General features: G+C 54.0%; 1 protein-coding gene across 1 annotated transcript; it reads left to right on the forward strand.

Moving 5' to 3' along the window:
• Positions 1-3580: 3580 nt before the first annotated feature.
• Positions 3581-37320, forward strand: EPHA8 (EPH receptor A8; the record flags this gene model as incomplete). Its single annotated transcript, XM_079698734.1, has 17 exons — positions 3581-3674; positions 9034-9098; positions 14855-15518; positions 23030-23185; positions 25363-25698; positions 30106-30230; positions 30306-30468; positions 31781-31874; positions 32869-32936; positions 33748-33912; positions 34112-34297; positions 34581-34642; positions 35214-35423; positions 36187-36336; positions 36423-36613; positions 36887-37060; positions 37206-37320. The coding sequence occupies 17 exons, from the start codon at positions 3581-3583 to the stop codon at positions 37318-37320; spliced, it is 3018 nt and encodes a 1005-aa protein (XP_079554860.1).
• Between the last annotated feature and the right edge of the window lie 33186 nt (positions 37321-70506).

Raw genomic sequence — 70506 nt, forward strand, 5'->3', positions numbered from 1 at the left:
AGAGTGAGCCAGGAGGCAGGTGAGGAGGAGCAGCGGAGTGGTGTTTCTCTGCAGAAGTCTAGGCCCTGAGTGGACAGTTTGAGGCAATAAGACATCCAGGGCAGGGGCTAGGGTGGCTCAAGGATGAGCGGGGTTCAACCGCTGGCCACTGAACCCAACCCCACACACTCACGCACACCCACCTCCCGCCAGACACCTCCTCTACCTGTGCCCGAAGTGGCGCCCTGCATAGCTCATCCCTCGGGGTGCAGGACAACCCGGCTCCAGCCCCCTCCTTTAAAGTACAGAATGCCTTCCAATCCTAGCTGTCTTTCTAGGTATACAAGCACGTTTGCACCTGTGAACTCATATGAGCCTCACAGCAACCCTCTGAATTGGTGGCATATCGTCATTATGCATTATTCTCGTTATTCTCACATAGTTGGAGAAACTGAGGCTCAGAAAGGTACAATGAGCAGAAATACTCTTGGGAGAGTATTTATCCCAGGAAATGGAGAGTGTAATGGGCTTGTCAGACGTTCCTGCAACTCCCTTTACAACTCCCAGAAGGAGAAGACAAGGGTCAGGGAGGGGCCCTCAGGTGGGAAAGGACTGGCTCAGAGGCCTCCCTGCTTGGTCAAGTCCAGCCCTTTCTGCCCCACCCCCACCTTGCTCCATAGAGTAAGGTCCCAAGGCGCCAGTGTGCCGATGGGAGGGGGTGAGCGCTGCTCAGATTCACCCCCTGGAGAGTTGAGGTCAAGCTCACGTAGCAGATCCGGCTAGCACAGCTGTGCAGCAATCCAGAAAGCAAGGTGTTCTGTAACCCAGAAACGGCCTTCCAGCAATGACGGCCTCAAGCACTGGGTCAGCGGGGTGTGGGCTTCTGCCCGTTTGCTCATGATTTGCTGGATCACTCAGCAAACGTCCCCAGAGCACCTACTGTGCACCAGGAGGATGCAACAGGACCCAGCCGGGACCCTGCCGTGGGCTTTCAAAACCCAGTCCGGAGAGGAGACACATTCCACAACCATCACGGGTCCCGCTCGTGCGCCTCACAGAGCTTCCCACTCCGTCAGTCAGGCCCTCACAAACCTCACTCTTTGCCTTTAAAATGGGGTGAAAGCCCCAAGTTGCAGGGATTCCATAAGAGAGGGATGCAGAGTCCAGCCTGGGAGGTGCACAGTGAGTGAAGTGAAGTGAAGCTGGCAGGGGGGGCTGATGGCTTCTTCCTCCCCGTTGGCAAGCTGGCAACTTGCTACTTGGAAACCCCGGACAAGCAGAGGGGAAGGTGTGGGAGGAGAGAGCCCAGGAGAGGGTGCACCTGGGCTGGGGTGTCCTGGGAGTATCAGAGGGGCAGAGATACAACTGAAAGCAAACCGCTCTTAGCCCGCAGAACGTTTGGTGAAATGAATTTCTTATTTTGTCAAAGAGGATTCAGAATATGGAGCAGGCCCCTGACAGAGACCCTCATGCTCACCAAGTCCTTCAAGGATTCCCCAGATTCCTCACCTTCAAAATGGACAAAATGCAGGTTTGGTTGGCTCCACCTCAACCTGGGGATGCAGAACCCCAGCCCCCAACAAAGCTTCCTCCACCAGCAAATATTTCTGGGAGCCCTGGCCGGGGTACAGGATGCCCATGAGTGCCGTGACTGCATCCTGCACGGTCTGCATCTTTCTGCCCTACCTTGCCCACTGCCCCAGTGGCCCAGGAGTGAGGTGCCAGCCAGGGACTCGTCTGTCTACAAGAAGCCTGCGGGCTGTGGCCACCTCTCCCCAGGTTTGCACACACTTGTTATTAAAATGTTTCCATTAGCTGCCAACTTTAAACATTAGGAGACACCACATAAAAATTCCAGATATACAGCTTCTCTTGAAAACGCAGAAAATTGGGCTCATACCCCCAGGGCAACGTTGACTGGAGCTGGGAACACTTCCCTTGGCAGGTTTCATTGGCCTGCCTGCCTGCCTGTCTCACATGGGCATTTGAGTTTGCCTCTCCGGGTCTAATCCAATCTGCTCCCCTGAACCCCAGCCCCCTTCACAGCATCCCTGAACAGTCTCTAGCTAGTATCAGTCTGAACGCTTCGGCTAACAGGGGGCTTACTACATCTTTGAGGCAGTTGGTCTGAGCTGTTAGAAAAGGGCAGGTCCTAATACAAGCCGACTTCCCCTTTCTGTAACAAAGAAAGACACACAGGAAAGAAGTGGGTTTTGGAGTCCAGCGGATCTGGATCTGAGCACCTCTCTGGCATTTAACCAGCTGTGTGATCTAAGGCAAATGATGGCCTTTCTGCACTTCAGTTTCCTTAGCTGCACCTCCCCTGCAGGGCTGTGTGAGGCTTAAAGTAGCGCAAGTTTATAAAGCGCCTAAAACAGGGGCTGGTACACAGCACACACTCCCCAAATGGCCTTTATCATCCCATGTAACCTCCAGCCGTTGGTCCAACTCTTCCCCAGTGAACACAGGAGTGGAAGTGTATTCAGACGGGGCTGAGCAGTGGTCTGCACCAGCTGAAAGGCAGAGCAGTGGTGAGGCTTGCCCCAGTGGGCACACACTTACCAGCCAGTCCCCAGGAGCTGCAGATCTCTTATCTGCTTCCTGGACAGCTTGGCCCACCAGGTGCTCATCGGGCTGGAGGCTGGTAGGTCAGGCTTCAGGAGGGAGCCCCACGACACCGTCCTCCCCCTACAGCCTGCAGCCTCCCCAGGATGAGATCTCTAATCCTGGGAACAGAATTGGAGTGAATGAAGTCAGGGGAGGGGAAAGCAGGGAATAGTAACCATCATCATCCAAGCTGGCCACCTGGCTGTGTGCCTGGCAGTATGCCGGGCACTTTAGCTGGGTCCTTGAATATAATTCTCAAAACGATCCTAGGACATAGACACTCTTGTCCCTGTTTTACAGACATGGAAGTTGAGACTCAGGGAGGTTAAGAAACTTGCCCAAGGCCAGCACCGAAACATCTGTCTGGTCCCTGAGCCTGAGCTCATGATCACTGCACTCTAAGGCCTCCCGGGGTGCCCAGTCATTGGGGTGGGGGAGGGGAGAGAATGTTTAACTAAAAGTGCTTCTGAGTTTGCCTCTGAGCCTCTGTCCGTGAACTAGTGTGTATGCATCACCCCACGAGGCACTTTTTGGGGGCGCGTGTGCCTGAGGGTCACGTGTGTAAGAGAGAGTGTGCCCGCGTGGGTCCGTGGGTCCCGGTGTCGCGTGGCGTCCGAACCGTGGCTGGTTGCGCGGTGGCTGAGTCCACGTGCAGACGTGGGGCGCGCGCCGCCCCCAAAGGGCGGGCGAGGGCGAGCGTGCGCACGGGCGGCGGGCGGTGGTGTCCGCGGGTCGGTGTCCGCGGTGCGGGCTCCGTGCCCCCCACCCCACCCGCCTCGGTGCTGATTGGCTCGGCGCCGTGACTGGCCGGCCCCCGCCCGGGGCGGCGGCGGCGGCGGCGGGCGCGGGTGCCCGCGTGTGAGCTTCGAGTCGGCTTGTGCGCCGGTGTGTGCGCCCGGCAGCCGGGTGTGCGGGTGAGCAGGGAGCGCGCCGACGCGCGGGCCGCTACGGCCGAGCCCAGGGTGCGCGGCGTCCCCGCCAGCCCGGCCCGGCCATGGCCCCCGCTCGGGGCCGCCTGCCCCCGGCGCTGTGGGTCGTCACGGCCGCGGCGGCGGCTGCCACCTGCGTGTCCGCGGCGCGCGGCGAAGGTGAGCAGCGGCAGCGGCGGCGGCGGCGGCGGCGGGGCGGGGCGGGGCGGCGGGGGCGCCGAGGGGCCTGGGGGGGCGGCGCGCGCAGCCAGAGCGAGGCTCAACTTCCTTTCCCTCGACCCCAAATGCCAAAGGAGCTGGGATCTCTGGGTCTGGGGGGGCAGGCGTGGCACCGCGGGAGAGACCTGGGGTCAAGGGATAGAGCGATGGCGATGGGGACAGGACTGAGGGAGAGGGACCGGAGGGCTTGAGGATGAGGGACAGAGACACGGGGACAGGGACAGGAGGACAAGGACTTAGGGATTCGGTGCCGGGTACAGGGAACTGAGGCTCGGACACTGGGGATGAGGAGACAGGACGGGGGGACAGAAGACAGGAGAAGAGGTATAGGGCAGAGAGGAGACAGGGCAGGGGACAGGGGTGGGGACAGAGGACAGAGAGCAGAGTGACAGAGGGACACAAGGACGCAGGATGAGGTTCAGAGAGCGGAAGGAAAAGGGGCTGGGGATGGCGTTGAGAGATGGGGACCAGGAACTGAGAAACGAGGATCAGAGAACAGGACTGGGTTTGGGGGAAGATGGGAATGAGGGACAGTGAATGAGGGTCTTGGAAGTGGGCCGGGCTGGAGGGTTGGAGGACTGGGGGAGAAGGAGGGACAGCAGCCAGGGGGTGACAGCCGGAGGGGAGGCAGCTGTGGTGGGCACTGGGGAGAAGGAACCAGTGAGGAGGGGGCTGAGAGGGCTGCAGACGGACTGAGGCAGGAAAGGCCCTGGAGAGCTGGGTCTTGTCCGGAGTCAAGGCTGGGGCAGTCTGGTCACTCAGGGGACACAGGATGGGCGTGAGGGCTGAGCAGTCGGAACCAAAAGGGTCTGGGTCTCCACACATCTACGTGCAAGCGTGCACGCGTGCGCGCACACACACACGTCCATCATAGCCCCACTGGACACTCCAGGTCCAGCTCAGGATGCCACCCTGGGTTCTACTCCTCACCCCAGCCCCTGCCCTGGGCCTCCTCTGCTTTTGCAGCTCTGCCAGGGGGAGGCTAGACCTGGTGCTCTGTGCAGGATCCTGGGACTGACATCCTGGGTCCAGAGCTGTGTTCTCACCCTGGCAGGATGAACTTCCAGATTCCAGGAAGCTCCAGAGCCAGTGTTCCTCGTCCACGCTCAGATATACCACAGATCCACCCCCTCACACACGAACGGCGCACAGAGATGCAGTCGTACCCACAACCAAACATGCACAAACAAACACATGTTAGGACTTACACACCTAGACCCAGGCCTGTAGAGACTCATGTGCATGGACAGCCCCCTCCCCACGCCATAGTCAGATGCACGGAGGTGCGGCCAGTACACATGTGCACACATATACATGTAAAGATTCATGCACATGAAAATATGCACATCCATGGGCAGACACCACACATGTAAAAAGACCCTCAAACTTGCATTCACGTCCACAGAAATGCATGTGCACAGAATAAACGCACACAGACATAGATAAACTCATAATCTCCAATGAAACAGCGGCCACGCAGGGAGCAGGGACCATAGCAAGGGAGCTGAGGGGAAGAGTGCACAAGGGGCCTGGGAGCCCTTGGACCTGTGGCCTGAGGACACAGTTTTCCCAGGGTTGGGTGGGGAGAAGGGGACAGTGTCTTCACCCAGCAGGATTCTGAAGGGCCCACATCAAGGCTCTGGGCATTGGGTGGTGCATCCCCAGCTCCTTGCTTCAACTCTCTTCTCCAGCGAGGAGCCAGCACCCTCCAGAATCCCAGGCTGGCCAACCCCAGAGCCCCTGGGGAGGGGACTTTGACCAGGCTCCCGAGCAGAGGATGGACCATTAGCCTTGGAGAGAGGATGTGTCCAGGGAGGGGCGACAGTTGGGGAAGAGGCAAGGTCTCAAAGAGAGGAAGTGGGGGGCGTCTGTCAAGGGTGAGAAGGAGGGAGATGTTGTCCAAGGGCCAGCCCATACCTATCTGATCAACACAGCAGGATACCCATGGCTGGATATGGGTTACCCACGCAGGTCTGACAGTCCTGGGTGGAGACCTGGGGCATGGGTTCCACGTAGAACAGCCAGGAGTCCCTGGGCTGGTGCAGAGCCAGGATCGGCCAGGGAGACTGTTGGAACTCAGGGAGGGGGCTCTTTTCCCAGCTGGGGTCCTGCAAGGTGACAGTGCCCCAGGCTGCTCAAGTGCCCATATGCCAGGTCCCTCACAGTGCTGGGGACGGTCCTACACCTGCAGAGATGCCCCTGAGCCCCACCAGGCTCAAAGCCTTATCACTCTGTGGTGTGGATTATCCACCACTTTGGGGTGATCTCTGAGGCATTCACATCTTGACTGACATCCCCTGGCCACCCCGAACTCTCCAGCCTCACCATCATGCGTTGTGTCCTCAGGGAATGTAAATCAATTTAGGTATTAGTCTCAGTGAAATGGAATGGGGGAAGGTGACAGTGCTGGAGAAAAAAAGAAATCGCATAATACCTGCCACAGTCGAACAGGAGAGGCTTAGGAATTATCTGTGCTTCTCAGAGCAGGAGAGGGACCGTTTGATCCCCCAGAACAGCCTGGCAAGTAGGCCCAGGAAGGATGCCTACAGACATCTTGCTGATGAGGAAACCGAGGCACAGAGGGGTTAAGTGGTTGCTTCACTGAAGGCCCTAAGAGACCATGGGTCCAATCCTCCCACTTACAAGTGGGGAGGCAGGCCCAGAGAGGGTCATTGACTTCACAGATGTCACACAGACCTGCAGTCCAGCAGTGCAAGAGGCAGGAGAGAGCCCAGCTCAGGTGATCAGAAGGGTTGGAATCTCCAAGGGGATTCAGGCCCAAGCTGGATGGGCTTAATGCTGGAATTCTCTCCAGCCCTGATGAGCCCTCCTGTGGGCCTGGAGCTTCCCATGAGAGACACTCTGTGTTCCCCCCACAGAAGGGGACATGAGGTAGGGAAGAAGAGGACAGAGGGGGAGGAGGGGAGGGGATGGACAGAGAAGGGTCTGGAGGGAATTGGAGCAAGCAGCCCTGGAATCCTATAACTCTTCCTGAATCCAATAGAATTGACTTCTGACTTATTTTTGGATTATCTGAGCCCCCTGGCTGACTGATCAAGAAGCAGCTGCAGGTGTGGTTGGGGATTTCCAGAGGGGAGGGAAGGGTCTAGAAAGTGGGGTCTGCAGGCAGTTGCCTCTAGAGTCAGGGTGTTCATGGGGAGAAGTCCCAGTGGGGGACATTCATTGCCCCTGGGTAGGGGCAGGTCTGAGCTGTATCTGGGTGATGCTGGCGAAGGGCTGAGACCCCATCTGGGGTGTGGGTAGGGCGGGGGAGCCCACACGTCCCCTTTCCCCACCCTCTCCCCAAACTGGGCCCTGCTGGTCTGGGGGAAACTGCAGTGCGGCCCCTCCCCCTCCCCCCAGCCAGCAGGAGGAGAGAGCTTGCCTGACCCAGTTTTCTCTCCATTGCCTGAGAGGGAGGGAGGGAGGGAGGAGGGAGGGAAGCGGGAAGGCTTCTCTGCCTGTGCCCCTGGCATGGGGCCGGCTGGGCTCAGGGAAGGGAGATCCCTCTGCGGACATTGGCTCCATCCCCTGATCCCACCTGGCCCCTGGGGACCCGGGGGAGGACCTCAGAGGCCCCTTCCTGGTTCGGCAAGTCCTCTCTCCAGCCAGCCTCTGGGGCCCCTGACAATGGGTGGGGAGGGTGAGAGGAGGAAGAGGAAGAAAATCAGCGAATAAGAGCATCCTCACTCCAACATTTCCTGAGGACACTTGTCTCCATCTTTGAGGGGCAGGCGCAGAGCTATGCAAATCTCAGGCAGCAGGACACCCAGCCTGTCTTCGGGAACGTTCCGGGAGGGCCCCGTGTGAACCCTCTGTGACCTGCCGGAGTCTGCAGATTGGGTTGTTTGGAAGCCCCTGGTTGCTGGCTGGGAGAGGGGGTACGTAGAAGAGAAAATGAAATGAAAGCTGTGGACCTTGGAGCCCAAAGCCCTTTCATCGGCTAGATCAAAGGAAGCAGGGGCCCAGAGAGGGGAAGGGACTTAGCCAAGGACACACAGCAGTTAGAGACAGTGCTGAGATTCAAGCCCTGCTCTTCACAGTTTAGTGCATCTTTATCACCTTAAAGTGAGTGGGTGGCTCCTAGGTCCCAAGAGAGAGGCAGGAGGGCCAGGACTTAGGGAATAGGAACCAGCTTTGGTAAGGCATTGACTCCAGGCTTTACAGTTTACCCTCACCCACCCTTACGTATTATTATCCCCATTTTACAGATGAGGAAATTGAGGTTTGGTGAAGTGCAGGTCACCTGCTACCAAGTAGCTGTATTGAGATACAAGCCCAGTGATGTCTGATTCCGAAGGCAGGCTCTTTTCTCCACCCTGTTGTTGGTACTTTGTAGGGTCCCCTTTGAGGGTCTGGCTTAGAGTAAACTTGCCTTTCAGGCCAGCTCTCCTTCCCACCACAGAGACAGCCCAGAGGTTCTGCTCCTTGGGCTCAAGCTACCGGGGCTGGTGGCCTTGTCTGTGGTGCTCTGGATGCCAGCCCTGCAACTACACCTGTGGGGCTCCAGGCACGTTCCTGATCTTCACTGAGGCTCAGTGTTTTCATCTGGAAAATGGAGATAAGAATGAACACCTTTCAGCCTTGTTGTGCGGGCCGTAGATGAGGCATCTCAGGCTCCCCTAGTAGAGCCCAGCACATAGCAGGTGCTCCCTACGAAGCAGCTCTTCCTCCTCCAAAGCCCTCCACGTCCCGTGTGCACAGAGGACCTGTTGGTGCGAGGCACCCACTGGGGGACACTGGTGATGGGAAAGCTGGGGCCAGTCCTCTGGGGGGAGGTTTGACCTAACAGCGCGAACGTCGGTGGGTGCTTTTGAATGCCATCATGTCCCGTGAGTGGCCCAGGGTCAGCTCATCTTCACAAGCCCCTGTAAGGCAGGCATCACTGTCACCCCATTTTAGGGGAGGAAATGGGGGCTCAGGGAAGGGAGGAAACTTGCTCAGGGACACACAGCGTCTAACTGACAGAGCTGGGATTCTGACCTAGGACCCCTGGACTGCTGAGCCCAGCTCTTAGCCACCCCACTGCACCACCAACCAGGGTAGCCTGGCACTCGGGGCAGCTTGTATTCTGGGAGGTGAGAAGATTATGTTTTGGCTGTGATGGTGGAAGAAGGCTTCAAGGAAGAGAAAGAACTTGAATTGAGCCTTGAAGGATGGGGAAGTGAGAAAGGAACCAGAGACTGGAGCTGGCGTGTTTGGGCTGAGAGCAGACCAGTGTGGCCAGTCTGGGCTGGTCCTATGGGACCGGGGAAGGGGGGCCCAGGGGTCTGATGTACTCTTGTTTCCTGTTCTACAGTGAATTTGCTGGACACGTCGACCATCCATGGGGACTGGGGCTGGCTCACGTATCCCGCTCATGGGGTAAGTGATGGGCAGTGGGGCCAGTGTTGTCCCTCTGTGAGCAGGGAGAGGCTGTGACTCACAGTCTTATCAGACAGATCAAAAGGAAGCAGAGGTCCAGAGAGGTGAAGGGACTTACCCAAGGACACACAGCAGTCAGAGACAGAGCTGCTGATTTCTTAAATTTAGTGCATTCAGACCTTTGGGATTCCAGAACCAACCCTAGCGCCGCCTCCCGATTCTCCAAGTCTGAGGCTTGGATGTGGGATGCTTATGTCTGTGTCCCAGGCCCATCTGGCCTCCATGGTCTTGGCACTGTGCCTGGCACACGGTACGCCCTCATTAAATGTATTATCATTATCATTGTTATTAGTGTGTAGTATGGTTACATCTCAATAAATTTCCTCCTGCAAACGTGCTCAGAAACGCACACACACAAGCACGCACATCCCCACCATAGACAAAAACGCATCATACACCCAAGACTTCTTTCATGAACACTTTGGCAGCCCCCATGCCTCTGGAGACAGAGGGATAATAATATATTGATGACGATGCTGAGCTGGTATTTGAATATTTCTTTACTTTGGGGTAAGATTGTCATATGGGCTCACTGTGGCCTGTGACTGGGGTCAGGACGAGCCCAACTCCTCTCTCTCTGGGGGTCTCGTCCCCAGGTATCAGTAAGCTGAGTCTGCTGTCATCAGCCCCGGTGCACCAGGCTTCAGGGAGCTGGAGGGGCAGGCCAGGGGCCCCGAGAGCCCGGAGGACCCCCTTCTCTGCCTGAGGACAAAGGCTGGGTCCTGGGCTGTCCCTTTACCCCCAGGGCCTCAGTCTCTCCCTGTGAAGCACTCTTTTGTGTAGCCCACGTGGCTGTCTCAAGGGGTGAGCGTGGGTGTGAAAGGGCTTTGGCACGGTGAACCGGCTCTGCCAGTGGCAGGTGACTGCCTGGCTGTTGGCCGGGTCAGCATCTCCCCTGAGACCCAGCAGCTAGGAAGGAATGGGCCTGGCTCCCCGGCTTGGCTCTGGGTGTCTCTGTCCCTCTGTCCCACTCAGGGCTTAGGACTTGGTTTTTAGGGTAACAAGAAGTTGGAAGGGTTTTAAGCGGGGGGTGAGGAATATGGCCAGACTTGGGTTTTGGTCGATCACATTGGTCATCTAAGGTTCTTTTGTTTACTGGGTGCTGTAAAGAGTGGCTCATGGAATCCCCTGGCGGTCCAGTGGTTAGGACTCCGCACTTTCACTGCTGAGGGCACAGGTTCAGTACCTGGTCGGGGAACTAAGATCCCGCAAGCTGTGTGGCACAGCCAAAAAAAAAAAAGAGTGGCTCAGAGTTACCTCATTTCGTTTAGGAGTTAGAACAAATAACTTATATTCACATAGCTCTTAACAATTCATGGACATTATCTCATTTCATCCCCACTACCAATCCTGCAAGTGGATGCAGCCACCCCATTTCACAGATGAGGAAGCTGAGGCTCAGAGCAATGAGAAAAACCTTGCCACCGTCAGACAAGTTCCAAGTGATGGACGCAAACTCAGATCTCTCTGGGCCTGGAGCCCGTGTTGAGTGCCTTGTGCCACCTTGTGAAGGGGTGGGAACCAGTGCTGCATTATCTACTGAGCCAGGGACCACCTCCCATCATTATGGGGCCTGGAGATTGGGCTTGCCCAGAGAGGAAAGAAGGTTTCCAAACTCTAGATCTTGAACCTGTTCCAGGCTGGCAGGTGAAACACACAGATGCCCACATCCAGTGGGTCTGGGGAGGGGCCTGGGAATCCTTTGTTTAATAAGTGTCAGCTGGGTGGAGAGTGATGGTCCTTGAGGTTCCATCCACCCTTCTGATTCTGGAGTCTGTTAAGCACCCTGGGTACCAGGGTCATCCAGGGCCGTCTCCAGCATCACACAGTTATCGGATTGTCCGCCATGCCACACGGCCTAAAGCCAGCGGTGCTGGGTCTGAACGAGCTGGTGCTCCGCCACCTCTCATCAGTGTGACTCAGGCCAGTCGGTTTACCTCGCCTCCACCTCCTCGTTTATAACACAGGGATGATCACAGACCCTGTTCCACGCAGTTTTCATCCGTGAGATGATGCAGGAAAAGGACAACCGTACTGGCGAGAAACCAGACGCTCTGAGAGGTTAAACATCTCTGCTAAGGTCAGGAGAGTCTGGCCCCAGAACTCATGCTTTTAACCAGGCTGCGCCCCTCTCTTTGGACCCCTCCTTCCACATACTGGGTGGTGCTCCACCTTACCTGGTGAATTAACAGCCATTCGTGAACCTTCCTTTTTATTGTCTCGCTTGATGAAGTAGATGAAAGGGGCAGGCATTAGCTACCCCCTTTGACCCATGAGAAGCCCAAAGCTCAGAGAGGGAACGTGATATACCCAGGGATGCACAGCTGGTTTGCTGCCTTCTGTTCCGGGAAGGGGACAGAGTTCCAGAGCGCTCGTGGGGGTTGGAGGAGGAGTGTGCCAGGGGGTAGAGAGGTGGCTGGGGTGGGAGCACCCCAGGTGGAGAACAGGGCTGATTCCGCCCTTTCCCACCCTCCAGGAATTTATGCCCCTCTGGGTGTCTGCAGCAACCCCTGGGCTAAGCCAGGCCATTGGCACTGGTGGAGCAGCTGGAGCAGACTCAGATTGAGCTGATTAATTTATCCAGGTCTCTGGCAGGAAACAGACAGCGAGCAGCTGGCTGGCTCTTTGGTGCTCCATTAATTGTGACAATGACTTTAACCCCAGATGTGACTCAGTGCTGCCCAGAGCCCCAGCTGCAGAGCAGGGCACAGCGTGGAGGTCCTTCTTGGGGTGGGGGGTGCAGGAGGCACACAGCCTTTCGGGTGAGGCTGGCACGCCCTGGACTGCTTCCCCGGTGGTCCCAAGAGGCAGGCACAGGTGGGCTGGGAAAAGGCTGCCAGTTCAGCATCATACCAGTCCTGTTCCTCGGGTGCCTTCTGTGCCAGACCCAAGCTAAGCACTTTGTAGGCATCTCCTTCCATCCTCTCAAGCCTCACTGAAGTGGGGCCTTTCTGAGCCCCTCTTACAGATAAGGGCACTGAGGGCTGGCACATATAACTGGCCAAGACGAAGTCAGACCGAGGGGCTTTCGTCAGGCAGGAAAGACTTGAGATGCCCACAGTCCCCACTCTAGAGCTTGTGGGACAGCTCAGGACCCCGCAGATTCTCAGAGCCCCGTGAGGCGTGGTCTTTACCTCCTTCCTCCCCTCCCCCACCCCCTGCTTAAGCAGTAGGAGCTCTAGTTCAAGGACAATACACATAGAGGCCCAAGAGAGAAGATCAAGGCACTACATCTCTGGTGGAGCCAGGACAGGGACCCAGAGCCTGGTCCCCCCTCTGCCCTTGGCCACCAGCCCCTCCTCAGAACCCTCCGGAGTCCACTGAACTCAGCCCAACAGTGACTGCTCCTGGATGATCAGCATTCTGCAGCTGAGGAAGCTGGGGCCCAGAGAGGAGCAGCAATTTGCCCAAGGTCACACAGCCATTTAGAGACTGACCCAGGCCTCTCGACTTTCGGATCATTTCACAGCACTGTGTCTTCAGTATGACTCTTCTGTGTCCAAACTGGGCTTGTTGAACACTGCTTACACTTCCCAGCTTCTGCCGGAGCTCGTCCCTCCCATCCCTGAAAGAGGGTCCTGCTTCAGCCTACAGGACGTTTCGCCATACCCTACATGCCCACTCCCTTTGGTGTGTCACCCTCCACGCCTTTTCTGTGAGGATGTGAGGTGCTTGGGGGCAGGGAGTATTTCTGGTGTATTTCTTTCTTTTTTTAAAAAAAAAATTGTGATAAAATACACTTAACATAAAAGTTACCATCTTAACCATTTTTAAGCCTACAGTTCAGTGGCATTAAGTACATTCACGTTGTTACATGACCATCACCACCATCCATCTCTAGAACTCTTTCATCTTCCCAGACTGAAACTCTGTATCCATTAAACTGTAACTCCCATGCCTCCCTTCCCTGCGGCCCCTGGCAAGTACCACTCTACTTTCTGTCTCTAGGAATCTGACTTAAGTACCTCAAATAAGTGGAAGCATACAGGATTTGTCCTTTTGTGTCTGGTTTATTTCACTTTGCATAATGTCCTCAGCGTTCCTCTGTGTCGTTGCAAGTGTCAGAATTTCATTCATTTTTAAGACTGAATAATATCCCATTGTATGGATATACACATTTTGTTTATCAGTTCATCCACTGATGGACATTCGTGTTTCCACCTTCGGGCTGCTATGAACGTGGGTGTGCAAATCTCTGTGTCCCTATAAATAAATAAATAAATGTTTATTTTTTAATTTTTATTTATTTATTTTTGGGGTCTTAGTTGCGGCATGAGGGCTCTTCGTTGCAGTGCGCAGGCTTCTCTCTAGTTGTGGCATGCAGGTTTTCTCTCTCTAGTTGTGGCGCATGGGTTCCAGAGTGCGTGGGCTCTGTACTCGTGGTGCACAGGCTGTCGCTGAGGCATGCAAGCTCAGAAGTTGTGGCCCACGGGCTTAGTTGCCCCGCAGCATGTGGGATCTTAGTTCCCTGACCAGGGATCGAACCCACATCCACTGCATTGGAAAGCAGATTCTTTTACCACTGGACCACCAAGGAAGTCACCCCTGCTTTTGTTTCTTTTGGGTGTACACCCAGAAGAGGAATTTATGGTAATTCTGTGTTTAATTTTTTGAGGAACTACCGTAGTGTTTTCCACAGTGACCGCACCAGTTTACGTTCCCACCAGCAATGCACAGGGTTCCTCACCAACACTTGTTATTTTCTGTTGTTTTGATAATAGCTAATGGGTGTGAAGTGGTATCTCATCGTGGTTTTGATTTGAATTTCCCTAATGCTTAGTGATGTCGAGTATCTTTCCATGTGCTATTTAGCCATCTGTGTATCTCCTTTAGATAAATGTCTATTCAAGTCCTTTGCCCATTTTTTAACAGGTCTGTTTGGTTCTTTGTTGTTAGGAGTTCCTTATATATTCTGGATATTAATCCCATCTAAAATATGTGATTTGCAGATATTTTCTCCCATCCTGTGGGTTGCTTTTTCACTCTGTTGATAGTGTCAGTGATGGTCACTGCTTTATTTCTGAATCAGTGATTCCTGGCAAGCACCTGGCACAGGAACAATCATACTCAACTTTCCCACATCCTGGTACCCCCCTTACATGGGATCCAGGCCAGCCCGTGAGCCCCCAGCCTTAGGTTGGGGGCAGAGGGAGTCCATCCATCAGACAGTCACTCAACAAGCACCAATGCAGGGGTTGCATCTGAAGGATTTGAGGCGGAGGGTGCAACACAGTCAGGTTCATGCATTAGAAAGGTCCTTCTGGCAGCTGATACGGAAACTGGACCAGTGGGCTCACTGATTTCCCCAGGCAAGTCACCCCACTCTGGGAGTGACGGAGTAGCCATGTAGAAATGAGGTTAGAGCTTTGTAGCTTTGGCATCAATTCCAGTCCCAGCTCCATCATTCACTAGCTATGTGACCCCAGACGCATGGCTCTATGTCTGAGCCCCTCTGTTCCTCATCTGCGAAAAGGCAGCAAATAACACTTCCCCAGAAGGATGTGACACTCTATGAGATCACTTCTGTAGGGTGCATGGCATCTGGTTGACAGTCCGCTGGAAGGTCAGCTCCTCGAGGCTGGAGAACATTCCGTCTTCTTCCCCAGGAAGCCACCAGCACAGTGCATGTGGCTTGTGGTGAGAGAGGGCCAGGTGCTGCCTCTCGTTTCAGCCGGCTGTGCTCTCTCTGCCCGCAGTGGGACTCCATCAACGAGGTGGACGAGTCCTTCCGGCCCATCCACACGTACCAGGTGTGCAACGTCATGAGCCCCAACCAGAACAACTGGCTGCGCACCAGCTGGGTGCCCCGCGATGGCGCCCGGCGCGTCTACGCCGAGATCAAGTTCACCCTGCGGGACTGCAACAGCATGCCCGGCGTGCTGGGCACCTGCAAGGAGACCTTCAACCTCTACTACCTGGAGTCGGACCGTGACCTGGGCGCCAGCACACAGGAGAGCCAGTTCCTCAAAATCGATACCATCGCAGCCGACGAGAGCTTCACTGGGGCCGACCTGGGTGTGCGGCGCCTCAAGCTCAACACGGAGGTGCGAGGTGTGGGCCCCCTCAGCAAGCGTGGCTTCTACCTGGCCTTCCAAGACATCGGTGCCTGCCTCGCCATCCTGTCTCTCCGCATCTACTACAAGAAGTGCCCCACCATGGTGCGCAACCTGGCCGCCTTCTCGGAGGCAGTGACGGGGGCTGACTCGTCCTCGCTGGTGGAGGTGCGGGGCCAGTGCGTGCGACACTCCGAGGAGCGGGACACACCCAAAATGTACTGCAGCGCCGAGGGCGAGTGGCTGGTGCCCATTGGCAAGTGTGTGTGCAGCGCGGGCTACGAGGAGCGGCGGGACGCCTGCGTGGGTGAGCGCGCCTCTGTGTGGGTGGGCCGGCAGCTGGGCTCAGTCTGGGCAGGGATGCTGGGGGCCGGGGGGCAGGCTGGGCACAGTCAGCAAGCTCCTGGGTGGTGCACACAGCACCTGGGAAGACGCGTGAACCTCCAGCGTTCCTGTGTCACCAGGCCATCCACGTGTGTGTTGTGTGTGTGCTGTGGGGAGGGAGACACACCACAACCAGGTGGACCCTCTGTGGGCATTGTGATGTACCCAGAGAGGTACATCTCTGGGCACCAGAGTGATTGGGAATACTACTGGGTACATGCCTGTGCTAGGGAACAGTGATGTGACCTAACGTGTCCAGCATTATTCTAAGCACTTTTCACGTATTAACTCATTTAATCCCCACAACCATCCAGCGAAACAGAAACTACTGTTATCCTGGCTTTAAACATGAGGACACTGAAGCACAGAGAGGCAAAGCAACTTGCCCAAGGTAACACAGCTAAGAAGTGGCAGAGCTATGATTTGAGCCCAGAAGTCTGGCTCCAGAGTCTGGGCTCAGAACCACTAAACTTCTAACCTGTTGGGCGGGAGGAGGTGTGGGTTGGAATCAGGGCTCAGGGCGGATGTGTGGCATACAGGGCCATTGTGAGCTTATGCGGGCAGGGGCACCCCGGGAGGACTGTCTGGGGTGGGCATGTCACAGCCTGCCTGTGTTCAGGGGAAACTTATCTAGGGATGTGGGGGAAGAGACTGCCAGGAGCACTTGGGTCATGAAATAGCACCTGTTCCTACGGTGTACTGCTGGGGTTCCCGTGTAACAGACCAGGAGCTGGATCCAGAGCCCAGGCTGTGTGCATGTGTGTGTGGCCAGCAGACCCCTATGTGGGGGCAGTGCAGCCAGGCATCCTGACAGCCCAGGAACACTGGGAGGGCTGGTGTGCACAGACAGCTGGTGCCCCAGCTATTAGTGGTCTCCACCTGGTTGTCCTTCCTTGATCTCCCCAGGGACTAGACACATGGCAGCTCAGCCACTCAGAGCTCAGTGAAGCCTGCTTCTGGGACTGTTGGTTCTCCTGAGGGAGGAGATGTTCCTGGGCAGAGATCAGAGAGACCAGGGCCTGTCCCCAGACAGCCTCAGTGAAAACTGGGACGGGGCCCTGAAAGACACTAGAAATATCCTCTGAGCCCTTTGCTGGTACTACACAGGCCCTGAGACCACAGTTAGAGGGACCTTCAGGCCTCCCAGCACCATCCCTCTGCCCTAGCCAGCAGGAAGGCCCCTTGGTGCTCGCAGGACTGAGCAGGACACAGGCTGACAGTTTCAGGTCATGTGCAAAGTAGCTTCAGAGCCCAGCCTGGTCCAGCTTAGGAGTTATCTTGCCCCGAGATCTCCAGGACTAGATTCTTCTGTCCAGCCACCAGGCCCTTTCTGGCCCCTCTCTGGGGCTCTCTGATTTCCTTAAGAAATCTTTTTTCATACTGCCAACTGCCACGAGTCTTCACTCTCCTGGGCCCTAAACCCCAAAGCACCTTCTGTGACATTTGCCTGTTTCTGGATTTGTTCTACCCTCTGTGGCCTAGTTTTCCAGGCTCCCCAGGCCTCCAGCCTCTCCTGGTTCCTTCACAGACATCCCTGTACTTCTCAACTTCCCTCTGGGTAGTAACAATAACAACAAACATCCCTGTTGCCTATACAGCTTGCAAGGGGATTCCTAGCACATCCATTCATTGGCTTGTTGTAGCAAGGCAGGTATTACAATTCCATTTTACAGATGGGGAAACTGAGGCTCAAGAGGTAGTGTCCTGCTTAGGTTCAGAGCTGGTGAGAGGTGGAGCTGGGCTCTGAGTCAAGTCTGTCTTACTCTGAGCCATGTGTGTAGGCTTTTCACCTATCCCTGGCCTATCCTGACTGCATTCCCCACTAGAGCCAGCTCCCAACATCCCCTTATTCGGATGGGGATATAAAGTCCCTTCGTGACAATTTTTAGAGTGTTTGCCACGTGCCAGGCACTTTAATGAGCACTTAGTACACATTATGTCAGTTACTCATTCTGTTGAGCATCTACTGTGTCACAGGCATCAGGTATAGAGCCACAGGGCATCCCTGCCTTCGGGGAGTTCACAGCTTCTCATCCTTACAATAGTCCTCTAAGCTAGGTATTATATCCCCATCTTACAGACATGAAAAACTGAGTCCCTTCAACTTAAGTGGCAGAGTAGGGATCTGATCCCATGTTGTCTCACTCCAGAGCCCTGAACTGCTTCCTCTGCCCACAAAGCTCTCTGCGAAGCCCCCTGGGGTAACGTTAAAAAGGTTAAAAAAAAAAAAAAAAAGAAACATTTCTTTTGGGCTTCCCTGGTGACGCAGTGGTTGAGAGTCCGCCTGCCAATGCAGGGGACACGGGTTCGTGCCCCGGTCTGGGAAGATCCCACATGCCGCAGAGCGGCTGGGCCCGTGAGCCATGGCCACTGAGCCTGCGCATCCGGAGCCTGTGCTCTGCAACAGGAGAGGCCCCAGCAGCGAGAGTCCCGCGTACCGCAAAAAAACAAAAAAAAAAGGTTAGTAATCAGGACAGTATAAGCTGTAACAGTCGGGCGGGCTAGCCAGTAGATACCTGCTCAAGGTCAGCTGCCCCGAACCCTGGATTGAGCCAGTGAGCACAGCAGGCCACTTGTTTGTACAGCGTGCATCCTTGCCCTTAGGAGGGAGACTGGTCCTCCTGACTTCGGGGTTGGGGCCTCACTCAGAGGTACTGCTCCAGCCTCCTTTTTTGAGAGAGATGGGAAGTGGAGCCCAAAGAGGGAATGCGTCTTGCCCCAGGACCCACAACATGTCAAGGGCAGGACTGTTGGTGGAAACCCCACGGCCTGAGCAGGGGGACTTCCTCAGAGCTGGGAGAAGCCAAGGCCACTCCCATTTCCTGACGCTGCTGGCACGTTAATAAAAAATAATGAAGAAATGCCACAGCAGGGTTAGGGAATTGCAGCATATTTTTAATTTTACATTTAAATCACAATGCAGCGTAATTATGCCAGTTGCAAGATAATTACAGGTTTTATAAAAAATATTAATTCATAGTGCACTGCAGGCAGTGACGTTTGGGGGCGGGATGCCGGTTTTAAATCGCACGAGGAGAGACTTTTCTTAACCCTGTCGGTGGGCTTCTGTGATTGTTAACCTCCTTCAAAGAAACAGCGCAGGTGCAAAACCGAGGCCCTCCCCCAACAGGAGGCCTGGGCCAGCGGCCCTGCAGTGTCGCCCATCCCCACCCCTCCCTAGTGGGTAGCCCGAGAGTGGGAGAGGGTGGGACACAAGCAGGAGCTGGACACAATCTGGGGGCGCCTTTGCTGGGCTGCTTGAGATGGCCTCTCAAAGCTGGAGCCCCCTGCCCGGCCTGAGCGGGGCCTCCTGAGACCCGAGGGGCCCTGGCCTTCTCCATCGGGCAGTTCTGTCTGAGCAAACAGGGCTGGGAGAGGGGATCCCGGCTTCCCCCACCCGAGTGCCCCTCCGCCTTCCTTCTGGTGATAGGAGAAGGGACCCAGAGCTTGAGGGCTGCAGCAGCGGCCAGGCCCATGGAGAGAGCCACCCTCCCAGCTGCCAGGTTCCCATCTCTCTAGTCTCACCCTCAAGGCTCCCTTCAGAAGTGGCTGGGCAGCAGTTGCTTTTACGGAGAAGACAATAAAGCCCAGGAGAGGGGACCAGCCCAATCACATGGCTTTTTAGAATCCTTATGGAGACTGCACTCGGGCCTCAGGGACCCACGGAAGAATGTCAGAGCCACACGGAGCTAGTCCAGTTTACCAGTGGGGAAATGGAGGCCCAGAGAGGCGAAATGACTGACCCAAGGGCACACAGCTAGGAGTGGTTGATTGAATCCCAAATCTCCCAACCCCCTGACCAGACAGCTCCCCACACTACCTAGTTCCTGACCCAGTGACCTCCCCCCACACCTGGCTGCATCCCCCCGACCCCCTCCAGAGAGAAGAAGGACCTCTCAGAACATCACCCAACAGAGCAGCCCCCAAAGTCTCCTGGCTACCATCCTTTCTGTCACCTGGACACAGAATATAAACCACCCTCTGCGGCCCTAATCATCTTTCTATAAATATCAGAGCATCTCATTTCGGAGGGACAGCATGAACAACGAGCTCTTTTGCCTTCCTGACTGTGTTCAAAATCTGATTTAGAATTAATTTCCTTTGGTCGGCCACCGGCAGACACCTTATTTGTCAAATCTCAAGCTCTTCGTGGGGGAGAGGAGAGAGGTGGCCGGGGTCTCCATCAGCTTGCCGGCCTGACAGGCGGCCGGGGCAAGGTGCCCTCGGCAGGGGCGGGAGCCCCTCCTGGCGCACGGCCGACACCGGGCACTGCAGACTCCGGAAGCGCCCTGGGTCTACGGACAGGGCCGGGCCCCAGCCCAGAGCCGCTCCATCTGTCTCGACCATTAATTCCCGGCTCTGCCTCCAGGTCTCTGGGCTCCCCGAGGCCTGGTGATTAGTATTCTTATTCAAGATTATTTTATTTTCATTGAGCGGATTAATCTAGCCTTGACACTTTATAGCCATATGGGTATTAGCTTAGCGTGTGAGAACCGCTCACCAGTGAAGTGGCAGGATGGCAGGGCCGTCTCTAAGCAGAGGCCGGGTGTTGAGAGGCTGGTGGGGGAAAGGCTGGGGTTTGCATCCTGGCTCAGTGGGGACTCTGGGGCGAGGCACTCAAGCTCCCCAGCCTCTCTTTCCTCTCTGCCAAACAGATGTATTCATGCTGACTGCGGAAAGTGGTAATAACGAGTGCCAAGCGCTGTGCTGGTGTGAATTCACGTGTATTCACTCTTGTCATCCTCACAACAGCTCTCGGAGGTGGGAACTATTATTGTCCCCATTTTCCAGATGAAGACAACAGAGGCCCAGGCACTTGCCTAATGTCACTTAGCCTAGGGGAAGGGTCTGGAAAAGAAAAGGAACCCAGGCAGCCTGCTCCTGAGTTTCTGCCCTTTAACACCTGAGGACTAGCAGAACTCCGAATGGTCAGGGACTCAAAAAACAAAGGCTGTCATGCTGTGCCATGCGTCACACCAAGATGTCACCGCACGTGTCCTGATCTGCCCCTCACTGCTCTGACAGCTCCTTGAAAGCAGCTCTAGCTCTTGTTTACGTCCGGTCCGTGGCTCAGTAAATTCGGGTGAAGGAATAAATAAGGGACAGAATAAGCAAACGGTTCCCGAGATGTTGGTCAAGCTGGACCCGATGTGTACAGTGAGGAAGAGTGTCATTCAGTTCAGCCACAGGTTCGATAAACGTTTGCTGGTGAAGTGCAAAGCCTGTTTCCTCTGTCTGCTTCTTGGGCTCAGAAGGAAGTTCTTAGGCTGCGCCCGGGCTTCTGGGAAGAGGAGGGGAGATCACAGGGTGTCAACTAGGACCCTCCCCACAACTCCAAGCACCCAGCCCCCAGTCAGGCCTGAGCCCTCTTGGGGGCTCCCCAGGGGGCAGGAAAGAGGTCTCAAAACCGAGGCACATTCTCGCTGACTTCCCAACCTATAAGCCCCTTCTGGCTCCACGGCCTCTGAGTCTGGGAAGCAACTTAAGGGCATCATCATTTCTCCTGATTTCAGGTTTTCTCTCAAGTTTGTAGAATTTTACAAATCAACCTAATTTTAGCTATTATGATAAAGAGGTACAATCAAATAAATGACATAGCTTTGCAAATGAAGCTTCTCTCAAGCACTGAGTTTTCTAGAACGGGACTTAGCGGAGAGAGATCCCAGTGAGTTTCCTGGTGGCCCCCGTTGCAGAGGAGTTCAGTTCCACAGGTGGAGCTGGGAGCTGCCTGGCTGGGCAGCATTTGGTCCTCCTGAACCCCTGGGTTGTCTTTCTGCCCAGAGCAGATAATGGCCGGATTAGCTCACTTTGAAAACTCCCACCGGTGTTGACAACTTCTACCCTGAGCCAGACCCTAGGAACTTTGAGATGAATAAGGCGGCCCTGCCCTATTCACAAGGATCTACCCATGAGAGAGAGTCAGACACACAGATGAAAAAGTACAGCCATAATGTTGCAGGTGGTGAGGCCGAACAGGATGCAAAGATGGGGAGGGGAGTGGTTGCTTCTGTGTGTGTGTGTGTGTGTGTGTGTGTGTGTGTGTGTGTGTGTACATGTGGAGATGTGGAGCAGTCCAGAAAGGTTTCATCAAAGGCACAGTTAAAATGAATCTTGAAAGAATTCGACAGGGTGACAAAAAGAGAAAAGGCACAGCATGTGCAAAGGCCCCGAGACAGGAAACAACTCCTGAGTGTGGGGAATGGCCAGTCCTTTAGTTCGGCCTGAGGGAGAGGGAGTGGCACTGAAGGAGGCTGCAGGGAGGCTTTGAACACCAGGCTTTATTGTTTAGGCCGTGGGGAGCCTGTGAGGGTTTGGCCCAGCAGCAGTGTCATTTTAGCATGTCCCTCAACCCACAACATCTGCACTCCCTGCATGGCCGACTCGTTCTCAGCCTTTAGGCCACAACTCAAAGACCTTCTCAGGGAAGGTCCTCCTCCCACCATTTACCCTTTGCCACATCCTCTGCTTTATTTCCTCTGGAAATGATCACAGCCTCATTTACTGTGTCTCCCCCTGCCGCCTTGAAAAATGCCAGCTTCTTGAGGGCAGACACCATGTGGACCTTGTTCGTGGCTGTGTCTCTGGCACAGAATAGGTGCTCATAGATACTGGCTAAAGGAATAGTCATCTCGCGGGCAGTGGGGCTGGGGAGGTGGGCCTGGGGGCCAGGTTTGGGGGCTGCTGTGGTCATCAGGGGCAAGATGTGTGTGCCTCTCAGAGGCCGGAGATAGTGTCAGATACGAGAAACATATCAGGTCGGCCAGGGTGAGACTGGGAGGGTCAGGAGCCTGCAATTCCTGGACGATCAGCATTGTTCGGGGCGCTTGTAAAACACAGATTCCCAGGCCGCACCCCTGGCTCTTCTAACTCAGTGGCTGTGATGGGGCCGGAGTCTGTGTTTTTATAGGGATGGTTCCACGCCTGTCCGTGTTTGGGAACCTCTGGTCTCATCACACACGTCTCTTCCAGTCACGTTCCTCCCCCACCCCCATTCCCTCTCTGGCTTTCAGGTCACACCCCTGGGGTTTCGGCCCCCCTCGGATTCTTAGCATTGACCCCTGCCCCTGAGGCTGGTGTCTCCTTCAAGGACAAGTGCCCTGTGAACGACAGAGCCTGGGTGGGAGGGGCCGTTGGAGGCCCGTCGAGGGGGATTCAGAGATGCTCCGCCCTGTGCTGACTATGGAGCTGGGACTCAGGTGTCAGGGTCCCAGCCTCAGCTCTGCCTCCGACTCACTGTGCAACCCTGTGTAAGTCAGAGGCCCTCTCTGAGCTTCAGTCCCTTCATCTGCAGATGAGAGTAGGAACGGGTGATGCTGAAAGTCTGTACCTCTGTCCCTCAGGGGATCCCCCAGGAACCCCGGGGCCGGAGAGCTGCCCCTGAGGCCCAGCAGGGTGGCCCGGCAGGCTCACCTGAAGCCTCCTTCTCTTGCACAGCCTGTGAGCTGGGCTTCTACAAGTCGGCCCCCGGGGACCAGCTCTGCGCCCGCTGCCCTCCCCACAGCCACTCTGCAGCCCCTGCCGCCCAGGCCTGCCGCTGCGACCTCAGCTACTTCCGTGCAACCCTGGACCCACCGTCTGCAGCCTGCACCCGTGAGTACCACCCCGTGGCCCCAGAACCCTCGAGACTAGGCTAGGACCCCATGCTCAGCCCCTCAAGCTCCCAGGGAGCCAGGTCTCAGCGGGTGAGGCAGGGACAGGTGGCTCTCATAGGCCAGGGGCCAGTCTGGGGATGGGGGGTGACTCTGACCCCTCAACAATGGCCTTGACCTCTCTGGGCTCCCAGCTTCTTGTCATAGGTCACCTGCCATCTCTCCAGGGAAATCTTTCCATTCCTTCCTCGGTCTCTCCTCTCTGCTCCAAAGGGCAGGACGGAACTGGACTCATGCCCTTCCCAGCACCAGGTGGCTTTGGTCATCTTCTGACCCAAGGGTCATGCCAGTATCCTGGGGGCTGGGGTGGGCAAGCTGGCGGACTGCCTGTGAGGCAAGGTGGGCATCAGAGGAGCCGCCCCCACCCCTGCCCCGCATCACTGCCATCCTTGAGAGACTGGGGGGAGCTGCTGAATTCTGGGAGCTGCTTTAGTGTGTGTGTGGGGTGCATGGTTGTGTATATGGAGTGGGTGTGGCTGCTGTGTGTCGGATTCTGTGTGTGCCTTGGGAGGCCTACAGCGATTATGACTGTGTGTGTCCTTGTCGGTAGCAGTTCATGCAGAAGATGACTGCATAGAGTGTGAGTGTTCAAGTGCTGTGCCCACGTGTGTAAAGTGTTCTTAGAGGGGTGTGTGCACACGTGTGTGTGCATCTGGGTACCTGGAATGAGTCCCCGTGGAGCTTGAACGAGCCTGCTTTGTGAGCTCAGCATGAGCACACCTGGCCCTGCAAGGGAGGTGTGCGCCTGGAGAGGGTGGGGCAGCAGCGCGCATGCCCCGTACCTGAGGGGACTCAGGGACTCTGGCGCCGTGCCTGCAGGGCTGCATGACTGTCTTGGCATTTCTGCTGATGAAGCTCCTCCATGGCCTCCCCTCCCCTGGCCCAAAGGGGCCTCTCACTCCCACTCCCGCTGGGGAGGAGCTGCAGCCAGTTCAGCCCACCCTGTTCACCAGCCTTGGGCTCTTGTGATGGGGTGAGGGGTACTTTACTCGGTGCTGATGGGTTTTGCCCCAGAATTTACCCCAACCTGATCTCCATCTCCCCCTCCCCCAACTTCCATCACCACCCAGCCCCAGACCCCCTGCACAGGGCAGGTAAGGGCCCAGGTGTATTCACATTGCTGCACACACACACACACCACACACGCACACAACACACCACACACACGTGCGCATGAATAAATCCTTCTTCCCTCCCTCCCTCCCTCCGCTGTTCTGCCCAGACCAGTGCCTTTGCCCCATGTGGGACCTGCTGGGGCAGAAAGGATTGCTGAGGGGCATGGCGACTGCTCTGGGCTCCTCAGGCCAGGTGAGCCCAGCTCTAGGTCATGAACATTTGCACTCAGCTAGCTGGACTCTAGTTTCTCTCCAAATCCACAATCCAGTGCCCTTCAGTTCTAGGAACCTTAAGATTGTAAAAGACTAGGCTTTTAGTATTCCATACCCTGCAGATTCTAAGGTTCTTTATGATTCTGAGATTCTACAATTCTATTTTCTTAAGATCTAAGATTCCCAGCTTGAGATTCTGAGAGTTGGAATTCCATCTCCCCTCAGGCCCTCCTGGTTCAAATCCCCACCCCCAGGATCCTACCCCAACTCCCAGCCCCCAGCCCCACCCCTCTCTCCAGTGTCCTTGTGTTGCCCAGACTGGGGCTCCCATCCTGGGCAGTGGGGAGGGGTCACTTGGCACACGGGGCTGTGCTTTTCTCCACCACAGTGTTCAGTGTCATTTACATTAAATCCAGCCATGGGGTTAAGGAGTGGAGTGGGGGATGCAGATGACTGGGGCATCTCACACCCAGCGTAGCTGCTATGTGCAGTCTCTCCCCAGCTCTGGGTGAAAATCTTGTGAAGCACAAACCCCAGGATCCAGGTGGTGCTACATGGGGTGGGGGAAGGGTGGCTTCTGTGCCCAGACCCTGACTGTGCTCCCAATCTGATGGCAGAGACACTGCCTCTGCCCTCGGGGAGCTTCCAGAGGATGGAGTAGGTGTGCCCTTATCCTTAGGGAGCCCCAAGTATCATGGGGGAACCACAGCCCTTCCCTGACCTGATGGGGGAGACTAGACCAGCCCAAATACATGCCCTCCAGGCCCACCTGTCATTCTCTGCTTTCCAGGCCCCCCCTCGGCACCAGTGAATCTGATCTCCAGCGTGAATGGGACTTCTGTGACCCTGGAGTGGGCCCCTCCACTGGACCGGGGCGGCCGCAGTGACATCACCTACAATGCCGTGTGCCGCCGCTGCCCCTGGGCCTTGGGCCGCTGCGAGACGTGTGGGGGCAGCACCCGCTTCGTGCCCCAGCAGACCAGCCTGGTGCAGGCCAGCCTGCTGGTGGCCAACCTGCTGGCCCACATGAACTACTCCTTCTGGATCGAGGCCGTCAACGGCGTGTCTGACCTGAGCCCAGAGCCCCGCCGGGCTGCCGTCGTCAACATCACCACGAACCAGGCAGGTAGGCGGAGACGCCCGTCCCCAGCTCCCGGGCCGTTCGTCCTCCCTGGCATCCGAGCACTGCGCGGACTTGCTGTGGCGTTTGGGCAAGTGCCTGCCTCTCTGGGCTCTGCCTTCCTCACCAGGACTCTGAGTTACAGGCTTTGCGCCCTTAGAAAAGTAAAACATGTTCTATAAGTGGAAGGAAACCAAAATGCACAGAGGCAGGCTAGCATGACCATCCCAGGCCTGGGTTCTAGAATTTTCCCTCTCTGCCTCTGTCTCCTCCCTGTTGTAATAGGAGTAATAGTACCTGCTCTGTTACTGAGGCTTAAATGAAGGAAATGAAAATGCTTAGCCTGGTACCTGGCCCACGGTACGTGCTCAATAAATGTCATTAAAATATCAAATCACTCTGATTATCATTTTCCAGAACAGCTGCCACTGCTGCCCCTGGGATGGATTTGGTCATACTGGTTTGGACGACAACCACTTATCTCTCTGTTTCTAGCCAGTTGTTGGACTGAAGTTAGCCCCTTTCTTTCCAAATTCTGGTGGGTCCTGCCTGTCGAGTGGCAGCCTGACCTGAGGGCCGCCTGCGGCAGCTTCCCTGTTAACAGCGCCCCTGGCACGTGCCCTGTGGCTACCCACCCCCATCTCCTCCCAACACCACGCAGGCCTGGCTCAGTGACTCCATTCCCACCACGTCACAGAGGAGGAGCTGAGGCCCGGAGCCAGCCAGGGTCACCACATAGAAGCGGCAGAGGCAGGATTCGAACCCAGGTCTGCCTCACTCCCAAGTGAAATAGGCTTCCCAACCCTGAACCCAGGGCACCCCCTCCCTGATGCCAGGGCTTCATCCTCCCAAGAGGCCCTCATTCCTCTGGCACCTGTGGAGCACCTGTGAGATGCCAAGCTCTCTGCTCAGTGCTAGTGACGCAATGAGGAGTAGGCCCTTGTGCGTGGTGCCAGGCCCCAGCCCTGCCCGTGGGTCTCTGGGGTGGCCGAGACAGGTGTCCGGCTGGTCAGGGGTGGAGGGTGGAGGGCGGAGCAGAGAACCTACGGCACTCACATTGCTCCGTGTGCTCCGTCATTAAAAAGAACAGCCTCGGGCTTCCCTGTTGGCGCAGTGGTTGAGAGTCCGCGGACACGGGTTCGTGCCCCAGTCTGGGAAGATCCCACATGCCGCGGAGCGACTGGGCCCGTGAGCCATGGCCGCTGAGCCTGCACGTCCGGAGCCTGTGCTCCGCAACGGGAGAGGCCACAACAGTGAGAGGCCCACGTACCGCAAAAAGAAAAAAAAAAAGAACAGCCTCCCGTGAGCCCGCACGCCCTTCCAGCCACGAGACTCCTCTTCACATGGAAGCTTCCTTAAAGAGCTGTCTTGCTCACACATCCGCGTCCTCTCCTCTGTGGGCCTCTTCAGGCACCTCCAGTTGGGCGCCTTTGCCCACCTGTCCCCAGAAATTCAGTTTGCAGTGGGCACTCCACCCTCCCACCCCCCGCTCTTCTTTACTCCTTCTTGGAGTACTTTTCTCTTGCCTTCCATGCCCAGCCCACCCCCCACTTTCCATCCAGCTCTCTGGCCTGTCCTTCTCCATCTCCACCAGCCCCTTCTCTCTGCACAACTTCCCGAAAGCTGGAGGACCCCAGGCACGTCCGGACCCTCATCTCTTTCCTACTTACCCAGCTCCACCTTGCCAGAGTGACCTTATCAGGGCCCACGGCTTTGAATTCCACCTTCGTGCTGATGTCCCCCAAGTGTGTCACCAGCACAGGCCTCTCCCCTGAGGTCCAGCTGCCCACTCCCATCTCCACTCGATGTGTTTCAGACACACAGCATCCCCAAACCAGCCCCTTCACCAGGCCCCCATCTCAGGACGTGGCACCACTGTTCGTGGGGTTACTTGAGCTCCAAACCCAGCCGTCATCCTTGGCTCTCCCTCCCTCGTGCCTCGTCCACCCACCAGCCAGTCCCACTGGGTCTCCCTTCAGCGTGACCCCCTCCACGCTCCGACCCCTCCACCCCATACATACACATGCCCTCGGCCCTAGTCAGCTCAGGCCGCCATAACACATACCATAGACTGGGGCTTAAAGCACAGATGTTTACTGCTCACGGTTCTGGAGGCCAGAAGTCCAAGATCAAGGTGCCAGCCAGTTTGGCTCCTGGTGAGAACCCTCTTCCTGGCTTGCAGATGGCCACCTTCTTGCTGTGTCCTCACATGGCAGAGAGAGAGAAGGAAAGAGAGAAAGAACACTCTGGTGTCTCTTCTTAGAAAGGCATCCATGCCATCATGAGGGCCCCCATCTAAACCTCATTATCTCCTTAAGGCTCTATCTCCCAATACTATCGTGTTGGGGGTTAGGGCTTCAATAGACGAATTTTGGGAGGGGGACACAATTCAGTCCATCTCATGTTGCCTGGACAACCCTGCACCATGATTCAGGGGACCCATCAGACCCTCCCCTGCCCACCTCCCCAGCCTCACCCCATCCACTGTTGCCGGGCTCTCTCCCTTCCAGCCACGCTGGCCTCTGGTTCTCATCCTTGGACACACCAAGCCCTTCCCGGCCCTGGGCCTTGGCCTTGCCTCTCAGTCGGAATGACATGCTCCTCCCCGTGACGTTCCCCTCGCTGCCTCCTTCAGTCCTCGGTTAGCCGTCCCCCCACCTCTGGGAGGCCCACCCGGACCACCTCAGCTGAAATGGCCCAGTTCCCTCCTGGGCCCTTGCAGACGTAAGGTCCTCTCCGTCACGGCACCCTCTTCATGTCTTTCATGGCACCTAGCATACCTGTAATTATGCATCGATTTGTTCTCTTATTAACTCTGTCTCTCTTAACTAGACCATAAGCTCCTTGAGGGCTGTCTTGGGCACTGCAGTATCTCCAGGTCCTAGCCCACTGCCCGGCACGTGGGAGTCATTCAGGAAATTCTAGGGGGGTGATCCAGCGGACACTCACAGCTCTGGGCTGGGGGCCTGGGGCAGACAGCAGCCCTGAGCAAATGGGGGAGGTCTGTCCTCAGAGACCACTTGCCCCTCCCCCTCCCCGTGCCTCCCCGTAGCCTCTTCTCTACAACCCCCTCCTCCCTGGAGCCCTCTCTGGTGCTCCACCCTGTTTCCCTCCCACCTCTGAGCCCCAGTCTCCCTCTGTGTCTGCCCCACTCACACAGCACCTCTTGCCTTGCAAATTTTTTGGTTTTTAAGAGGCACCCATGTGTTCTGGCACTGGTGTCTGTCCCACACATACAGTGGTCTTCTCTGATCCTCACCTCTGCCTGGCAGCTGGTGCCCACCAGCTTCACTTTCTGGTTGGAGAAACTGCCCAGAGGTAGTCATGGGCCCAGCCAGCAAGAGACGGGCCGGGTTGTGAAGCCAGACCTGATTCCCAGGCTGGTGGGGTCTCCCCTGTACCACACCCTCCAACTTAACTGTGGAGTTGCTTCTTAATTTTTCATGTCAGCGTCATCCAGCAACATTTATTGGGCACCTACTATGTGCAGTCCCTGCCTCGGGGAGCTCCCACGTGTGACAGAGAGATGGGATGCCCAGTTACGAGGCCAGAGCTGGCCACATGGGGCAGGTGGGGGCACGGGAGGAGTAGGGCAGAGTCGGAACTCGGGTGAGCAGAGGGGGAAGAGGAGGCCTGCGGCTGGAGGGGTCAGGGAGGACTGGGCTGCAGCTCTGAGGGCAGTCCCTTCGGTTTGGCTGTGGCTGGGTCGACATCCGGCCCTTCCCAACAGACTCACCTCAGGGGTAATTGCACTGAGCACAGGAGTGGGGGAGGGAATGGGTGGGTGAGGGAATGAGCAAGGGGGCAAAAGGGTGACCTAGTGTGCCTTCGAGAATACTTGAGCTCACAGGGGCCTCAGGCTCAGCTCATGTCCCTCCAAGCCCAGGCCGTGAGGGCGTTGGTTCCTTTGATTCTTCCCCTCCCTTCTCCTTTTCTTCTTCCCTCCTCAGTGCTCCTGAGAGCATGCTCCACACCAGGCCCTGGGCGGGGGTGGGTGACACGGAGACAGAGACATCAGGTGATGGGGCCTCAGGGTCGACAAGTGCGGCTGCTTGATGGGGCTGGCGGGAGTCCAGCATGCTTCCAGTGGATGGGCTTGGCCAGAGAGGAGGAGGAGACAGTGGAAGTTGCGGGGTCAGGCCTCATCTGGGTCAAGCCAACCCCAGCGTCCCAGTTGGGAGCCAGGCTGTGCCAACCCCAGATAACTGACCAGAGTGCCAGCCAATGATTTGCCAGGAGGAGCAGAGGGTACTGGCTCTCCTGGGGCGGCGGCAGGACAGTTAGCAAGGTGAGTGTGGCCCAAGCCAGCATGCCTGGGCGGGGCCTGAGGAAGGGTCAGACAGAGGCCAGTCCCCATCATCACCCGTCCACCCATCTGACCTGACCGAGCTCCCTTCCCTCCCCCTGCCCCAGCCCCGTCCCAGGTGGTGGTGATCCGCCAGGAGCGGGCGGGGCAGACCAGCGTCTCGCTGCTGTGGCAGGAGCCAGAGCAGCCCAATGGCATCATCCTGGAGTACGAGATCAAGTACTACGAGAAGGTACCCACAGGGAAGGGAGAAAGAGGGAGGCCACCAGGCCGGGGACCCTTGGCTGACCACCCCTCCCACGGGCAGGACAAGGAGATGCAGAGCTACTCCACCCTCAAGGCTGTCACCACCAGGGCCACCGTCTCGGGCCTCAAGCCGGGCACCCGCTACGTGTTCCAGGTCCGAGCCCGCACCTCGGCTGGCTGCGGCCGCTTCAGCCAGGCCATGGAGGTGGAGACCGGGAAACCCCGTGAGTGCAGGGAGGGGGAGGGCGAGGGAGCTGGGCCAGGCGCCAGGGCCAGGGCCAGGGTCGTGGTGGTCAGAAGAGGGGAACTAGTGCATGCTGAGCTGGTGCATGGGCCAGATCAGCATTTTTACAGGTGAAAAGACTGAGGCTCAGAGAAGGAAAGGTACACGCCCGAGGTGACAGAGCTCATAACAGCCCATTAACTGCAGGCTTTCCCTGAGCATTAGTGTGACTTGCAGGCATCATGGTGCCCTTTGCTAGCAGGATAACCTTATAATCGTCCCAGAGACCCTCTAGTGAGTTGGCAATATCCACATCCCCATTTTACAGGTGAGGAAAATGAGGGTCAGAGCAGTAAAGCGAATTGCCCAAGGTTACCCAACAGAGCAAGACTTGAACCTGGTCAGCTCGGGGACAGACTCTGTGCCCTTCCCCAGTATCATCCTGCCCTGTGCCCCCCACCTCCAGAACAGCGGTTCCCACAGTGTAGTCCAGGACCAGGAGCAGCTGCAGCCCCTGGGAGCTATCAGAAATGCTGATTCTCAGGCCCCACCCCAGACCTTCAGAAGCAGAAACCCTGGCGCTGGGGGCCCAGAAATTTTGGTTTGATCATACCTTCAGGGTGATTCTGAGGCACGTTCAAGCTTGGGAACCCCTGCCCCCATCTCCAGCCCGTTGGGGTCTTCTCCTATACTCAGCACCCTCCAGGGGGGCAGTGCTAAGACAGATGGTTCAAGGCTGAGTTGATGACCTTCCTCAAACTGGCACCCCCTTGGCACTTGTGTGTCTCAAGTGCTCTTAGGTCCGATACCATGTTGAGACCGCCCAGGTAGGAATCCTGCCCGGCTCCATCCCATTTACTGTGTGTCCTTGAGTAAGTTCCTTGAGTTCTCTGGGCCTCGGTTTTCTCATCTGACAACTAACGACAATACTGGGTTATCCCTGGAAGGGATGTGGGTTACTGACTGGAATGTGCAGCTCTCAGTATATTCAGCTTTGTCACTGTTACAGTAACGGGCAGGACAGGCATTTTTGGACTCATACTACAGGTGAGAAAGCTAAGGCTCAGAGAAGTCTAGTGACTCTGCCCAGGTTACACAGTCCCAGGAAGTGGTGGCACCAGGTTGGAAAGCAGGATACTGAAGGGGAAACTTGTAGAGGGGAGGGTGGGGCAGAGGAGGGTGCGGCCTGCGCCCCAACTCTGGACTGGCTCACAGCCGAGGAGGCTGCCGCCGGGCCCCGGGAAGGCTGCCAGACCTCTGGCCCTGAGGCCAGGGCTGAGTGGCTGGCCCCCCAGCCTGGTTTCCCCCCACAGGTCCCCGCTATGACACCCGGACCATCGTCTGGATCTGCCTGACACTCATCACTGGCCTGGTTGTGCTTCTGCTCCTGCTCATCTGCAAGAAGAGGTGGGTGGTCCTGGCCCCCAGCCACCCCAGACCCCTCCCCTGGAGCACTGTGTCTCCTGCCTGTCCCCAGCCCCGCTGAGCCGGTGATCCCCTGTGCCTGGGCTCACTTACAGATATACCTGTTCTTCCTTCCCCCTTCTTGGAACGCTTTTCTCTTGCCTTCCATGTCCGGCTCACTCCCCACTTTCCATCCACCTGTCTGGCCTGTCCTCCATCTCCTCCAGCCCCTTCTCTCTGCACAACTTCCTGAAAGCTGGAGGACCCCAGGCTGGTCCGGGACCCTTTTCTCTTTCCTACTTACCCAGCTCCATCTTTCCTGAGTAACCTTCTCAGGGCCCACGACTTTGAATTCTACCTTCACGCTGACATTCCCCAAGTGTGTCACCAGCACAGGCCTTCCTCCTGAGGTCCAGCTGCCCACTCCCATCTCCACTCGGATGTGTCTCAGACACACAGAGCCCCTAAACCAGCCCACCGACTAAATAGGTGTCAGAACTGGGACAGGACCCAGGTCTGTTAAAACTAAAGACCGTGCCCTTAGTTACTCTCCCCCTCCCACTCTGTTCCAGAGGGAGGTGGTGTGGGCTTAGGGTCCCACTCAGCGAGAATTGGAAAGATCATCCATAGATGGAGAAACTGAGGTCCAGGGAAGGGAAGGAGCTTGCCAAGGTCACACGGCGGAGTTGGCATCAGAAGCCTCATCTCCCAGCCCCTCTACCAGGGGTGCTTTCGTGTAAAATTGAGCTAATAGTGCCATAGACTTTGCTGTGAGGGCCAAGTGGACTTGACTTTGTAAATTATATGGTGTTTATAAATGTCAAGGATGTCACAGTTCAGCTGGGTTGAGAGCCTGAGGTTGGGACTGCCCCCCTGCAGGTGCAGGGGCTGGGGTGACAGAAGCTGACCTGAAGGGGAAGGGGGGTAGAAGGGAGGAGTTTGGACGTGTCCCTGAACGGGGTCAGGGCTGAAACCAGGGACAGTCCACCCTCCACAGGCACTGCGGCTACAGCAAGGCCTTCCAGCACTCGGACGAGGAGAAGATGCACTATCAGAACGGGCAGGGTGAGTGCAGGGCCCAGGGACCTGGATGCAAAAGAGGAGGTCACAGTAGGAACCAGTGCTGGTCTGGGGGTGGCACAGGTGGGAAGGAGAAAGGTGCCCACAGAGAAGACTAGAGCCCCAGAGAGAGACAGCAGGCTGTCACAGAGACCTGAGACCCCAGAGGTGCAGTGCTGTGCAACTTTCCTGGGTTTGAAGGGGATGCTAAAGACCCTCTGCCCAGGGAAATGCACAGATATTGGCATTCACACACAATTTCACATACAACTTTGGGGGGTCATATACTCTTGGACAAGAACCCCTGCTACAAAGAACTTTTTCAGGACCCTACAGAAACCTCAGAAAACAGGGCAAATATGGGGATGCCTACCTCAATGCCCACGGCAGAATCAGTCATGGTACTGATTCCCATGGAGCCTGAATGCAGTCTCAGAATCCTTCTTAACACAGTCTTCTAGAGAACTGCTTTCCGTCATTTTGAGTTGGCACTGTGATGTGACCTTTTTTGGTCACATTCCTACCCTAGGACAATTGAGAAAGGTCTTAAGGACCCTAAAAGTGACCCCAGAAAAATGACAGACAGGCTCAGAACTCACGAGAAATCCCAAAGTCCCCTAGAGACCTCAGAGCTACTCCACAGAGACCCTGCTTACACTTGGCAAGCACTTATTGGGCACCTACTGTTTGCCACCACATCCTGGGATTCCCGGAGACACTTCTCGCTCCACCCCCAGTCCCGTCCCAGGCCCAGGGAATGCTGGGAGAGAATGTCCTCATGGAGCCCACCGATGACCCTTCTCTCCTGGCCCCTCAGCGCCTCCACCCGTCTTCCTGCCCCTGCACCACCCTCCGGGGAAGATCCCAGAGCCCCAGTTCTATGCAGAACCCCACACCTACGAGGAGCCGGGCCGGGCGGGCCGCGGTTTCACCCGCGAGATTGAGGCCTCTAGAATCCACATCGAGAAGATCATCGGCTCCGGTGAGCTTCAGGGATTGTGAGCGTGGGGACATCACAGGGGGTGCCCAGGGGAGGGACACCCAGTGCAGAGGGACAGGGGAGCCAAGATGCCCGGCATGGCCAGACACTCGGGTGTGCGGGGCTGGGAGAGTGCGGAGTCTGGGGTGAGGGGAGGAAGGTCCCACCGCCCACCCCCTGCCTGCCCCACTTGGGTTCACAGGAGAGTCCGGGGAAGTCTGCTACGGGCGTCTGCAGGTGCCGGGGCAGCGGGACATGCCCGTGGCCATCAAGGCCCTCAAAGCCGGCTTCACGGAGAGACAGCGGCGGGACTTTCTGAGTGAGGCATCCATCATGGGTCAGTTTGACCACCCCAATATCATCCGCCTTGAAGGTGTCGTCACCCGTGGTAGGTGCCAGGCGATGGCAGCCTCACCCTGCAGGGCCCCTCCTGCTGGGGTCAGGGCTCTAGGTCCATCCCCAGACCACCCTGCCCTGCCCCATCCCCCTGGCTCAGGTCCCCAGATGACTTGGCAGGGTAGGGGGCCCAGAGCCTAGAACCCCAGTGGAAGCCCTACGTTCCCTGGGGCCCTGGGTGCTGGCCCAGCTCCTGGCAGCTCATAGCAGGGGCGGGGGGGACATGTTCCTGATCCCCCCACCAAGAGCCACCTCCTCCCCGGCGCCCTCCCCAGGCCAGCTGGCAATGATCGTGACCGAGTACATGGAGAACGGCTCTCTGGACACCTTCCTGAGGGTGCGTGCCCCGCCCCTCCTTTCACCTGGGCCGGGGGAGGGAAGCTCAGTCTGGGTGGTGGGAGATAATGTGAGACCTCCAGATACCCCCTCCTCTCCAGAGCTTGGACCCAACAGACCTGGGGAAGGGCGAGCCAGGTGTGGGGAGGGGTCTTAAGGGTCAGCCCATCAAACTGCCTTTCAGCCCCCCATCACGTGGAAGTCCCTCTGCTGCAAGGGTCCTGCTGCCCTGTCCTGCACACAGGCTAAGAGGGGTGCCTCTGTGGGGACCCAGGGCCCCAGTCAGCTGGGAGGCATGGCGGGTGGTGGTGGAAATCCCTAGATTCCGAGCCCTCGCCATGCCGTTTATCTGCTGGGTGCTCTTAGGCACAGGGTGAAACCTCTCTGGGCCTCCATTTCTCCTTCTGCAAAATGGATGACCAGTCACGGCCACCCTACCTACCTCTCAGGGTTGCTGCGAGTGTAAATGAGACGTGAGAACAAACCTTAAACAGCAATTTGCTTCCTAAGCAGTGAGGCACTTTGTAAACTGCAAAGAGCCTTCCTGAAGCCCAAGCCACGTCCCCCTGCAGACTCACGATGGGCAGTTCACCATCATGCAGCTGGTGGGCATGCTCAGAGGAGTGGGCGCCGGCATGCGCTACCTCTCGGACCTGGGCTATGTCCACCGCGACCTGGCTGCCCGCAACGTCCTGGTCGATGGCAACCTGGTCTGCAAGGTGTCTGACTTCGGGCTCTCGCGGGTGCTGGAAGACGACCCCGACGCCGCCTACACCACCACGGTGCGTAACCCGCACCCCCTTTCCAGCAGGCCCTGGGATGGAGCCCCCGACGTGTCGTTAGGGAAGTTGGACGTTTCAGGGTTGCCTTCAACCTGGGGCGAGTCCTACCTCTTCTCTGCACCTCAGTTTGCACCAAAGCTTTCCCACCTCTGCTCCGTCACTAACTGGCTTGCGTAGATACCAGGGCCGGTCCCCCCATCACTCACTCACTGGGAGATTTGGGGAGAGTTGGCGCCTCTCTGAATCACCTCCACTCCACGTCTGTCTCTAACGTTTGACTAAAAACCAGCATTTTCAAAATGTGTGCTCGGGGGATTTGGGCTTCTCTAGCAGTGCTTTAGGGGCTGCCTTAAGGGCGGAGGGCCTCCACCCCTGCCTCAGTCAGGACCTTCCCTTAGGGTCTCGTCCACTGAGCCTCCAAATAAGGTTTCACTTAGAGAAAGGATTTTGTGACCAAAAAAAACCCTCCAGTGGAGCTGGAAAATTACTAGATCACATTCTCTGAGCTTCGTCACCTGTTCAGGCATCAACCTGTTGACCGATACTTACTGAGCATCTACTGGGTGCCAGGCCCTCCACCCACTGTCTTTTGTTCAGTCTCCACACCAGCTCCATGTGCAGATCTCCCCCATCAGAACAGGTGCTCTTGGAAGGTGGAGGCCGTGGCTCTCCAACCCGCCTTCGAGTTTCCCAGCCCAGACCCCTGCCTTCAGCTCCCTGACGAGCTGGGGAGAAGCTCTCAACACTCGTGTGTCTGTCGCAGGGAGGGAAGATCCCGATCCGTTGGACGGCCCCCGAGGCCATCGCCTTCCGGACCTTCTCCTCGGCCAGCGACGTGTGGAGTTTTGGGGTGGTCATGTGGGAGGTGCTTGCCTACGGGGAGCGGCCCTACTGGAACATGACCAACCGGGACGTGAGTGCCGGAGCCTGGCTGGGCAGAGGCGGCCGGGGCCTCAGAGGGAGGGGCCGCTCCAGCCCATCGCCGTGTGCCCCCCACAGGTCATCAGCTCCGTGGAGGAGGGGTACCGCCTGCCCGCGCCCATGGGCTGCCCCCGCGCCCTGCACCAGCTCATGCTTGACTGCTGGCACAAGGACCGCGCCCAGCGGCCTCGCTTCTCCCAGATCGTCAGCGTCCTGGACACGCTGATCCGCAGCCCTGAGAGTCTCAGGGCCACGGCCACTGTCAACAGGTGCCTGGCGCCCACCCCAGCTCCACCCAAGCCCGGCTGCCCTCCCTGCTTGCCCTAGACAAGGCCCAGACTTAGTCCAGGCCTTGGGATGGCTCTGCCCTGACCCCTGGACCAGACCCAGCCTGGGCCTCTGACCCCTGTTCAGAGCTCTACTTCCAAGCCTGCGGTCTAACCCTTCAGACCCTCCCTGCCACTGCCGAGCCTAGATGGGGGCTGAGTGGCTGGCGCCAGTGTCTCCTGGCAGACCACTTACCAAGGGCCCCTGTGCCTCAGGTGCCCGCCCCCCGCCTTTGCCCGGAGCTGCTTTGACCTCCGTGGGGGCGGGGGTGGCGGCGGGGGCCTCACCGTCGGGGACTGGCTGGACTCCATCCGCATGGGCCGCTACCGGGACCACTTCGCTGCTGGGGGTTACTCCTCTCTGGGCATGGTGCTACGTATGAATGCTCAGTAAGTGGTGGGCCCCTGGGGACGGGAGCAGGGGGAGAGGGCAGAGGCCAGAGGTGGAGCCGCCGAGGACGGCAGCTCCAGGGATGGGTATGTCCCCGTCTCCACAGCTCCCAGACTCCCAGGTCAGCACTGCCTTCCTTTACAGGGATGTGCGTGCCCTGGGCATCACCCTCATGGGCCACCAGAAGAAGATCCTGGGCAGCATCCAGACCATGAGGGCCCAGCTGACCAGCACCCAGGGGCCCCACCGGCACCTCTGACCAAACCGAGCCAGCCCTGGGTCATGCCAGCCGTCAGAGGCCTCGCAGGGTTGGCCACCCCAGGCCTCTGTCCCTCCTCCTTGGCTGCCTTCCCCTCAGGTGCCAGGGAGGCCGAGGACTCCACCACAAGACCTGGAGTTATCTGGGGTCAGGCCACCTGGGAAGGGACCTTTGGTGCCCAGCAGGGAGGGGACACCTGCCCCCAGGGCAGAGGGTCTTCTCTTTCCCAGAGGCTGGGGCCTCAATGCCACTGAGCCCAACAGCGATGTCGCTTACCTGCCTCTGTGTATGTGTGCGCATGTGCGTGAGGGTGCCTGTGTGCACGCACTCACATGCTGTAGGGGTGTGTTCTCACGAGGTCACAGGAGCCCTTGTGAACACGTGTGATCATGTGTGTATGTGTCCACCCATCAGGTCCCCCATGGATGTGTGCCAGTTATGGTGAGTGTGCTTATTCGTTAAGGCTGGGGGCACATGTGTGTGACTGTGGATGGCATGTCATGAATGAGGATGCGTGTCACAGCGTGAGGATGCGTGAGCAGGGAGCTCGGTGTGATACTGCCCATCAGATGTGGGCCCAGGTCCCAGCACCCACAGGGACTGGGGAGAAGCTCACCCCCCTCCCCCAAGCCTGGAGGCTGGAGCCAGGGGCTACTTCCAAACCACACCAGCACCAGGCCCACCCTTGTCTCCGCCCGGGTGAGCCCACCCCCGGCTCTATCTCAGGTCTGAGCCCTCCCTCTAGCTGATGGGGGGCCACCTGCATCCTCCACCTGGCTCCCACCACTGCTTCAACAGGAAAACAGGGTTCCCGGCCAGCCCCTCTGGCCACCTTCTGTGTAGGCATCAACACAGGGTACATGAGATGCCCTCAGCTGAACTTGGCTACCTGGCCAGGGGCCAGGGGCCACCAACTTCCTTCTAGTCTCTGATGCCCCTGCACAGCCTAGGGCTCCTCACTTGGAAGTCCCTCTGCCAATCTCACTGCTCAGCCCTGGCCTGCCCCCGAGACCCACACCTAGGAACAAGGACCATAACATCCTAGTTTTTCAGCCCCAAGTCCACCCCTCCTGCACCTTCCGGGCAGACCCAGAGAGTGTGCCTTGTCCAAAGTCACATGGCAGGGAAGTTTCAGAGCTGAGCCTCCTCCCGGGGCTTTTCCCCCACGTCCTCCCGCACAGAGGAGGAAGTCACCCCCCACTCAGAGTTGACCCTCCCTCTAACGGCCCACCAGGGTATGTAAATATCTTTTTCTACCATGTCAGAATATTTTTTCCTCACTCCTGACAATGCAAAAATGGTCTTCAAAGCACATAAAAAACACCCAGGGTGAGAAAGCCCCATCCCAGGGGAAGCTGGCAGAGCCCAAGGAACCCCACTGGGCAGGATGCCGGCTGACCCCTGCCGGCCCCGAGGGAGGGGCAAGCTCAGCCCCACCCCCTGCCCAGCCCTCCCAGTAGCCAGCACAGCTGTTCCACGGAGACACCAGCACTGAGCCCCCCTCCCTCCTGCAATAATTCGGGGAGTCTCAGCCCCGCCCAGGTGCCGCGGCCAGCTCTCTACACCTCTATATATTATATTACTATATAGCCGAGCTGTTGTTCCTTCCTATGGAAGTCGGAAACATGGTCAGGACACGATCCGGGGAGGACCCTGTCTTCCTCCCACCCCCACCCCACTCTCACCCAGTTCCTGGACTCTGGATCCTCACAGCCAGGGGGAACAGAGTGGGCCTGGCACTTGGGAAAGTGTGGCCCCTGCCCCCAGTGTGAGGTGCCCCTCGAAGTCCCAGGGATCTGCCTCTCTGTGGTCTCCATCCTGAATCTTGTACTTACACTGAGAATAAATTCTGCCTCATCTTTGCCCGTGTCCCCCATTTTTTCCCATTCCTACAACCTTGACCTCTCCTGGTAAGGAAGGACCAACCTTATGCTGTGCACCTACTGTATGCATCCCATACATTTTTTTTTTCCCTCTCTGGTCTTCTCATCTATCCTAGAAGGTAGGATTCATGTGCCCATTTTGTGTAAGAGGAGGCCGAGTCTTTTTTTTGTGTGTGTGTGGTACGCGGGCCTCTCACTGTTGTGGCCTCTCCCGTTGCGGAGCACAGGCTCCGGACACGCAGGCTCAGCGGCCATGGCTCACGGGCTCAGCCGCTCCACGGCATGTGGTATCTTCCCGGACCGGGGCACAAACCTGTGTCCCCTGCATCGGCAGGCGGACTCTCAACCACTGCACCACGAGGGAAGCCCGAGGCTGAGTCTTATAACTTGCCTAAAGTCAGTTTTGGGGGGTCTGAATCGGAACCCAGGTTTTGTCCAACTCCAAAGCTCATGCTCTGCTAGGCAGCACCCCCATGGGACCCCAGTTCTTTCTTCTGTGAGGTACAGATGGTGCTTAACACTGGAGCGCAATCCCTTGTAGCTGGGCAGCGTCCTTGCCTTGCGTTCTCCTGGGGAAGAAGGACAGCCCTGGAGGAGGAATGCATGAGAAAAGAGCGTCTCATGGGACAGCTTCCCTGGGAACAAGGGGCCCATCGAGAGGCCTGGGTCCTATGGGGCAGGGAAGGGAAGACAGGATGCAAGCAGCTTCCATAGTTACATCAAGAGGCAGAGGACCCAACTCTGCTCCCAGAGAAAGGGGACAGCAGCAAGAGAGAGGGTGGTGACAGCAGAGCCCAACTGTGTCCATTTGAGTCAATGGCTCAGACATCTGGGGAAGATACCCCTGGGGTCTTGCTGATGAACAAGTAAATGATCTCCAGTAGCCCCTCCAGTGGAGGGAAGTGTCTTCGTTCCTGCCTCTCCCTCAATTTGGGACAGGGGGACCGCGGAGAAGACACATTTAATGTGTCTCCGACAATCTCACTAATAATCATGCTCAGAGAGGCCAATGTCCCACGTGGCAGAACCATCATGTAAGCTAGATCTGCCTGAGCTCAAGCCAGATGTGTTTCCCCCTGAAACTCTAAACGCCGATCTAGGCGCCACCCCACGGAACCAGCTGTCTCCTGTGAGGAAGAACCTGTTATTACATAACTTCTCTTCCCTAAGGACCAACCATCTCGGTAGGACCTACTGAGCACCTACTATGTAGTGGGTGCCACTGGGGATACAAAGCTGAACTAGAGGCGGAGGTACAGAGTGCACAAAAATGGTTCCCTCAATTGGATCCCGGGGGCTAAGTGTCCAGAAAATGGTGCATGCAGAGGGGTTAAAGGAGGCTAGAGGAGGAGTGTGGGGGAGATGGCGCCTGGAGGGCCAGGGCTGTCACCAAGGACCTCCTGGAGGAGAGAGAATTCAGCTGGGCACTGGAGGATGAGAAGGGTTTGGAGATTCATTTCCTAGGCAGCGCCCTGTGCAAGGATGGAATGCAGAGGAGATAAAGAATAGCAGCCACAGGAGAAACAAATCATGCTCGTGGATGGGAAGCCTCCCTGTTATAAAGTTGACTAGTAGCTTCCAATTTAATCTATACATTTTAGTCCCAATAACATTTGCAATGAGGCTTTCTCTGCAACTTGACAAGGTCATCCCAAAATGTATATGGAATAATAAAGAACCCAGAATAGCTAAGACAGTTTTGAAGAAGAAAGAAGAGGAAGAGGAAGGGAACTTCACCCTGCCAGATCTCAATAATTATTATAAAGCTTTAATAATTAAAATCATTTGACTTAGTCCCAGGAATAGAGAAACGGATAAAAAGAACAGAATAATGTCTAGGAACAGATCCAAATATATATGAGTGTTTGAAATATGGCAAGGAGTAGTCAATGAGTGGTGTTAGGACAATTAAATACCCCCATGGGAAAAGATAAAAGTAGATTCCTGCTCACACCAATCACAAAATAAGTTCCAGGTTGATCAAAGTCCTAAATGTAAAAAAGCAGACTATAAAGCTTTTACAAGAAAACAGGAGAATAACTTTACGATCTTAGAGTAGAAAATAAGACACAACAAGCACAAATGATAAAGGGAAATGATGATAAATCTTATTTCATTAAAATCAAAAACTTCTACATGACAAAAAATAAATTTGTTAAAGCCATGGCTGGGAGAAGATATTGGTAAACTGTGCAACCAACCAAGAGAGAATTAGTTTCCAAAATTAAAAAAAAATTTTTTTTTCAAACTTCAAAGAATCAATTTACCAAAACATTCCAAAGGAATAGGAAAATGGACAAAAGCTATGAACAGACAAATAACAGAGGAAGACATTTGAATGGCCAGTAAAGATATTAAAAAGATACTCAACATCACTAGTAAGCATGGAAATGAAAATCAAAACAAAAATTAGCATATTACACCAATCTGATTGGCAAAATTAATCTATAACACTAGTATTGATGAATGTGGCGGGGAGGAATAGCAATGTTTATAAACTGCTGGTGGGAATGTAAATTGGTACAACTACTTTGGAGAGAAATTTGGAAACAGTAAATTTTAAGATGAGACCCAGCAGCTCTGCCTTAGTGTGTGCCTGTCCTAGGTTAGGTCCCCTAAACAGTGCCTGAGATTCTTGTGCAGGTGATTTATTGAGGGAGGGCTCTCATGTGAAGAGAGAGAGGCAGGCAGATAGGGTAGGAGGAAATGTTAAGTAACGGTGGGTTCTCAGTTGGAGATTAGCTTCAATCTGATCCCGTGGGGAGGTCTGGAGCATTAATAACATTGCAGAGCGGATCTGCCTTGAGGCAAGGGGGCCAGACTTTTGCACCCCCCATATCCATCAGTCATTGGCTATGGGCTGCCCAATGCAGGGGGGCAACTTATAACTTCCTGGATGAGGACATTCCCAAGAAGCTGTGAGCAGCTGTGAGCCCTTAGCAGCCAACACTCACAGCAGCTGGAGGATGAGTGCACCTGCAGTTCAAAGAATCTGGGTGGAGAACCCAGAGTGTTTTCTATGCATCCTAGAGAAACTCATATGAAAAAGGATACATGGACAAGGATATTCATTGCACCTTAGTATGTGATAGAAAAATGAGGAGCAGCCTAACTGCCTCTCAGCAGGAGAACAGGAAAATAAGCTGCTTTATAAATATAATGAAATCATCTATCACAGTTAAAATGAACAAACTAGATCAACATGTCCCAGTATAGGTAAATCTCCAGAACATAAATAATATGGAGTGAAAAATTAAATGACGAAGGAATGTGTACGGTACTATACCATTTATATAAACTTTTAAAATTTATGTAACAATAGAATTACAGGTTTTGCATGCATAACTAGATGAAGACAGTACACGTCTGGAACAGATAAACACAAGCTTCAGCTCAGTTACATCTGGGGAATAAAGGTAAGGAAGAGAGGGGTATTGAACTGTATTGATAGGTTTCAGTTATTTTCCTTTTTAAAAAGAGAGGGCTCTGAAACAAATACGGCAAAATGTTAAACACCCATTTAATCTTGGTGGACACATACCCGTCTGTCACATTATTTTCTGATTTTTCTGAATGTTGAAATGTTTTATAATTAGAAAGTGAAATGTTTTATAATTAGAAAGTAATGAGGGCTGCTTTCAGGAATCTCAGCGTCTCGGGAGAAACCCGAACCAGCCCTTCGGAGAAGTGGAGTGCGCTGTCCAGGGTGCTGGACTCCAATGTCTGGGAGCTGGTTGTGCAGCAACAGATCAGCAGGTCCTGTCAGCTCTCTCCGAACTGCGTTCTAAATCTAACCATGTATCTCCACTTGCCCCCAAGTCTGAGCCACCACTACTCCCCTCCCCTGGAGGTCTGCGGGAGCCTCCTCATGGGTCCACCTGCTTCCTCTCTTGCCCCCATAATCCATTCTCCACGGATGGCTAGAGGTATCTTAAAAATTTTAAAGAGATCATGCCACTTCCCTAGTTATAAAACCCTCCAAAAGCTTTCTATCCAGTTGATAATGACATCTAAAATCCTCACCTGGCCTAAAACACCCAACATAACCTGCTGCAGCTGTGGCCTCTCCAACCTTCCTCCATTCATCCTCCCCCTCACTCACGCCCTTCTTTTTACTTCTTGAACGTGCCAGGCCTTGGCATTAGCTCATCCTCCTTCATGGGATGCTCTTCCATGTCTTCAAACTGTTCAGCCCAACAGTGACTGCTTCTTCCTGAGTCACTTTCTACCATGTTACCCAATGTTATTTTTTTTATAGCCCTTAAAACCTGTTGAGGTTATACATGGTCTATTTACTTATTTTCTTCCCCCATCATTCAATACATTCTAAAAAGCAAGTATGGCATCTAATTTACTCAGTGCTTTAACCCTAGCACACAGCACACTTGTGGCCCGCATTTGTGTGTAACAGGTGTTTGTTGAATGAATGAATGAATGAATGAATGAATGAGTGAATGTATATTTACTGAGCACTTCTTCTGTGACAGGTCCTGCCTTGAATCTGTGAATTCTGGAATAAATAAGATAATTTTTGCCCTCAAGATGCTCACAGGCTAGAGAAAACATAGAAGCCAAATCATAGGATCATAGAATGTTGGAATAAGTTCCTTTGTTTTATTATAGAATTAGAGGGCTTTGAGGAACCAGACTGTTCATTCTCCACACCCTCTAGGTTTCTTAAATAAAGAAACCCAGCCCTGCCCAGAGAGAGAAAAGGATTCACCCAAGTTCCCACAGCATCAGAGGCACAGTCTGGGTCTGAACCCAGGCCACCTAACTTTTCATAACGTGCATTAAAGGAAGGCTTCCCAAAGCAGCTTTGGACTGTCTTCTACCACCTGGATCTTGGTATCGCCATTCTAGGACCACCTGCAGAAGGGAAAAAAATTCCCCAAAGGAGCAGTTTGATGATCAAAAGGAAATCCTCAGACATATGAACACCTTACACTTTAATCAGATACAATGCCTGAATTTTCACCATTAGTATCTCATCTCTTTGGAGCAAGCCTTGCTCTACTTGGACTCCCCTCAGGAAACACAGAAGCCCCCTGGAAGAATAACCCTCTGGGCCCTGAGTGTGGACAAAGCTGGCCAAACCCTCCCAGCCCTCTGAGGGAGCTTATGGGGAGAGGAAAACAGATGGTACGACGGGGGGTTAGAGGAGGTGTAGGAAGAGGTGATCCAAGGCACCAAGCAAACGTTTCTCATCTGGCCCTACCCATGTACCTTGTCTCATCCCTTGTGCCCACTCCCCAGAAAACCCACAGAGGACCCTACAGCCACAAGAAAACACCTGCAGGTCCATAAACATTCTCGGCCCTCTCCCATGGCTGTGGAACATGTATGTTTTCCACTAGAGAAATGTTCTTCCTCTCCTTCCCCCTCTGGTTAATTCCTCCCCTACTGAAGGTCCCAACCTCTGGTACCCCTCTCCCTAATTTGGGGCTGGATGCCTCCCTTCTCTGAGCTCCCACAGAGCCCCAGACTTCCCATTAAAACACTTATATTGCACTGTGATAGATCCTCCCCCCACTCCCTGTGGACTGATTAAGGCCAGAGCTGTTCCTATTTAGCCAGAGAACCCCAGTGCTCAGCCCAGGGCTGGATCATGGTCAGAATTCAGTGAACGAGAGAGACACAGGCAAATAACCCTTACTGGGGCCCTGGGTATGTGCCCTATCTTGGGGTCAGTTTCTTCATCCTTCCCTTCCATGTGACCTTGAGCCCATTACATGGGGTCAATACTATACACACCACACAGGCTTGTCATGAGGATTAGAAGATGATATGAGGGTAAGATACAAGAGATCGTGTCTGGTGTTTGTCACTATAGCCGAAGGAAGGTGGCTGGGTATCTCTGGGATGGTGCAAGGGTGAGGCTGTCAGTGAGCATGGGGAGGTCTTGGAAGCAGGAAGGGGTAGGCTAGCATCCTAGCCCCAGGGAAGGCCCCTCACCATTGTTCCTCTATCTCTCATTTCACCTAGGGGACGATGACCTAGGGCTGTGGACCACCACCTCTCAAACTCCATTCCCAATGCCTGGGCAATGTCCTCATTAGGACACCTCCATCTCTCCCACCCTAGGTGGCTGGGGAAGGGTCAGCTACTGGCGTGAAATTCGCAGTCCTTGGAGGGTTTGCATTTCCATGTCTCCTGTGTTGGGGCTGGTGGAAGGTGATGAATAAAAGATGGGAACGGGGGGAGCGCCTGTGGCTTTAAGAGAAATGTGATGAGCATTTAGAGTGGAGAGATTATCACAAGAGCTTCTCTCTGAATACCAAAGATGAGAGGTCCAGCATCAAATAAAATAAACCAAAATAAACCAGAAAGCCACCTTCCTGCTTTGAGGTGGCAGGAGCCCAAGGGAAGAAGAATGGAGCCCAGGGTCTTGGCTGGGCCGAGGGCAGGGGTAGAGGTGATGCAGACTCAGGTGAAGGAAGCCAGGAGCCGTCAAGGGAAGGTTCAAGTGGAGGCATGGCCAAGGTGACACAAGGGCTGGGGCCAAGGCGGTGAGGGGAGGGGAGCCCAGGGGCAGTCCCCGCCCTCCCAATGCTGACATCATCTTTGGATGCTAAAAAGTAATTATTCCTCCCCGCCTCCCCGGCCACACACTTGTGTGAAAGAGGCCGCGAAGGGAAGGCTGTCTGTATGGTATCTAATGGGAACCTATATGGGTGGCTTATTGTTATTAATAATAACGGGTCACTATTTACCACAATTTTATCACGTGCCAGACACAATGTCAGGTGCTTTCCATGCATGCTTCCCAGTCCCCACAGCAGCCTGATGAGGGCGTTACTATTACTATTCCATTTTTACCAGTAAGGAAACCAAGGCACCGGGAAATTATGTAACTTGCTCAGAGCTGGTGAGTGGTGAACCAGGATTCAAACCAGGTCAACCTGACTCCTTGGGGAAGAGGCACTGGTGAGGTGTGCTGGAGGGAGGGGTTAAGGCTGTGGGCCCTGTCCTCAGCTCAGGAATCACCCAGTCAGTCAGCAGATCACAGCTGGGAAACCCTCCCAGGCTCACTGGACCAAGAGGACGAGTGATGGGGCAGAGTGGGGTTGGGGGGGGCACTCTTATGGATTTGCGTTTCGATGACTCTGAGAGATCGTGCAAATATTTTTGTGCATGCGGTAACATGTAACTGTGCAAAAGGGTATGTAGGACATTATCTCCAAAGGTATGTATGACTCTTGGTGTAGGATTGTATGTGCATGTGTCTCTGCGAGTATGGCTCTCATGAGTAAGTATATGCCATGAAGGTAAAGGCAGCTGTGGTTAATGGATGCGTCTTTGTATGTAGGACCCAGTGACTAAAATACATAAAACACACAAATGTGTGTGATTGGTGTTGGTGTACTATTGTATATGCAATTGCATGTGTGTGTGTGATATAGATGCATTTTCATGACTGTGACATGAATCAGTGCATGACTGAGTATATGAATGGTGTGTCACTATGTGGAGGGTAGTAGGAGCGTGCGTGTGCATGTGTGTATGTGTGTGTGTGTGTGTGTGTGTCTGTGCATGCCGGGATGCCAAGCTCAGATGGTCGCCTCTGATTCCCTCCCTCCCCTAGTCTCTCCTCCAGTGACAGAACTGCATGTTTGTCAAGATGCTCAGAATAAGAATCACTCTGCCTCAGTGTATGGATGCTCACAGGAACATCGTGGACACAGAATGTCCAATTTCAGATGCACAGCAGAGCCCCAGAATCCAGTTTAACACATGCATTTGGCCCCTCCTCTGAGATCCTCCCAGCATCACTCACAGGCCAGGCAGACACTCCTGACACTATCCTCAAGAAAGGCCAAGTCTCAGAGGGATTATGTACCAGGCCCTTTATATATATCTCGATCCTTCTTCCCATCCTTTCACAGCTGGGGAAACTGAGGCTCAGACAAGTTGAGACTCTTGCCTCCAACTTCAGGTCCAAATTGCTTTCCCCCAAGGTCCCCAATTTCTGAACTTATGCTCCATAATTTCTCCTAACTCTTGTCCTGCCTGAAACCAACGCTTAGTCAATTATTTATTCAACATTTATTCAGCACTTCCACCCTGTGACCAGATAATCTGGCCTGCCAGTCTTTAGCCAGTTGTCTGAGGACTGGAGCCGTCACCTTCCCTGGACTGCACTGAGCCTCAAACCCAGCAGGACACTCTTGCAGCCAAACACTATGGAGCTGTCCTTGGTGCTGATTCTGCATCTGTAGGCACCTGACTCCAGGGCCTGGGCTGGGGCCACCTCTGGACTTTGAGAAGAGCTGAGGCTGGATTATTGGAAGTATTGAGTCATAGTCAGGGGAAGTGATTTTCCTGCCATGCTCCATGCTGGCTTGGCACGTCTAGAGCCTTGCCTCTCTTCTTGCCTAAATACTTCTTTTGGAGTTTCTCAGGGACTGGGTGAGGCTCATGCAGCCTAGGTCCTGGTTCAGTAATATTTGCTAGACTCTGCTGAAGGAGGTAAACAGAACCTTGGGTGTGTCAAGGGGAGGATACCATGCTGAAAGTGGGGTCTGGGAGCCATGGCAACAGGAGATTGTGTCAAGACCCTAGTAAGGACAGGGGAGCATCGCCTATCATTGTCTTCAGATCCTGGAGGGGCTGTCCTGGGAAAGGGACTTGGGATATTTCCTCCCACAATCAGAAGCTTGAGGCTTCAGAAAGGCAGATTTCAACTCTACTTAAGAAACCCTTCTTGGGGCTTCCCTGGTGGAACAGTGGTTGGGAGTCCGCCTGCCGATGCAGGAGACACGGGTTCGTGCCCTGGTCTGGGAAGATCCTACATGCCGCGGAGCGGCTGGGCCTGTGAGCCATGGCTGCTGAGCCTGCGCGTCCGAAGCCTGTGCTCCGCAATGGGAGAGGCCACAACAGTGAGAGGCCTGCGTACCGCAAAAACAAACAAACAAACAAAAAAAACCCTTCTTACGGTCAGAGTTCCCCCAGTGAAGGATAATTTTGCCTCAGGAAGAAATGAGCTTCCAGACAGTGAGAAAGGCAAAACACCCCATTTTTCTAGGGTCCTCGTGAGAGCAGACCAGCCCTTAGGCACAATGGCTGCAATTTATTGAACACCTATTATGTGACTGCCACGACCTATGGGCACGTATTCATTAGCCTCATGTTACAGAAGAGGAAACTGAGGCTCAGAGAGGGGAAGTGACTTGCTCAAGGTCACATGACTAGTAGGTAATTGAGCTGAAATCATGGTGACGTATGTGATTCCAAACTGTGCTAATAACCTCTGTGCTACAAAGTCTCCCTGAGCCAATCCGGAAGGTGTGGAATTACTACCTTCTCCTCGACATCCCTCCACAGCCTTCTCTCAGCTCCGTCCCCACCTCCTCCTCATGGGTTAACTTTTAAGGAAGAACTAAATTAAAAATGGATGAGGCGCCCAGCACAGGGTGTGGGGCCTGATCCGCTTAACACTGATGTTTCTTTCATGAGGGATGGGACAGTGATTCTCACCTGCAACAGCCCAGGGTGTCTGTAAGTCACCAAGGCCACCTGCCTCCCAGCTCTGCAGGTTCTGGGACCCGCCCTGCCCTACCATCTGCCACCCCCTTCCCCTCCTCCCGTGCTCCCCGTGGTCCAACCATGGCTCTCAGAAGCCCCACCAAGCTCTGGCTGCATCTGCAGTCCTGCCTGGAGCAGCAGAATGAGCCCAGGCTTTGGATTAGACCAGAAGCTAATTCCTGACTTTGCCTCTTACTATGAGACTTTAGAGAAGCCACGTAAGTTTGGCTTTCTCTCCAGTAAACTGGGGAGGATGCCTGCCTCACAGACTCACTGTGAGGTGTGAGTTACCCTATCTAGAGCTTGGAACGTAGTTTATCTTCCCTTAGTGAACGCTCCATCGAAGGCTGTTACTGCTACTACTGCTGCTGCTGCTACTATCATTATATTGATGAATGGAAGCATTTTTTGTCCTGAGTGCTTGATGACCAAAAAGAGAAATGGATGAAAATCAAGGAAGTGGGAGCTGAGGCTCCATTCATGGCGGAGCAGTGCACGCCTTAGGGAAGCCCCAGATTTCTCCCCGCCAGCCATGTTTACAGAGCAGGGAACAAGCAACAGAGTCAGACTGACCAGGGCCCTGATTATTGGGGGTTTGCCCCACCTAACTTTGCAACCAACTGAGAGGCAGATGGGAGGCCCTCAGATGGAGCCCCAAAGCATCTTGATCACTGGAAAAGCTGACACTGGAGGAAGTGGCCTCTATCTGAGGGCTGGGAGGTTTCCTATGGCGACCCCAGGGGCTGACAGACACACTGCCCAGCCACAAGGGCACTGGACCCAGCAGCAGCCTCAACTGCCAAGGAGCAGAGTGCATGTGGGCTTCCTGTGGGCAGCCTGGCTCCCACCACCTCAGGCTGAGTCCTTGGCCTGCGTGCTTTCCCTCTCTGAGCCCCAGTTTGCTGCTCTGTTAAATGGGGGTAACAACAGAACCTTCCACACAGAGTTGTGGCCAGGGTTAGAGGGTATAAATGAGGCAGAGGGGCAGCGGACCAGAAGGCTCCCTCCAGGGCTTTAAAACGCCCCATGTCCCCAGGGCTAGGACCTTTCACTGGTTCTGAGCCCCCTACAGACACCTGGGCCCAGGTGACCCAGGGAGGGGTCCAGGCACGGTCCGCAGCCCCCAACCATGGAGCAGACCTCAGCGGTAGCTCCGAGCCTCCTGCCTTGTGTGACAGACGCTGCATGTGGCTGTGAAGAGAAGGAGGGAAAGAGGCCGGGAAGCCTGGGGCCCAGGGGAGCACCCGGCACACCTGTCTCCCTCACGCAAGGCCTTGACACGCGAGAGGAAGGCATCCCCCAGGCCTGCTCCTCCCCTCCCCCCAAGCACATCTAGGGAGGGTTAGCAACCCCAGCCTCTGCCCCACCTCCAGCCTCCACTCCCTGCGGCCCGTCAGTCCTTCTGTCCATCTGTCCTCTCAGTGGGCAGACTGGCCACCTGCCTCTCCCTGATCTGCTTCTTGGACTGTCACTGTGCCCGTCTGTCGGCCTGTGATTCTGTCAGTCTGCCTATTGGTTGTCAGGCTTCTTGTAGGTCAGTCTGTCTATCCACTGGTCTTCCCCTCTGTTTTCCCACTAGGTCTATCTACCTGTCCTCCCAATGGTCAGGCTGACCTCCCACCTCTCAATCCACCTGTAGTCTGTCATCACAGTCGTCTGTCAGTCTGTCTGTTCATTAACTCCCTTATCAGTCAGGCCGGCTGCCCATCTATCTTTCAGCGTCTGTGTGCTTCCCTCTGTCTACCTGGGGGTCGATCAGTCCTGCCTTTCTATCTGTCTGCTTGTCCGTCCACCTTGCTCTTCCCACGCCTCATTTTTCTCCGTGTGTGGAGCTGGGTTCACTCATCACCAAAACCCACCTCTGTCTGCCATGGACCAGGGCTGGCTGCCCCCAGCAAAGCAGAGCAGACTGGCCAGCCCGCCCAGGAGCCCCTCCAGCCCCCCAGATCCAGTTCCCGCCCCCCACCCCGCCTCCACTGCACAGCCTCTCCTTTCTGTCGGCATCCAGCCCTGGAGTGTTATAGAAAGATTTAGCAAAAGGTATTTAAGGGAGACTAGGTTCAAATTAATGGTGAAAATAAGGTTTTATGATTCCATTTCAGTTTTATTCCTCGACTGATTTTCTCCATTAGCACTGAGCATCAATTGTGGATGGCTGTTCTCTGCAGTATTTATGGTAATGCAGGTTAATGTCTGAGTTGGAGGAGCTCAATTAGCAAATTCATGGACAAGGGGATCTGCTCGCACTTCTCTTGTGAAGCCCATTGATTCATTAGCTACAGGGAGACTCTAAGTTTCATGTCCGCATACAAAATGCAGGCTGCCGTTCTCCCACGCGTGTGGAGCCTGACTCAGAGCTGGTGCTCAGAGAGCCTGTGGGTCTATGTTTCTTGCACCAGTCATAGTGCTTGGCACAGAGTAGGACCTCAATATTTGTTTGACACTCTGCACAGGGAACATGGCAGGTGTCTCTAAACATTGAATAAACCAACTAATCACTTTGTCCCCAGTGCCAGGCACAGAGGCTAAAGAAATTGACACACCCTTGATCTCCTGGACCTAACATGGGGTTGCCACATGGTAAATGTTGGATGAGTGTTTGTTGGGTGACTGCTAACAAACAAATTAATGAATGAGTGAATATCACTGGTCTTCTCCAGCAGCAGGGCTGCCTAGATCCCCACCCTGAGGGTGACTAGAAGAAACAAGATTTCAAGGTCCTAGTCTGGAGGTTCTAGGGCCAGAGGAGACATACAGAGCTCCTGCCCCCACCTTAGGGCCAGACTTTAACAGGAGGGGCAGCCATTTCCAGGTCTGTAGCTTTGGGGTATTCTGGGCAGGGCGTTCAGGTTGAGTAGAAGTGCGGCAGGCAGCACCAACCTGTCCTCTGCTAGTTTCTCAGCCCTCTTTTTCGGGCTAAGGAAGCTGATCAGGAAGAGGATTCTCCTAGTGCCTCACTGGAGACTCATCTCTTGGTGATGCAAGGCTGGGCAATTACTTCCATTTTGCAAATGTGGAAACTGAAACCCAGAGAGGGGAAGCTCTTTTTCCAAAGTCACACAGCAAGTTAGTGGCTGAGCCAGGATTTGAACACAGGTCTTCTGTGTCCTTTCTTCTACTTCTTGCTGCTGCGCAGCTCCATCCTTTGTCCCCTCTGGACCACTCCCACTAGAATGTCAACTCCATGAGGTCAGGGACCTTTTCTATGTTCACTGATGTCTCCCCAGTACCTGGAACTGGGCTGGCAAACTATATTAAGTGCACAATAAGGCCTTATTGAATAGTAAATGAATGAATGGATGGATGAATCCCATGCCCAGCCGTGAGGGCAAGAGCATGACAATATTCATAGCATCTTCCACCTATTCTGTTCCTAGGGCACGTGTCGGGTGTTGGCACTAGAAGATTGCTGCAGTCTTCCCAACAGCCCTGTGGGGCACGCATTAACCCTGTCCCCACTTTCAGTTGAAGAACCTGAGTTTAGAGACCTGCCCAAGGTCGCATAGCTAGTGAGTGGCTGAGTCAGGGTCAGGATTCCAACCCAGCTTATTCTGTCTCCCAGTCCTGAGCCCACACCCACTGGGCACCTGCCCTGTGCACCCCTTGCTTGAGGCTGAGCCCACCCAGCTGCCCACCCACCAGCTACATTTAAGGCCAGCACCCAGACTGACGGCCCCCCGGGCCCCAGGCAACATTCAGGGCCACCTCCCAGGGGCTGGAGCCAGTGCAGCGACAGGGAGAGCAAGAAAGTCTAGGTCCAGGGGGAGCAAGGCTGGGCCCCGGGCCGCTACCTGCCCACTCTGCCTGCCGGAGGGGTCTCATCAGTGTCAGCAGAGACCTCTTAACGAGATGAGGTTGACATTTCCTGCACAGCCTGCCCGTGGGCTGCCTGTCTCTCCCAGGAAGGGGCTCTGGTGGGAAGGGTGTGGTGTGAAAGGCAGATGTGACAGCCAGGCCCTGGAGACTGGCCCCAGGTGCCCTCCTTTTCCAAGTGCTTGATGAATAAACAGATGCAGCTCCAGACCCAAGCTAAGGACTTGCAAGAGGAGCAGCCGGCGTTTAGGGAGGGTTCCTGTGTGCCAGGAACCACATCTTATCCTTTATTCTTACAGCTGTGCACAAAGGAGGCACACGGAATAGCCCCATTTTACAGTTAGGGAAACTGAGTCTCGGAGACGTGAAATTGATTGCCTAAGGTCACACAAACGGAGCAGTGGATGCAGGGCCAAATTCTGTTCAATCTCAGAGTCCTCACCCTTAAACTCCCCTCTCAGGGGCCTCAGCTGAAAAAAGTAAGTCATATAAATGTGGCCCCTGTTCTCTGGGAACTTCCTCCTACTATTTAATGAGGTAGGAGAAAAAGCCCTTGGCTGGGGAGCTAGAAGACACAGATCCAATCTTGCTACTACAGATTCCCTCTCTGTGTGACCTTGGGCAAGTTACTTAACTCCTCTGATCCCCAGCTGTGACATCCTCAAAACGGAGACTTTTATGCACCCACGTCTGAGAGGATCATCCTGCCTGTCTGATCCGTAAAATCCCCTCCACCCTCTCACTCTCTGATTTCTTGGGCTGAAGAAGACTTTCATATTGAGAAGGAGGAGGTGGCCTGGGGCAGTCAGTCTCGGAGAAAACAAAAAGCACAGCCTGTAGGAAGGCTCCCAAAATGTGGAGTGGGGCAGAATCGGTCCAACCCTCATCAGGGATCTGATGGGCAGAGAGAAGTGACTTGCCCAAGGTCCCACGGCACATTAGCATCCATGAAAGGATTCCCAGTCCAGCATCTTCCCCTGTGCAGCTGCCACAGCAGTTAAAATGTTCAAAGAAATTTAAAGCTTTACCTTTGGCCCTTATTGTTTTTTTAATCTTTATTCTTTTTCTTTGAAGAGAACAGCACATTAGGGTTCTTGGAAACTTTTTTTTTTTTTTTTTTTGTCCTTTTAAACAAAAAATAAGCAAACTCAGTCTAGAAGACCCTGAGGACAGAAATGGCATCTCGGTTTCCTCTCGCTACCCCCCTGGAGACCCAGTGGCTGTCTCTCCGAGTCCCTGGCGGCTGGCACCATCATGGAAAGGCCCGGCGGGGGGTGGGGGAACTTGCTGGACCAGCTGCCGCATAAACAGCTAGTGACTTCAGACAGACTGGAAAATCAGGCATCACTTCAAAGGCTCAATGACAGTTGGCACCGGTGTTGGGCGCACAGAGGTGGCCTCCCCTGACGATCAGCCGTGAAGGGGAGACTGGACTCACTGCTGTGCTCTCACCACGAAACAGCCGACAGAAGGACGGGCACCACCTTGCCCCACCAGCGAGGAAGTTCTTACAATATTTGTCAAACCCGGAGCTCCAGGGTGGGTGGATGATCCTGCGTGAGGAAGCGGAAAGGGGTGGGAGCAGAACGGAGCACTGGCCCTGCGGTCCGGGGCCTAACCCCTCCCAGAGACAAGCATCACCTGCAGAGCTGGGGCCTCGAGCCGCTGGGGAAGGAGCAGGGGAGGGTGGCCATGGGGCTGAGAGCCGGGCTGAGATGGAGGAAGAGGAAGGGCCCAGCTCCCTCAGCCAGGCCCCTCGGGGTGCCGGGCAGTGTGCGGCCACCGCAAACCTCAGGCCACGCAGTTCCTGCCCACCTTTACAGAGGAGGGAGGGCTGGACCCACTGGCCGCAGAGAAGCAGCAGAAGCCCCACTAGAAAGGTTAGAGTGAAGCAGAAATAGTGGAGAGTGTGTATATGTGTGCATACGTGTGCATAGGTTGTGGGTGCACCCATGTGTGTGTCCTCAGCACCACCTCTTTCACACTCACACCTGCTGGGCGTATTCCCGACGGGCTCATCCCACCTCAGGCCCCCACTGACCCTCTCACTTCTCTCTGTCCTCTCCCTCCCCCTCCTCCACATCTGCTGCTCAGAGAGACATTGGAGTGAGGCAACCCAGGTTCCAGACCCAGTTCAGCAACCCCAGGCTGTGGGACCTCAGACTAGGGGCCCTGCCTCTCCGAGCCTCAGCTTCCCTGTCTGTAAAATGGGACGTATCGCTCTGCCTTCTTGGAGCGGTGGACGTGTGGGAAACACCGAGCTTGTGTCTGGTGCACACAAGCCCCCAGTGTACACAGGTCTTTCTTCTCCAACCCCCATCCTCTTCTCCCCTCTCCTCTCTCTGTGCCTCTGTTTCTCCATCTGTAAAACAGGGATTACGCTGCCTATCTCCAAGGCTGGTGGTGAAGATTAGGAAAGATACGTTTAAGCAGGGCCTGTGGTTCCACCACTCTCTGGCCGTGTTCTCGTCATCCTGTCTCAATGCCTGGAGCATAAATGTAAGTTGTTAGTACTGAATGAGGGAGGGACATTGGTCTCGCGTGTTTAACGGTTGGCACTGATCTTAAGTGTACAGAAAAATGGCTTAGTACATGTAAGGTCGGATCTTAACAAATGGCACCGCGAACCAGAGGAAAGCTTCAAGTGAGCTTTATTAGGGGGCACTCCCGGGTGAGGTTCACTGGTCCGAGAGAAAAGGGCCAGAGAAGTCGCACCCAGGCGAGGGTTGGGCAAGATTTTATAGGGGAAGAAGGGAAAGGGGTGTGGTGAATCTGGGAGGGCACAGGGTATTCCTTATTTGGTGGTCTCTTCAGGTATCGTGGCAATATCTGGTGCCGGTTACATCAGTCTTGGGACCGCTAGTCCCGCCCCTCGAAAGGCGGGAAGACTGGGCCAGGTGGAAAGCCCCCAGGTCAGTTCCTGGAACTGGGTGGTCCGGAATGTCTTCAGGTCAGTTTCTGGAACTGGGTGGTCCGGAGAGTTTCGGTCTGATGCAACCTGTGAATCTGATTGCGTTCCCCTGCCTCAGGCCAGTTGGCCTGACATCACATAGGTATACACCCAGGAAACCACCACCCAAATAAAACTGGAGACCATTCCCAGCAGCCCAGAATGTTCTCTCTTCCAGTCAGTACCTCCCCCCCGCCCACCACCAGAGGTAACCAACCACTATTTAGGATACAGCCAAAGTTTTAACCTAGAAAAGCTGCGGGTTTAGACCGCAGGGAGGAGAATGGATTGGAGGACGAGGCAGGGGACCAGGGCACAGGCATCTGGGCAGAGATCTAGTGGTGATTGCATTTGGCATGAGGTACCAGGAAAATGCTGGCTGTCAGAGAAAGCCCTCGAGCCTGAGGTCTCAGGGGACCCCTTCTCCAGAAGCCTTGCTGCCTGAGGGAGAGGCAGGAAGTGTGCACGGTGTGGCTTGTGGTCACATGCATCTTGGGGCTCCTGCCTGGGCTGGGCCAATAGAGCCAGAAATGTGGGCAGCTGCCGCCCCCGGGTCTCTGATGTGACAGAGATGGAGACATACACGTGCCCGACAATTAATTAATTGTGATTTTCACCATGCAGCGGCCGCTTCCTATTGATCTACGCCCGTCTGGAGTGAGAGAGACAATTAAGAAGGAGCGCAGCGGCGGTAGCTAATTACCCGCAGAATGAAAACCGTGCCTTTCAATTTATTAAACTTTTATCACAAAAATAACCTGGCCACCCCCTCCTGCTGAGAAGCCAAGGGGGAGTGCTCTGGAGTGGCACCCCCAGTTAGCCCTTCACAGAGGCTGAAGGCCCTAGGAAGTCACGACACCTCACTGCCACAGAAAACCCTGCACACACCTGGGTTCTGGGAAACAGAGCTGGGAGGCGGTGGCCAGAACCAGCCCCGGGGGCCTGAAGCCTGAGTTCTGAGTAAAATCAGGCAGCGGAGCAAATGAAATCAGGCAGAGGTCTTCCAGGAAACCAGAGGCTTAGCTGAAGGCAGGGAACATTCAAGCCATGCTGCAAAGGCTCTTGGCAGTCACCCAGCCCCACCCCTCAGGTGACAGAGGCAGCGTGGCATGTGAAAAGTTCCAAGAGGTTACACAGCCCTGGTTCAAACCTCAGCCAGGCCTCCTAGGACTTACACTGCCTGCCATTATTTAGTGCCTGCACAGAAGAGACTGCCGCTCCCATTTTACAGACGTGGAAACTGAGGCTCAGAGAGGCAAAGGTGCTCGCTCAAGGCCACAGAGCTGTATACGGTAAAGCCCAGTTTACACCTCTGCTCTCTTATTCTCTTAGTGTTTGGCCTGGGGCAAATGACATCACCTCTCAGAGCCTCCGTTTTCTTATCTGTAAACTGGGAATGATATATTTCCCAGGCAGGGAAGTTGTGAACATTGAGATTTTTTTTTTTTTTTTAATCCCTGCCTGCCCTACAGTGTGGCTAACTGCCATCGCCTTTGGCAACAGGGAAGCTGAGGCCCCGAGATGGTGTCACGGACTCAAGGCCAGCACGCAGCCTGCAGAGGGAGCAGAGGCTACCCAGCCAGCCCTCTTTCTGTTCCATAAGCGTCTCTAAGTTCAGACCCAGTTCTGCCTGTTGTGGGATGTCTGTGGGGGACCCTCAACAGGTCACCCGCAAGCAGAACTTTGATGCCCTTAGATCTGCCTGGCTTTGGGGATGTTTTTTCTTGAGCATCACCCCATGGAGTCTGCCCCCAGCCCCACGAGGCAGGCAGGATGGTACTTGTTAGAGGTGAAGATACCCCCCAAGAAAGAAGGGAGGGGCTGAGGTAGCATACACAGAGCCTGGCCGAGCACCCAGTCTCCAGCCCCCAAGCCAGGGCCCCCTCTAGGTGCCCGGGCAGAACGAGTGCCCCAGCCTGACTCTAACAGCAGCCTGGAGCCCACACCCAGGCCGGCCCCAGAGGCCAACCCAGGAGCTTTTGCTTCCTCTCTTCCCTGCCAGGTCAAGCCGGCCTCCGGAAAAACCCCCCAGCAGCCTCGGTTCCTGGGGGAGATGGTGGGAACAAAGGGAAGGGTGCTGATTCCACCAGCCCCTACCCCAGTGTGTGCCAACTCCCACCAGGGTTCCCAGCAACTGCTGTCTGCTGGGAGCCAAGAGGCTGGAGAAATCGAGTGGGGCGGGGGGTGCCCAGAGAGGGCTGCTTGGAAGTCCATTTCCCAGGGGAGAAAATAGCTGAGCCAAGGCCGTTTGCACTGCTCTCCCTCCCAACACCGTGCCTTCACCCCAAGCCCCCCAGTAACACCTACAACAGCCTGGCAGTGTAGGCAGCAGGCACATTCTTTACTTCTTTACTTCGTGGAGACAAGGAGAAGCCAGAGGCTAAGCAGCTCTCCTTGCTTAAGTTGCCTCGAGGCAACCAGGCACCTGCTGACTTTGAACCCAAGTTCCTTCTTCATGATCCTTCCCATTAACTTGGCCACGTTTCCCTGAGCAAGCACTATGTATTTCTGGAATAAATAACATCTAGTATTTTGTAAGCACTTGCTGTGTGCTTGGCACTATTCTGAAGACATTACTGTCTTGACCCCATTCAGCCTCAGCCCAGTCACATGAGGTGGCTTCTATTACTATCCACATTTTACAGCTGGGCACACGGAGGTGCAGAGAAGTGAGGAATAAAGTGACTTGCCTAATATCACACAGCTGGGGAGAGGCAGGGTCAGGATGTGAACCCAGGCTCTCTAGGCTGCTTCTCTAGCAAGTGAGCAAGCATGGTGGGTGGGGGGGTGTGGATGAGAGGGAGGAAATGGTGGCGGAGGTTCCGTTCATGGGCCAGGCACTGTGTCAAGCTGGTAACAGGTAACTCTCACCTGCCCCTGCCCCTGTCCCCCAGGACTAACAGTCTGCTGGGGCTTCTATGTGGCTCAAACAATTCAAAGTCCATTGTGACCCTTCTTGACCCACCACAGGGTCCACACACAAGGACCCTCCACTCCAGGCATCTCAAAATGGACGAAAGTCCTCTTACCTGGTTCAGGGCCCACGCCAGGGAAAATGGGGGAGTCCATGGCCCCTGTCCCCCACCCCTGCCTTCCCCACATTTTCTCTCTTGGGGAGGACATGGTCCATAGTCTCTTGTGAGTGGAACTTGGTTGTGCCTGGGCTCCCATCTTCAATTGTGTGTTCTCATGGAGAAGCTTCTGCGCCAGGCCAGGTCTCAAATCCCCACCCAATAGAGCAAGAAGAGGCCACGGAGCTCAGCCCTCTTGCCATGGTCCCTCCCCACCCACCTCCCTTCACTATAGCCTTCAAGCTGGGTCTGGTTCCCCAGGGGGCCTCCTATCTTTGCCCCCACCCAGGGCTTGTTCGGTTCTAAGACCCACTCAGAAAAGGAGTATTTAGCTACTGACTCTGCTGCCTCTTCTAGCTTGAAAAGTCAGAGTGTGACAAGACTCAGGAAGCCACGTTACCTCTAATTCATCCCTCTAGTGCTTTAAACCAAAGAGTCTTTGGTCACCCAAGCTGGACACATTTGGGGGGGGCGGGAGGAGGACTCTCATTTTTGCTTTTCTTCAAAGGGAGATTATCTCAACAATATTCTGAAGGAAATTCCCTATTATGAAAGGGAGGGTGTCGGTGAGACCAGGCACAGATAATAGTAATCTAAGGTTTAAAGTAATCAGAGACTTAAGCAAGGAATAGATGGAGGGTTGGGTGCTATAGAGACAGGAGAGAACACTGGAGGGTAGAGATGGCTTCCTGGAGTCGGGGTGCGTTCAAGATGAGCCTTGGGGAATGCGTGGATTTGGACTATGGAGACGGTGCAGCAGGGCATGCCAGGTGGAGGGGAACTGTGATGGCAAAGGCATAGAGCTGAACAGGTAGCAGAATGGCCAGTGGGCCGCGAGCTGGGTAGGGGTCTGGTTCCTGGATCATTGAGAACTGGGGCTTCTGGCAAAGACCTTGGAGTGGCCCCCCCAAGATGGTGGCAATAGTAGGGTCTCATGAAAGCAGGGACTCTAACAGATATTTGTACATCCATGTTCAAGGCAGCATTAATCACACTATAACCAGAAGATGGAAGGAACCCAAGTTCCATCAATAGAGGAATAGATATTAACAAATAAAATGTGGACAATACATACAATGAAATATTATTCAGCTTTAAAAAGGAAGGAAATTTTGACACATGCTACGACACAGAGGAACTTTGAGGACATTATGCTAAGTGAAATAAGCCAGTCATGAAAGAGTAAATACTGTATGATGTCACTTATATGAGGTACACAGAGTAGTCAGATTCACAGAGACAGAAAAAAGAATATGATTGCCAAGGGCTGGAGGGAGGAGGAATGGAGAATTGCTGTTTAATGTGTACAGAGTTTCAGTTTGGGAAGATGAAAAGAGTTCTGGAGATGGATGGTGGTGACGGCTGCACAACAATGTAAATGTATTTAATGCCACTGAACTGCACACTTTAAAATGGTTACAATGGTAAAAATTTTTGTTATGTATATTTTGCCCCAATTAAAAAAAAAAGAGTGGAATCTCAAAGGTCAGGCATGGAAAGAGTGGGAGATGTGGTCAAGGCAGAGGAAGCAGTGAGGTCACAGATCCTAACACCAAACAGGCTCTGGTGAAAGGCAGGCACAGCTTCCAGTCCACGCTCAGCCGCTTCTTAGCTGTGTGCTTTTAGGCAAGTCACTTGTCCTTTCTGAGCTTCCTTTTTCTCATCTGCGAAACAGAGACAATACTAGTTATTTCTATTCTCTTGCAGGGTTGTTGCAAAGGTCAAATGTGGTCAAAAAAACAGCTCTTCGGGCTTCCCTGGTGGCGCAGTGGTTGAGAGTCCACCTGCCGATGCAGGGGACACGGGTTCGTGCCCCGGTCTGGGAAGATCCCACATGCCATGGAGCGGCTGGGCCCGTGAGCCATGGCCGCTGAGCCTGTGTGTCTGGAGCCTGTGCTCTGAAACAGGAGAGGCCACAACAGTGAGAGGCCCGCGTACTGCAAAAAAAACAAAAAAAAAAAAACAGCTCTTCATTGAGCAATTACCACATGCCAGGCACTGAGTAAAGCGCTTTGCACATATTAACTTGTTCAATTCTCAGAACAGCTCTATAAAGATGTATTTTTATAGTCCCCATTTTACAGATGAGACAAGCAAGACTTTAGGAGGGAAGATGCCTGCTCTGCATTACACAGTGGGAAGTAAAGGAACTGGGACTCAGACCTGAGTCATGATGAGAGCCTATGAGTACCCAGAGGGGAGTTGCTGTGGCCACCTTCTTCCTCCTCCTCCAAGAAGTCTCCCAAGATTCCTGCACTGGAGTAACTCTTGTCTTACCCACTGGGAGCTCCCACCTCGGGTTTCTACACTGTCTGGCACCCGATAAGCCTTCCACTTTGGGAGTTATTTCTGGATCTGCCTCCCTGCTGCAGAATTTAAGCTCTCCAAAGGTGAATCTGGATATTTTTCATATTAGAATCCTGGGAGCCCAGCCTAGCCAACCCAGAACTGATGAAAGTCTGGGCAGTGCTGGAGAGCTCAGGCTGAGGACAGGACCCTGGAGCTCAACGGGGATCAGCTGGGGAGGGTGCAGCCTGAAGGGTTCTTTGAGGGTGTTTGTTGTCAATGACAACGACAGCCTGAAAATGAAGAGGAGGAGGAGGATGGTTCAGACTATGAGGCCAGCAACAATGTCAATGTCATTATCATTCTGTGTCAGGCCCATCCTGTGCTGTACGGGTCAGGAGAAGGAAGTTATGCTGTAGAAACAACCCATACCTCAGTGGTTTGACACCATCGCTCCTGCAAAACCTGTTGTGGTCCAGATGACTCTGCAGGGCGGTTGTCCTCCATGCAGACACTCAGTGAGCCAGGCCACTTGGATTCTGTGGCTCTAACCATCGCAACATGAGGACTCCACAACAGCAGCAGCAGAACAAGAGCGTGTTAGAGGATTTGCACCAGCAATGTCACTTATGCTCACATGTCATTGCACAGAACTGGTCCCAGACCCCGCCTACCTGCTAGGATGAGGTGGGGGAGGTGCAATCCCCCTGTGTCTCCAGATGTGCAGAAGCTCTGAATATCTCACAATATGTGACAAACATTTCACATATCGCACCTCACTTAACCCTCATGATGATTCCTGAGCACAGACAATCCGGGGACAGTCAGTAGAGTAGAGGCCAAGGCTTTGGGCTCTGGAGTCAGATCTGGCTTCAAATCCTAGTTCCACTGCCAAACAAGTGATGTCCTGGCTCCATTGGTAGTGAGCTCCCTGTCACCGGAGGTATACAAGCAGAGGCTGGATGACCACTTTGGTCATCATCATCCTTGTACATTAATGCGTGATGTATCCCAGAAGACACCTACATTTTACTTATTTTAAAATTATGTTTTACGGAAGTAAAATATATATACAGTGAAATACACATAAATGTACCATTTGGTAAGTTTTGACAAATGTGTACACCTGTGTACCTGATACCCCAGCGTAGATATAAAATATTTCCATCACCCAAAACATTTCCTCGTGCCCATCTCCCTGCTCCCCTATCCCATCCCTGCACTTTAAAGGACAGTGCTTACCTCTGAGAGATGATTTGACAAATGTGGGCTTTCAGCAGAGCCTGGAACAGGATGAGGTGAGTGAGGTGCCCAGGGCACACATTTTAAGGAGGCATTCACTCTTGTTATCAGTTCTGCACTCACAGCATCCTGAGTGAACGCCTCCTTAAATGTTCCTCCCTGGGAGCCTTAGGCTCCTTACCCTAGTCCTGGTCCAGAATTACAGGCAAGGCAGGAGAAATAACGTACCTGGGAATAGAAGGGCCATTCCTGAAGCCTTTCAAGTCACATGTCACAAGACTGACTGCAGCCCTGAAAGGCAGACTGGGAGAGGATGAGCCCCCCAAGGGGGCGGAGCCTTGACTCAGGAGTTCGTGGCCCACAGGGATACCACGGGCATATTTTGATGCTTTCTGGTAAGAGTTCCCGTCTACTGAACACTGAAATGCCAGGCCATATTAGACACTTTGTGTGCTGTCCAACTCTCAGTACAAGCCTGAAAAGTGTGTCTTTGTATCCCCATCTTTCAATGGAAAACTGAGGCTCAGGAAGGTGGGGGTGACTTGCCCAGGGTCAGATAAGCAAGGACCAGTGGTGTGATTCAAAGCCAGTCCTCTCTGAGCCCTGAGCCTATTTCTCCCTCTGCCTTCCCGCAGAGCTCCAGACACAAGGACGGCAGGTGTGCTGGGGAGCCCCAAAGGTGAGCCCCCTACTCCTACGTTGACCCCTCCAACCTCCCTAAACTTGACGGCCCAGGACCCCTGCAGCTGGGGCCACCGTTTCCCAGAGCCTCTCCCTTCTCAGCAGCCAGCGCCGGCAGCTCTGACAGCCTTTCCTGGGAGCCTGAGAAGGTGGTTTGCATACTAGGGGTGTCATTTGCATATACTTAGGAAAAGCCTTCATTTTTCCCACCTGCAGCAAACTCCAGGCTGATTAGTTCTCCCCACGTTGGAGAGTTAATTACTCTCCCGTGTAGACTGGTGTTTATTTGTAATCAGCAGAGGGCTGGGAAGAGGGGGAGGAAACAGGCTGAAGCAGCTGTCATTAGCCCAAATTCCGAAGCCGCCCTGTGGGTGGAAAAATGATCGCCGCAGACCTGTGCCCAAATCCCGGCTCTGCCCCTGGGCTTGCCCCCATTCAGGGAAAGGAGAAAGGAGACTGGACCTGAGGTAGGGAAGTGTAGGACAGTTGCCCGCTGTGAGTGGCCGGCAGGACAGAGGCGGAGGCTCAGAATGTCACACTGAAGAAAGCAGCGCCTCAGGAGCAGGGCACTGTCTATCCCGGACATCTTCCAGGACCACCTTAAGGTGGGGTTGGCGGCAGAGTCCCGGCCCCAGAGACAGGAGACTGGACCAGCTCTGCTGTGTAACACGGGAAACGGATTGCCCTCTCTGAGGCTCGGTCTTCCCATCAGTTCACCGGGGCTGACAACAGTAGTCTCACCAGTCCCCTGGTGGGGAATCACGTGAGGCAGGCAGGGGCTGTGTAAAACATAAATCTCTACTCAGATGTAAGAAATATTTCTGAATTCCCAGGATGGAAATGGTCTCAGCCCCAGGGAGATTTAGTGACCTTGCCTCCCTCCCACCCCCACCCAACCCAACCCAACAAACCTGGGCTTTCCCCCACTTCTCCTGCTTCATCAAGACATTTCTAGACACTTCAGCACCTGCTCACCACTTGTCTGATAAAAAAGGCAGGCCCAGCCCACCTGTCAAGATTGGAGAGACCCTCAGGTGCCGTCAGAGCTCCAGAAAGATGCTGGGCTGCCTGCCTCAGCTCACTCAGGGCACCTATGAAAACGACAGAAGCCCCACCTCACAGATTCTAATGCAGTACGTAGGGATGCAGCTCAGGCAACAGTATCCTTGACCAGCACCCCCAGGTGACTCTGACCCAGGGAACTACTGCTTTGGTTCAACTCCTCCCTCTTTTTTACAAATAGGAAGACTGAGGCCCGGAGGGGTGATCTGCCCATGGACACCCTGCAGAGCTGGGAGTAGAACCCAAGTCCCCTACCTCCGCCCATAGTGGCCTCTCCTGATGAAAGTCTGGGGCAGGGAGAGAGCTGGCAATGATATGGGGGGTCACAGTGGGAGAACCTGGCTGGGTTCTTGGCTCGCCCACAAGAGTAGTGACCTTGGCCCCCAGACGGAGGTGAAGGCACCTATTCCCCTTTCCCCTGGGAGGCAGAGACAAGCATCCCCTTCAGCCCACATCTTCCTACCAAGATAGGCTTCCCAGTGAGCCAGGAAGAGTGGGGAGAATAGTCACCCACAGGCTGTGTGACCTCTGTAGGCTGCCAGATAAAATACAGGATGAATAATGTTTTTAGTGTAAGTGTATCCTATGCATAGTGTTGTTTATCTAAAATTCAAATTGAACTGGGCATCCTGTTTTTGTTTTTTTGTTTTTTTTTTTTTTTTGCGGTATGCGGGCCTCTCACTGTTGTGGCCTCTCCCGTTGCGGAGCACAGGCTCCGGACGCGCAGCCTCAGCGGCCATGGCTCACGGGCCCAGCCGCTCCGTGGCATGTGAGATCTTTCCGGACCGGAGCACGAACCTGTGTCCCCTGCATCGGCAGGCGGACTCTCAAGCACTGCGCCACCAGGGAAGCCCCATCCTGTATTTTTATTTGTTAAATCTGGCAGCTCTAGACCCATGAGCAAGTCACTTTACCTCTCTGAGCCTTAGTTTCTTCCTCTTTAAAAAATGAACCAAAATACTACCCTGTAAGGATACTGTGTAAATTAAGTGAGATGATATATGTAAAATGCTTGGCACAGGGGAGGTAAATTTGTGAAGCTGGCAAATCTTGCCTTCAGAGTCCCCATACCCAATACTTCTATCTCCTCCATTCCTCTCTCCCTTTCAGAGTTCCTGTTTTAGACCCCTGATCTGCAGGATGCCAGTGAACATCTTCAGAAAGGTACCTGCTGTGGTGGACATAATACTACCACTTACTGGTTGTGTGACCTGTGGGGATTGTTTACCCTCTCTGATCCTCATCTGTAAAAATGGCCTGTCATAGTACTACCTCCCTGGGGTTGTGATGATGAAATTTTTAGATAGTGTATTAAACACTAGTACTAAGCCTAGCAGTAGGACTCACTAAGTAGATAGAGCCCATTAACGTCTTGCAAATGCACTAAGACACAACTTTAATTGTAAAACATCCCAGAGAAGGCAGAGCTTACCCCATGGAAAGAATGAGTAAAAGTGGAATTGCAGGCCAAGCGATGGGCAAATGAGGGAGGTCATTTCTGCGCGGCGAGTTGGGGGCGGTGGTGGAGGAGGACAGGGGGAAGAAGGGTGGCAGGGGATTTAAAGGTGGGGGTAGGGTGGGGCTTTCCCCTGGCTACTCCCCATGCATCTATGTGAGCCCCTTTGAAGCTCGCGTTATCCAGGCCTTCCTGGTGCCGCATTTCCGCGCTGTGGAGTCCAGGCAGCCCTCGGGACCCGGGGCCCATCCCCCACCAGGCAGAGGCCTGTCCTCCTTGCTGGCTCTCACAGGCTGCACTGTTTGTTTTCCAAACTCTCTCCTAATCCTCTTAATCTTTTTACATCTCATCTGCCAGCATGCCTGGTGCTTCCATTAGCGCCTTTCCAGCTCGACCTGCGATCTGTGATCTACACGTTGGGAACTTCTCCCAGAGCGGCTCCACCTGGCCCCTTGCAGGCTTGGCTGCTTCCTCCTGGGCAGCCAGGATGCTGGTCTCCAGGTGTGGCCAGCTGTTAGGGGAGTTTGTCTTCTTCGTATTTTTCTTACTCTCCCCACAAAATCATTTGTGCGGTGTTTGGTCATCTTTTTACATTTTTCCTGCAAACTTCTCAACTGATCTCCGTGCATGGCCCCCTGAGCAGCAGGTGGGAATTTTGCTAAGTGCCTGCCACATGCCAGGTTCAAGCCACACTGATCAGAAACCTTGTCCCAGTCTGAGGGGTCACTGCCATTCCCCAGACACAGGAGTTCTCTCGTGCTAGAGCAAAAGGGAGGCAGATGCTGGATTTGAACCCACGCTGCCTCCGTCTCCACAATAAATCATTTCTTGTTCTACAATGCCCTCTGTTTTTCATAAAACAATCCCCCAAAGATCTTTTATCTGCCGAGAGAGGCAAAGAATAAAGAACATGCACTGAAAACGTGTAGCAGTTTCTGACAGCTCCCTCCCCAATTCCCAAACACCCCCCCCAAAAAAAACCCTGATCTTTTGGGTGGAGGGAAGGAGAATGGAAGAATTCCCAAACACCCCCCCCCCAAAAAAAAAACCCTGATCTTTTGGGTGGAGGGAAGGAGAATGGAAGTAGAGATTCAGAAGGCCCCAGAGGAGGGGAAGGATTTCACAAGAAAGCCAAGATTAAGACAATCTCCATAAAAAAGAGCCGGGAAAAGGAGAACAAGCGGATCGGGTACAGGGTCCAGGAGGTTTGTGTTTTTGAGGGAGAGGGAGTGGAAGAGGGAGGTGTGGGGCAGTGGATGGGAGAGAAAGGAGTATCCACGTCAACTCCATGTCGCCTTCTTGGTGTTCAAACAGTACAACAGGGATTTCAGCACATCCGTTCACAGGGTGGCGCAAGGAAGAGGATTGTACGAGAATGTTCTCAGCAGCTCTCTTCATCATAACCGAAAATATCCATGAACGGGAGAAGGGCTACGTGAAGTGCGCTGCACGCGTGCAATGGAGTACTACTCAGCAATAAAACCGAACCGACATGAGCAATAACACAGCTGAATCTCACAAGCATGTAAAATGAAAGAAGCCAGGCACAAAAGACACACACTGAACAATTCTATTTACGTGAAGTTCAAGAACAGGCAGAAATAACCCATGGTGAGAGAAGTCGAAACGCTGGTCACGTTGCGGGGAGGGGGGAGTACAGTTGTCCCTCAGTATCTGCAGGGGATTGGTTCCAGGACACCCCTGAATCCCCTTGGAGACCCAAATCCAAGGATGTTCAAGTCCCTTCTATAAAATGGAGAAGTATTTGCATATAACCTACCCACATCCTCCCCTATACTATAAATCCTTTCTAGATTACTTATAATACCTAATACAATGTAAATGCTATGTAGATAGTTGTAAATACAATGTAAATACTATGTAAATAGTTGCCAGCGCAAGGCAAATTCATGTTTTGCTTTTTGGGAACTCTGGAATTTTTTTCAAATATTTTTGATCCGCGGTTGGTGGAATCTGTGGATGCAGAACCCTCAGACGCTGAGGGCTGACTGTACTACAAGGAGCACGAGAAAACTTGCTGGGGTGATGGAAATGTTCTGTATTTTGATCTGGGTGGTGGTAAAGGATATCTTCATTTACATGAGAAGCCATTGAACAGGGCACTTAAGATTTGTGCATTTTACCGTATGTAAATTATACCTCAATGTTTTTTAATTTAAAAAAAGGAATACAAGAACTTCAGAGTTACATTATATGCACATTTGACTATCTGTATTTTGCCTAGTAAAATTCAGAGTGAGAAAGAGCTAATGATACCAATGAAAATAAGGTAAGGGATGCTGCTCATCACTCCAGACCCTCAAGGAGCCTATTCTGGAGCGTTTTCCTGCCTCAAATCCAGAACCTCTCGTGGTCTAAATGCCTCACCACTGAGTTCAACTCTAAACTTTAAAGATTGAATTTCTTTCTTCTTTTTTTTTTTTTGGAAAGGGGGTATATATTAGCCAACAGATATGCAACTGAAGAACAAGAAATCTGTTCTGATGTCAAAGCTAAAAGTGACAGGGCTTCCCTGGTGGTGCAGTGGTTGAGAGTCCGCCTGCCGATGCAGGGGACGCGGGTTCATGCCCCGGTCTGGGAGGATCCCACGTGCCGCAGAGCGGCTGGGCCCATGAGCCATGGCCGCTGAGCCTGTCTGTCCAGATCCTGTGCTCCACAACGGGAGAGGCCCCAGCGGTAAGAGGCCCACATACCCAAAAAAAAAAAAAAAAAAGCTAAAAGTGACAGCATAGAAGTATCCCGAAATGGTAATACAGTCTCCAAACATGGCGCTTTCCTAAGAATTTCTTCCAAGGGTAATACTGACCATTTACAATTATTGCCTTATATGCTGATTTTGGAACCCAGCCCTTGAGTGAGATGTGACTCCACCATAAGGAATTTGAGTAATTTAGAAATTATTTTTCTGCTTATTCCTTAGACCCTTGGCTATACTGTGGGATGGAGCTCCTGGATCCTGACCTCACAAGCATGACAAGGGGTTTCCTCTCATCCCTATATCTCCTACCTCCCCTCCAAGAGCCTGAGCTCTGGAGAAAAGGAAGAGAATGCCATCCCCTCTGACTGAAGGTGTCCCAGCTGTGACATTCACAGGGCTATTGCCAACCCATTACTTTTCACACTAATGATATGTTTATTACTATCGATGTCTTTTATTTCTTGGGAAGTGTTTATACTCTTGTAACAGCCTGATAAGTGAAATCATCCAACACTTGGAAATAAGGCAAATAGATAACTGGTGTCCTTTCAAAGTCAAATTCGAGTAGTGTCTAACAAGCCTTCCTAAGGATCATCTGACACTCCAGGGGAATGTCACTTTGCTTGACTTATTATTTACTATTGATTAGGGCCCAGGCTCTATAAAGATAGCTGTTAGCTGGTACAAAACTGATAAGTTGCCAATTATTTTTGTCTGATAGAGATGCAAATGATTTCTTTCCATTACAGAAGATAGCCCCAACTTTAGGATTTTATTGCCCTATAGAACATTAACCAGTTTTGTATGTAACTTAGCAACCTTATGAATATTCCAGAATCCTTGGTTTTTTGGTTATTGTTGTTTTTACTGAATCTTTTTTACCATATATAGGTATATATAATTTTTTTTCTCATATCCTTCATTGCACTAGCTTTGTTCCTTCATTTATAAGCTACAAAGAAAATTCACATGAGCTCACTATGTATTTCTATATGAATTGTGTATTTAATATTTTGAAAACTATATTTTGAGAAGCCTTTCACAGTATTTGTTTTTCCCTCATGCCACCTCTGCCGTCCTCTGCTTCCCACCACTCTCTCATCTTGAGAAAGTGAGGCTCAGAGAGGTTAGGTAACTTGCCCAAGGTCACACAGATATTATTCATAATGATGACTTTTTTTTTTTTTTTTTTTTTTTGCGGTACGCGGGCCTCTCACTGTTGTGGTTTCTCCCGTTGCGGAGCACAAGCTCCGGACGCGCAGGCTCAGCGGCCATGGCTCACGGGCCCAGCCACTCCGTGGCATGTGGGATCTTCCTGGACCGGAGCACGAACCCGTGTCCCCTGCATCGGCAGGCAGACTCTCAACCACTGCACCACCAGGGAAGCCCAATGATGACTTATTTTAATGTGGTGTTTGACAGTATAAACTTCCTCATATATTCATATAATCCCTCGGCTGCTCACTGAGGAGACTGTATCATCCCCATTTTACAGATAAAGAAACTGAGGTCTGGAAAAGTGATGTGGCTTGCCCAAGGTCATAGAGAAATTCTAGTTCCCCTAAGCCCCTGAATCCTAGAGAGCAGTAGAGGGGCTGGCAGGAGGAGCTCTGCGTTCCCACCCTTAAACCAGAGCATCCCTGTCTAGATTTGTTGTATATATATATTGTATGTCACACAAGATTGCAAATGAAAAAGGAGTCCCAAAGGCTTGAAAACCCTGGCCCTAGACTGTCTTCACCTGCCCAGGTACAATAGCCCTCCCTCTTCTCCTCCACCTCCTCCTCTCCTCCTCCCCCTCTTCCTCTCCTCCTCCCTCTGGAAAGCAAAACAAAACAACAACAACGACAAAAAACATGGTCATGGGAAGAAACAGAAAGACATGGTCAGCCCAGGCCTGAACACATTGGTCTCCAGTCTGGAGGAGACAGAATCACTCAATCTAAAGGAAAACATTCTCCGGGTCCAAGCTGTCAATGACAAAGTGAGCTGTGCTGACAGATAGTGAGCACCCTGTCAGTGAGAGTGAGTAAGGCTAGATGATCCATCCAAATGTTAACAGCAATTCTCTAGATGGGCTTTTGTCGCTGATTTTTAAATGTTGATAAAAGCTAATTATTAAGTGGTCACCATGTGTCCACTGTTTTGTATATGTATTATGTCATTAAAACTTTATAATATTCGACAAGGTAGAATCTGTTGTTTCCAATTTACGAACAAACAAACTGAGACCCCAGGAGGTTAAGTATCTTTCCAAGGACATGCAGCTAGGAAGTGGCAGGTCTAGGAAGCTGATTACTGAGCTTCCCATTACTATTGCACTGTTCTTCTTTCTTCTGTATTTCCAAGCTTTGGCAATGAATACATGCTGCTTTCATAATCATGAAAGTCTTACAAGTTACTGATTTTGTAAAGGTTCCTTCTGCCCTGATGTTCTAGGCCTCTGTGGGTCTCTCAGCCCTGCCCAGTATCCCCACCACGGCTCCCCCGGCAGACTC

Source organism: Hyperoodon ampullatus (genome assembly GCF_949752795.1).
Source record: "Hyperoodon ampullatus genome assembly, chromosome: 2".
Classification (NCBI taxonomy): Eukaryota; Metazoa; Chordata; class Mammalia; order Artiodactyla; family Ziphiidae; genus Hyperoodon; species Hyperoodon ampullatus.